General features: G+C 39.3%; 2 protein-coding genes across 4 annotated transcripts in view; one reads left to right on the top strand and one right to left on the bottom strand.

The window, feature by feature from the left end:
- Window positions 1-22780: 22780 nt before the first annotated feature.
- smg7 (SMG7 nonsense mediated mRNA decay factor) lies at window positions 22781-47641 on the bottom strand. Of its 3 annotated transcripts, none has more exons than XM_044367490.1 (23): window positions 47510-47641; window positions 46572-46603; window positions 43004-43121; window positions 42758-42890; window positions 41041-41212; window positions 39494-39565; window positions 39207-39357; window positions 38902-39037; window positions 38642-38804; window positions 36571-36730; window positions 36406-36476; window positions 35412-35472; window positions 35160-35279; window positions 33653-34076; window positions 33328-33469; window positions 32779-33218; window positions 31920-32306; window positions 30376-30525; window positions 28606-28692; window positions 27615-27765; window positions 27359-27529; window positions 26461-26621; window positions 22781-25687 (listed from the first exon to the last, which is right to left on the bottom strand). In XM_044367490.1, exons 1-23 carry the CDS (start codon window positions 47533-47535, stop codon window positions 25574-25576), a joined length of 3642 nt encoding a protein of 1213 aa, XP_044223425.1. In that variant the 5' UTR covers window positions 47536-47641; the 3' UTR covers window positions 22781-25573. The 3 variants fall into 3 exon arrangements, with proteins under 3 accessions (XP_044223425.1, XP_044223426.1, XP_044223427.1); XM_044367491.1 differs by having other exon boundaries at window positions 31920-32303; XM_044367492.1 differs by lacking the exon at window positions 30376-30525.
- Window positions 47642-50232: 2591 nt separating this feature from the next.
- Window positions 50233-60948, top strand: part of nmnat2 (nicotinamide nucleotide adenylyltransferase 2) — a 19384-nt gene continuing 8668 nt past the window's right edge. The window contains exons 1-4 of the mRNA XM_044368468.1: window positions 50233-50485; window positions 57492-57580; window positions 59493-59560; window positions 59714-59792. Of these exons, the coding sequence (XP_044224403.1) occupies window positions 50401-50485; window positions 57492-57580; window positions 59493-59560; window positions 59714-59792 (321 nt within the window). The 5' untranslated portion in view covers window positions 50233-50400. The remainder of the gene's footprint in view (window positions 50486-57491; window positions 57581-59492; window positions 59561-59713; window positions 59793-60948) is intronic.

Genomic DNA, 60948 nt, shown 5'->3' with positions numbered 1-60948 from the left:
ATTATTCACACTGTAACTCACACTGTGACAAATACTGCTGCTCTCACTCTGATGATCTTTTTTATTCTTTTTTATCTCAGTTGTGACTTTTCTAAGGTTTATTATTACAGTAATGTTGTTTCTCAATTTGTATTTTGATCTATACTAATGTTGTGTTTATTCGTCTGTATTTTTGCACATAGAAAACAGTATTTAGTTTAGATGGCAAATTATATACAGTCATACTGTGTTCTCTCTGATACTGTTTTTACAGTTTAAACCAGTTTGATTATGTTTCTTGTTTGTTTTTAACTTGTTTTTAAATTCATCATTACAACATTTTTATTCTATTTCATTTTCTTGTTCAGTCTTAACGTGTCAAGGTTAGTTTAATATAAATTAAACTCTATAAAAATGGATTAAACTCAAACAAAATGACTAATGAAGGAAATTTATCGAAACATTTTTATGATATAAATTCATCTTACCAGCTTCAACAATCAGTTTGGTTCCACTGCCGAAATAAAGTTTGTTTCCTGTCCGAGTATTCACACAGTAACTCACACTGTGACAAATACTGCTGTATGTCATGTTGTCTCTCTGTTTATATTTTATCCACTTTTATGTTGTGTTTGTTCATTAATCTGTATATTAATAGAAATGTTTATGGTAATATTTGACACTCAGTTGTGTATTTGTGCAGTTGATGTTTTATAAATGTTTCAGAGTTTCTCACTGGTTTCTCTTTGCTGCTGTTTGTTTTTTTACAGTTTAAACCAGTTTGATCCTGTTCCTTGTTTGTTTTTAACTTTTAAATTCATCATTACTCATCAACATTTTTATTCTATTTTATGTTTTTCCTGCTCAGTCTGCAGTCTGCGTGTGTCAAGATCCGTTTGCATCAATCAAACTCTATAAAAATTGATTAAACTCAAATAAAAATGACAAATAAAAGAAGCTCTATTAAGACATTTTAAAGCGTGAAACCATGAAAAATAATAATCTTACCAGTTTCAACAGTCAGTTTGGTTCCACTGCCGAAATACATTTTTGTTCCCTGATTATTCACACAGTAACTCACACTGTGACAAATACTGCTGCTCTCACTCTGATGATCTTTTTTGTTCTTTTTTATCTCAGTTGTGACTTTTCTAAGGTTTATTGTTGCAGTGATGTTGTTTCTCAATCTATATTTTGATCCATATTAATGTTGTGTTTATTCGTCTGTATTTTTGCACATAGAAAACAGTATTTAGTTTAGATGTCATACTGTGTTCTCTCTGATACTGTTTTTACAGTTTAAACCAGTTTCATCCTGTTCCTTGTTTGTTTTTAACTTTTAAATTCATCATTACTCATCAACATTTTTATTCTATTTTTCGTTTTTCCTGCTCAGTCTGCAGTCTGCATGTGTCAAGATCAGTTTGCATCAATCAAACTCTATAAAAATGGATTAAACTCAGATAAAAATGACAAATAAAAGAAGGTCTATTAAGACATGAAACCATGAAAAATAATATTCTTACCAGATTCAACAGTCACTTTGGTTCCACTGCCAAAATACATTCTTCCTCCCTGATTCTTCACACTGTAACTCACACTGTGACAAATACTGCTGCTCTCACTCCGATGCAAGAAATCCTGATTATCCACTAAACTTCTCTCTTTTTAATATCCACTGTGACTTTTATCCTTTTATTTTACTCTCGTTTTTTGTCTCAATCTCAATTTTGATTCAGGTTTTCCTTGTTTGTTCACTGATCTGTATTCATTTTTTCAGGTGTTTTGTGATGGTTGTTTGAAACAGCTTCACATTCATAAATACCATTAATCATTATTACATCTTTACATAGAAACTAGCTTTCATCATCTAGCAAAAACTAATAATTTAAATTAGATTTTCCATCTCAATTTTTAATAGAAGATGCAGTTTCCACAGCAGAAAACATTTTCGCTCAAGTTTCACGCAGTTTGCTAAAAATCAAATACCAAAAAAAGTTATTTTTTAATCTTTGTTTTATGAGTTTAGACAGAAACTCACCAGCAGCTCTTCACACTGACTTCAGAGAATCCTTAGTGTCCGTTTCAGGTTTCAGTCCCTTCAAAATCCATCAGAACGAGTCCACAGAGACAGCCGTCCAGTCCAAAAAACTCTGAGAAATACATCTGCTTTCCTTAACTTTGGAAGAAACAACCAGCAAATCCTTTGGTCCTCATATCCCACAATACAATTCAGGCTGGTCACTTGTGTGTAGTGTCACAACTCAAGCTCCTCCTACTTTGGAGGGGCGTGGCCTGAAAGCTAGCGAGAAACAGAAACGAGGGGTGCGTTCAGACGGTGTTCATAAACTGCAAAATATTCCACCAACTTGTTGTTACGGTCATTTACACACATAATGACACAGAAATAGATGTTATACAGAGATTAACCTGCGTTAACACCAACAGACGTCCATCATGTGTTGATGTGATTTATGGAGACTTCCTGCTGTAGCACGGTTAACACGCTGTCCACATCTCTGAACTGTTCACCGATTCAAATAAGTCTGGTGTTTAAGCTTTGTAGGTGAGATTAAGAATGGGGTCATCTTAAATCAATGTATTATTTTGATCAATGTGACAAACATTAACTGCTCCTAACAACCTCTACCACAGCTTCTGCGTCCACTTAAAATTATGTCAACGGGACGATATGTCAGTCACTGCTGATTGGTTCATGCAAAATAACCCCCCTCCAACATGAAGAAAAACTAAATGGTATTGCAGTCTGACTATCAGGCTATAAAACAGTATCATCTGCATAAAGGCGGATTTGAGAATAACACATGAAGGAGAGAATATCAAGAGAGCCTCAAATCGAACCCTGTGGAACACCGTTATGGTGTCAGACTGCTTTAGATGCCTGTCAGATCATTACAACATCGCCTGAAGCTCATGTTCTGATGATGGAATTGCATTCAACAGTTTTTTGTAACTTTTAGCGACAGATGATCACGCCATGTGACTGGTCAGGAGTGTGGAGGTGTGAAAGTAGGCATGGTTTAAACTTCTCTCTCAAGCTCTCTTTTTCCATTCTTTACACTTCTGTCACTTTTCATGTGAAGAACTGAGTGAAACATCATGAATGTCTTTGGGGAGAGATGCCAATTTATACGATTAATTTCCTCTCCCTGCTCCTCCTTTATGACAGCATGCTTCCAGTGTAAACAGGTAGAAACACTTTTGACTCTAGATGTGGTTGGACGACAAAGTTTTTCATTTCAAACCGTTCTTTAGTAACCTCCAAAATAAGTACTCTGTTAATGTTAAGGGACCTTGTTGTCATGGCTACAACAATAATAACCATGTGGTTAAGGTTAGGTTATGATAACAGTCAAGGTTTAATAAAAACAATGTTGATTGCAGGAATTGAACAGTGATCTCTCGAGTTAAAGTCTGATGTTTTGTTGACGGTCTCCTCTCTTAGTGGACTTTGTTGCTGTATATTTACGTCACCTGATTTCCTCCTTTGCTCACATCTTCATTACTACAGCGGCTAGAGGGCGCTGTCACTGCAACGTAAACAGATGTTGTTTCGGGGCATCTAAAGAAACAACCGATTGTGTTGTTTTTCTTGGTAGGACAGTCTCTCCCTCGAAGACTTTCATGGTGTTGCAGTCGGTTGTTCACATGAAGAAGTTACGGAAGTTTTTGTGTGAAGAATTTCTTTGACAGAGAAGTTCAAGCCCCGCCTACTTTCACACCTCCATGCACCCGACCAATCACAGTGTAAAGTAGGCATAGTTGACAGATTGTCTGTTTTAAAAAGTTACAAAAATTGTAGGATGCAGCCTCCATAATTCCATCTGACTTCAGACGCTGTCAGTCAGTTTGTCACAGAGTGTTTCTCCTGTGTCACAGTCGAGCAGTAGTACTGTAATCTCTCCTGGATCTCTGCTGCTGGTGCTGATCTGGTTCATGACTCCTCTTCAGCTTCTGCTCCTATGAGATAAAAACTCCTCCAGGAGTAGAATTATAGTTTCTGTAACCGGCAGGAAGGAAAGAGCAGAACTGATGTGACCTGGTTCTGAAACAAACTCCACCTGTGGCCTAAAAATCAGCCTGAGAGGAAACATCAGCTCTCTGTGTGTGCTTTTATTTTCCAACTCTTCATTCATTTGACAGACTCAGTTTGTTCAGATCTATGCAGATGATACTGATGTGTATTTAATAGAAATATTTCAGCCAGTCGTTGGGTTAGTTTCATTCTTCAGCTGGTTTAAAAACTCAATAAAAGGCTCAGTCTGGTGTTATTCTATATTTTCATTATTGTCAACAAACCAACAACATGAAAGTCCATCTCTGAATTCTTCCTTTCCTTCTCTGTCTGTGGCTCTCAGCTCTGAGCTCATTGGTTCCTACTGAAGACTTAAAACAGCTCACAAATATGTAGTTTTGTATCTTAAAAAGTAACAAGAGGAAATTAGAGCTGTGATGATAAAGTCATTCAACAAAAAACTAATCATCAGTTATTCTCTGGTTCCAGCTTCTCAAATGAGATGATGATGATGATGATGATGCTTTTCTCAGTTTTATATCATTGTAAACTGGATATCTTTGGGGGTTTTGGACTGTTGGTCGGACAAAGCAAGACATCTGAAGATGTTATCTTGTAATCTTGCAGCCCTGTAGGAAATAGTGCGTTGACGGATGAATCCTCTAGTGAGTATTTCTGGTAGAAGGACAGTGTGTGTGGGACTGAGTCAAAATAAACTACAGTGTGTATGTTCATGGTGAAGGAACATGTCACCCAGTGCAGCGGTGTGGTTGACTGGCATGTTTTTAATGGTTTTTAACAACAATGGAGGCCAGAGACGGAGGACCAGAACCAAGAGACATGATCACTTATTTCAGCCTCTTTACACCTGCTCCCACCTTTAGACTTGGTTTAAAGATCTTACTGATTATATTTAAGGCTCTTCATTCATCTCCCTGATATATTTCTATAACAAGTAGTTTGACATCCTCGAGTAGAGGATCAAGAGGTCTTTTCTCTGTTCCAGGGGCCTGAAAGAAAACTAGAGGAGACAGATTCTTCACAGTCAGGGCCCAGAGGAGGAAATCCGCTTGGCTGAGTCGGTGACTTCTTTTAAATCTGTTTTGAAAACACACTTTTATCAGAAAAGTCTTACCTGACTTTATCTTCTCTGAACTGTTTTTGATTTCTGTTTTTATTTCTTCTAAATGTTCTCGATTCATTTTACACTGAATTGGTTTTATCTGATTTTTCTGTTTTAATTTGCATATGTGAAGCACTGTGTAATGTGGGGTTTGAAAAGTGCTCTATAAATAAAGATTATTATTATTATAAAACAATACTTGTTAGTAGATCGATGCGTTGTTAGTTTTCATCCACACGTAATGAAATATATAGATCACCAGATTTGTACTTTTATCAATGTAGCCAATTAAAAAATGGTTTAAAACTATTTTTGCCTGTTAGAAACGTGAATCAGACGCAGTTTGTTCAGTTGGTTGAGGGTCGGTGGTAGCCCCGGATTGTGTAGCAGGTTTTGTCATCACATCAAAGCTCAGAATCAGTTTTCTGGAAAATGAGTCTCTGACAATCTTTAAAAGATCACTGAGGATTTATTTTTCAGAAAAACAGACACTTAGCTTCAAAGTAGTTTTAATCCATGAGAGGCACAAACTGGAGCTAGCATATTAGCATTTCTTTACCCTTCAATTAAAGTCCATCTTCGTCTTGTGTTTTGGGAAACGCTGATCAACATTTTCACCATTTTCTGACATTTTATGGACCAAACAACTTATCGATTAATCGAGAAAATATTCAACAGATTAATCGATAATGAAAATAATCATTAGTTGCTGTCCTGCAGCGAAGGAGGAGATATGTTGTGTCCAGCAGGAAAACTTTAGAAATCAATAATATTCAAAGATTCACAGACTCTGATTTTTAGATAAAGGAGGAGATGATGGTTTAAGGATTTTAATGAGGTAATTTAACTTTTTTGTGGCAAAAGATACAACTTATTGTCAAAAGCAGAATATTTTTATACATCTCAACACATGTCTGGAGGGGATCTTTGAAGAACAGCATCCATGGACTGACTGGCCAGATGGTTTCATCAGAATTGTGAATAAAAAAGATTTTGACAGTGTGGGAAAGCAGAAGTGACAGAGCGGACTGCAGCAGGAAGAAACAGCAGGATATCTCAGCAACCCCATCTACAGAGAAGACTAAACTCAGAGCTGGATCTATTGATGAGACACCAAAACACAAAATAACTGGTCGCTTTTTCTTTTGTTTTACAAATTTACAACACTGGAAACATAAAAAAATACCTTTACAGAATTCATTGAGACATTTACAACCTCTCTAGTAAGTTATTTAGTTTATTATTATTAGGTCAAAATTTTTCAAATCCTTTTTTTTTCATATTTTCTTGATTGTAACACAGCAATCAGCCTCATTCTGTCCGATTGGTTTTAGGACACAGACAAACATATCTAGAAATTTCATGACACACAAACACAAAATGTTTGTAGATCTTGTAACTGTTGATGTGAAAACACTTACAGAGTGATCATCTGATGCAACAGAGGCCTTCAGTTTAGATTCAGACTGACTTGCTCTCTCCTCCACCAGGTGGCAGCAGGTGAACCTCTGAGATGAAGCCTGAACTCAGAGCAGTTTTCATCTTTAGAAGCCGGAAGAAGTATTCAGATCCCTTACTACAGAAAAAGTACATAAGTATTATGAGCTTGATGTAGTTAAAGTATTGCAGTAAAAGTACATAAGTATTATGAGCTTGATGTAATTAAAGTGTTGCAGTAAAAGTACATAAGTATTATGAGCTTGATGTAGTTAAAGTATTACAGTAAAAGTACATAAGTATTATGAGCTTGATGTAGTTAAAGTATTGCAGTAAAAGTACATAAGTATTATGAGCTTGATGTAGTTAAAGTATTGCAGTAAAAGTACATAAGTATTATGAGCTTGATGTAGTTAAAGTATTGCAGTAAAAGTAGTGGTTTGGTCCCTCTGACTGATATATTATTATATATGACATCATTAGATTATTAATAGTGAAGCATCAGTGTTAGAGCAGCATGTTACTGTTGTAGCTGCTGGAGGTGGAGCTAGTTTACACTACTTTATATACAGTTAGCTAGTTTAGTCCAGTGGTTCCCAACCAAATGTGACCCCGACTACACACTGCTTTTTGTAAGACGTCAAAAGCCAAAAAGGTTGGAAACCACTGGTTTCATCTTTAACAATGTGTTGTATTTTAAAAGCTTGTTATATCATCCATTGTGTCAAATCTTCATCTGAAAAGTAACTAAAGCTGTTAAATAAATGTAGTGGAGTAGAAAGTACAATATTTCCCTCTGAAATGTAGAAAGTAGCATCACATGGAAATACTCAAGTAAAGTACAAGTACCTCAACATTGTACTTAAGTACAGTACTTACCAAACATCAAATAATTAAACTATTTTAGAGACTATTTTCCATATTTTAAAGATCTTGGCTGCAGATGCTGACAGCACATTTCTGGCATGTTTTGTTTTTCCTGCTTTATGACATAAATGTTGAAATATGACAGAAGTTCATCTGTTTCGTCACTGAAGAGAGATTTTCTCTCTTAATTATGACACTAAAACAGAATAATTGTCTCTGTTAAACATGTTTAGTCAGATAAAATCATGATGAAGTGTGATAATTTACAAATAGACGTGTGATTTTTGTACTTTATGACTTCACATGTGCTTTTTTTGTGAGAGCAGATTCATAAATATCAATAGATTCATCATAGAATGTGATTAAGTCTCATCAGGTAATAAATGTTTTATATTTTCATTGTATTTAGTCTTATTTTTGTACATCATTTAAACTGCATTTTTATTTCTCATTGACCTCATTAGTTTTTGTGAGTTATGTGAAGTAGCTGCTGTGAAACTGTTCCTGTTAATTAATAAACACTTTCTATCCGTCTTGATATACAGATATATAGAATATGAAACAGTCATGTACAGATCCATATCTCAGTGGAACAGTCTGACGTCCTTTCTTATCTCAACAATCTACCAAACAAACAAAAACAGGTTTCAGAGATGGAGGTTACTGCTGACAACAAACCTTTTTAATGAGTATTTGTATGATTTTGCAGTAATTTTACTGTTAAATGCAGTGATGTTTATTGTTTGCTGTATGTGAACATCAGCTGATGAAATATGACGCAGTTTGTTCTGCAGCTTTATTGCAGCAGATGTGTGTAAATCTAAATGTAAAATGTTCTCATAACAAACCAGAGCTGAGCTTTTCTGTTCAGTTTTCTGGAACAACTGGACTTTATATTTATGATTTAATGAACCTTTTATAAATAATCTATCCTTTCATGTATTTTCTCATGTTAATGTTGAACTCAGCCTGCCTGTCTGTCTGTGTGTGTGAAACTATGGAGCTGAACATCAAAGCGTTAATTATAATTCCTGCGTCATAAACGAACACCGAGAAGTAGAAACAAGCTGTGAACAAACAGAGAGTCGGTTTCTGCTGTCGATGTGAAACCGAGCCGTCTGATCTTTATCTGCAGCTTTCGGGTTTGACTGTTGTGATGGTTTCAGGTTTCTGTTGAAATGTGGTTTTCAACTGATGAAACTGCTGCACAGGAAGTCAACAGACTGACAGACATCAGCAGACAGAGACTGTCAGCTAGAAAACTACATGTTATGTACAAAGTTTAAATACGGACTCGTATAAAAGCAAATCACATCCAGCAAAGAAAGAAAAAAAAACGGATCCATTGTCTCATAATTATGACTGAGCACCTTATAATCTCAACAGCTGAAATGAGATTTAGTAATTATGAGATATGGAAGTCATAATTACAGGAGCCCTTTGTGCTTCTGTAGATTAATAAATGTATTAAACCTAATTGTTTCTGCATATTTGAGTATTATTTAAGTCTTTCAAGTCCAGTAATAAACCTCCTCATACAGAGTCAATTATACAAACGACTGATATAATCACAATCAGCTTTATTTGTACAGCTATTTTTAAAGCAAAGTTACAGAAGGCATCACATGCCAGAATAATGAAATAACAAATAATATGAATATCACTAAAAAAAAAAAGAGGTTTGATCAGTAAATATGTGATGAATTAAAAAGAGACAAAGCGCAGAAAACTACTGACTAATGAAATAAAACTTCACAGACATGAGTTTTTAGTATAAAGTTAAAGAAAGTCGCTTCATAAGAAAATATAAAGAGATTAAACTGAGCAGATCATCTCAGATAGACTTTTTAAAAATGACTTCAGTAACATTAAAATGAGATTTATGATAATGTTGTGTATTTACTTCAATTAAACAGGTTTTATTTACAGGTTTGTGAAGAACGAGGTGAAGGCAGCTTTGGTTTCCACGGTGACTTCATGTTTTAGTATTTGTTGCAGTTTTTGAATCTGGAACATATTTTTCTTAATGTTTTCAGTTTTGTATGTTTCCTCATATTTGTTGCATTTCTGAATTTAAAACTAATTTTTCCAGCATCAAGAGAAGTGAACTGAACAAAATGCTAAAAGTTTGATACATTTTTTCAATGTTTGTGGCTCTTGTATGTATTTTGTCCTTAGAGGCCACCGTAGGTCAATTCTGTCAGAATGTAAAAAAAATAAAATATTGGATGACAGATGAATAACTGTGTTTAGAACCATAAACATGATACTGAGCACAATCAATCAATCAATCAATCAGTCTTATTGGATCCTGATTTCACTGCTTCAGCTGATCTGTTCCTCCCAAACATGGCGGTACGACGAGTCGTCTGGCGGAGACGAAGCTGAGCTGAACTCGCTGTTAGAACATCATGGCTCTGATGGTGAGGAGGGTGCTGAAGGCCACAGTCTTGGTGAAGATCACTCGGACTCCGTTCATCACCAGCAGGAAGAAGTTCAGCCTGGCTTTTTCTGTCCAAGAGAGAAAAGAAAACACGACGAGTTCAGACCGAATCATTAAACTGTTGGAACAGTTTAGCCTGATGTAGTTAAAGTATTGCAGTAAAAGTACATAAGTATTATGAGCTTGATGTAGTTAAAGTATTGCAGTAAAAGTACATAAGTATTATGAGCTTGATGTAGTTCAAGTATTGCAGTAAAAGTACATAAGTATTATGAGCTTGATGTAGTTCAAGTATTGCAGTAAAAGTACATAAGTATTATGAGCTTGATGTAGTTAAAGTATTGCAGTAAAAGTACATAAGTATTATGAGCTTGATGTAGTTAAAGTATTGCAGTAAAAGTAGTGGTTTGGTCCCTCTGACTGATATATTATTATATATGACATCATTAGATTATTAATAGTGAAGCATCAGTGTTAGAGCAGCATGTTACTGTTGTAGCTGCTGGAGGTGGAGCTAGTTTACACTACTTTATATACAGTTAGCTAGTTTAGTCCAGTGGTTCCCAACCTAGGGGTCGGGCCCCTCCAAAGGGTCAGCAGATAAATCTGAGGGGTGGTGAGATGATTAATGGGAGAGGAAAGAAGAAAAAACAAAGTTCTGATACACAAATCTGTTTTCAGTTTTTGGACTTTTTCTCTAATCTTTGATTTTTGCTGAAATATTGGATCATTTGAACATTTATTGAAATGAAAGCATGTGAGAAGTTTAGAGGGAAAAATCACTATTTGGTGGAGCTGTTAACAACTCATAGACATGTGAAGTTTGGAACAGTTTGGAACAGTTTTGTGCTGCAGGGTGTTCAGATGTGTTTGGTGACTCACCTGGATGAACGTCCTTGCAGAGATCCACTGGTTGGTGAAAACAGAAAACATCAGTTAGTCAGACACACAAACATCATAATTATTATTAATAAATATTAATAATAATAAACATTCATGAGTTCTGTAAACATCTGATCAAAGAATAAATAACGAGCATGCAGACGTTCAGCAGCTGACACAATCACAGTTTCAATATTCTGACACTCATCCTGATGAAGATGATTATTGTGATGAAGATGATTTCGTACGGTTGTAATTGTTGGTGGACTGGTGGGTGAGGGACGTCTCATTGTTGCTGGATGAGGTGTTGTTGGCGGGTGAGCTTTTGTCGGCGGGTGAGCTTTTGTTGCTGGTCTTGCCGTTCATCTCACAGGAGAGAAGCGTCTTGTTGGTGAATCCAGCGAAGAAGTAGCCTTTCAGTTGTGTGGACATGACGGCCTTGCTGGTGTCCAGCTTTTCTGCCGGCCCGTTCTTCACATTCAGGGTCATTTCAGCTGTCTTCGGATAGAAGCCAGTAGCCAGGCAGACGTCCGGCGGCAGCGGCGACCCCCACCCCTCCTTCGGCTTCAGAGGGTTCAGGGCAAACAGATTCGGCAAGACTGGCGAAACATCTGCACAGGAACAAAGACAAATGTCAATTTTACAGTCAATTTTTCAGCTTTACAAACATGTAGATGCTTTGAAACTATAAACATCAGACAGAAACGAAGATAAAGTTCAGAAATATGATCATAGAATATCTGAGAACTGTCCAAAATGTGGAATTACACATGCATCCCCCCCCCCCCCCCCCCCCGCAGTGACACCGTGGAGAGAGAAGATAAAGGATGTCTGTTATATGGAAAATATAACAACAAAGTTACAACTAAAGACAGACGTGTTCTTGACGAAATGCTGAACTATTATTTCTTTTCTTTCCCCATTCCTCTTCTTATTTAAACGTGAGCAAGTTTTACTTCAAGTTTTACTTCAAGTTTTACTTCAAGTTTTACTTTCTTTTTTTTTTGCTGTATATATACGTATGTATGTGTTTGTAACTTTTTTTTGTTTTGCTTTGTTTTTTAAAATTTGTTTATTTATCTATTTAATTTTATTTGCTTTTTATTATTATTATTATTATTATTATTAATTTTATTTACTTATGCTCTGATAATGGCTGTATGGATGATGGATACATGATGGAAGGTCAAACATCATGAACGGACCCTTAACATTGCTTCATTTACACCTGTATTTATGTAAATATTTGAAAGCTGATTGTATCGTATGACTGCACTTGAGAAAAGGAAATAAAATAAGTTAAAAAAAATAAATAAAAACTCATGCATTGATCCATTCTGTCTGTTGTCAAAGTAAAGAAGAAAACAAACACAGATTATCAGAGATGTTTATTCTCTAGTTTCATTTAGACTTTATTACTACACATCATACGTCTCATAAATACTGTGATAAAAAGTACAATCATTTTAATCCAGTTTTTATATTTCAGGATCTAATGAAGGAAACAGTGAAGTATCCGAGCGAGGAGTTGGATTTTTCTTTTTGTTCACTGACTGTATTTAAGAAACTGGTCATTAAAAGTACTCTTGATTAAATGTTTTCTCATGTGGGGAGAAATCTCAGACTTTAAACTGAAGGATAATAACGAGGCCAGAACCTACAAATATAATCTACAGTAATCAAAGCTTTAGTTTGAAATGTATTTTCATCGTTACGTTAAGTTAACAACATATTAAGATAATGAAGTTGCTGTATTTCTGCAGAACTTCGATGCTGTATGAAACTTATTGTAATAAAAGTTAGTTTAATATTTATCGTGCTGATTATTGTTGTTATGAATATTTATCAGATAAAGAGCTTCATCAACTTTGATAAATGTAATTTATAAAATATTTGAACTGCATTCAGTAAATTCATTTCACTACTCTGACATTTAAGAAGTTGGAACGTTTTCTTCTTTCTTTGTCTTTGATGTGAATATTCTTTAACTATTCAGGCGTTTGATTTGTTATTTATTGATAAATAAAAACTTATCAAACTTATTTCTGTTGTTTGTTTTGAATAGTTCTCTCATGTTGTTTGATTTTCACTTTCAGCTGCAATTAAGTTCCATAACAGTAAAGTTTATTATTATTATTTTTACTATTATTCGTAGTAATAGTCGTAGTACCAGTATGTAGGTATTAATATATATATATATATATACATATACTGGTTCATCTCTTTCTCAGCACACAGAAACCAGATTTTTAAACTGATTCAAGACTTTTATTTGACTGAATTTCAAACCACTTAAGTTCTTGAATTTGAAAAACATCATTTCACATATTTCAGGACTTTTCCAGGACTTTTCCAGGACTTTTCCAGGACTTTTCCAGGACTTCATTTATATAACTTTAAATTGCATTTCTTGTGACTTTATCATTATTTAATAAGATTAAGTTTAGTTTCTCAGCAGACAAAAAAGCATCAAGAAATAGAAACATTTCATAAAACTAAACTTAATACCTGAAGCTTTTTTTTTTATTTAAAAACACTTAAATTGTAAATTTGAAGACATTACATCTACATCTACATCTGGTCTTCAATGAATTACTTTACATTTCAATGTTTTTAGGTTTTCTGTCTTTTAAGTTATTTTTCATTTTGATAAAAGCACATTTAGTTCTGTTTCTTGTAACATCATCATTTAATAAGATTATTAGAAGAAAACTGACGTTAACATCATGAATTTAAAAACTGAATTTTAGGTTTTCACTTGAGTGCCTTTTAACTCTCCACCTGTAATCTTGTTCTTGTACAAGTTCACATAATCATCATTCAACAATAATATCATTTCTAATTACTATTAATGTCAGTCTGGTTTGAATTTTCTTGGCAGAGAATCATCAACGACGCTTCAAACTGAATCAACTGAAGTCTCTTAAATCAGAAAACTGATTTTAGACTTTTTCAAGACTTTCAGACACGCTGGAAGAAAATATTATATATATATATATATATATATATATATATATAATATTTTGCTTCTGTTTTAGTTTCAATAAATAAATAAAATGAGTTTAAGACATTTAGTAGCTTCAGGTTTTCACGGAGTATCAAGGCCAAACTGACTTCAAGAATAAAATCATAATATTTTGAGAAAAAGTTGGAACTTTATGAGAATTATTATGAGAAAAATGGAATAACTTATCAGAGGAGCAGTTTGAGGAATGTGGAACATCTCGAGCAGGTTTATTGTAGGTTTCACAAATAACAAAATACTTCATGTTTTTCGCTCATTAGCATCATATTATTATTATTATTATTATTAGTATCAGGACTTTGAAAGGATTTTATCGATTCCAAAGAAAGAAGCAGGTGAACTTGGAAGAAATGGACTCGACTGCGAGGTTGCCGGCGGTTACGTTTGATATTACGACTTTTTATTTGTAGAATTACGACTTCGTTCTTGTGATATTACGACTTTTATTTCTTGTCGAGTTAAGACTTTAATCTCATAATCTTAAAAAATGATTTCTCTCAGTGTGTCTCTAACACTCCGTCATAAATACATTTAACATAATCATTATTCAACAATATTATAATTTATAATTACTATTAATGTCAGTCTGGTTTTAATTTCTCAGCAGAAGAACATCAAGAAACCACAACGGTTCTAGATTTAAGACATAAAACATTTTAGTTAAAACCGCTTAAGTCTCTTCAGCTAATTTTAGCCGCTTCTGTTCACTCTGCATTTAAACTTTAATGTCTTTTCGCCTAATTCTTCTTCACATAAATGACTTTTCAGCTGTTTTTCATGCAGAAGTTAACATTTTAATGATCTAATATCAGTATTTCTCAGCACCTTTTCAGTCCTTAAACTGTAGAAAACATTCATTCAGGACTTTCAGGAGGAGATTTTAACAGATTTTAACAGATTTTAACAGGTTTTCAGGTTTTCAGGTTTTCTTTTTCATATCAAACCTTTTGAGCTGCATTTCTGGTACGACTAATCTAGTTATCATTATTATTTCTCATTATTTGCAATATTACAGCACGCTAACAAACTCAGTTTAAGACCTAAAAGTTGCAGTTGACTGTATTCTGGTTTGGTTTTCTGGACTATTTCAGGCTTTAAGACAACATTATTTGAAACTTTGTGCTGCTGAGCTCCTCTGTGGATTTGAGTCTGCAGCTCCGTTTCACAGCAGCTGAACTGATCCATCAAATTTAACCCTTAAACATTAAAAACAGATTTCCAAAACTAAACAGACCCTGTAAAGTCACTAATTCTCAGGATGTTAGGAAGGAGAAAGCATGTTTTCTTACCTTTAGGAATGACGGTGAGTGTGATATTCCTCCCAAAGAGTAAAGCATCACAGTGTTACATCCCCATACAAAAACCTCTGAGCTGTCAATCACTCCAAAAGCAGCTCAAAGTTTTATAAATCGGCTTCACATCAACACACAGCGAGCTGTGAACACAGCAGAATAAACACAGAGAGTTTGAGTTGTGTGTTGTACTGCTAAACATCAGAATAAAGAACATTTCAGCGACACATGCAGCAGCGCAGCAGAGACGCAGAGTTCACTAAACTGAAGATATTTGAGTGTTTTCAGGTAGAAAAGCTGCAGCTGACAACTCACCTGAAACACTGAGTCTGTCGTCGGTCTGTGTGTTGATTCTGGATCTTTTTCTGACTCTAAACAGACTGAGGAGAGCAGGCTGGAGGTTTTTGTTCAGCTCTGTGTGGATGTTCAGTCACTGTGTAGTCCACCCCAACACAGTGAAATACACTCGTACAAAAACCTCTGACAGCTGCAGGAGGCTGTCTCATCACACTGCTGCCGCCTCAACAAAAACAAGACACAAAAATGTTCTCATTATAACAAAATCCTTTTCATTACATTTACTCAACTACTGTACTGTACAGTTTTGAGATACTTTATCATATTTTTATCCAATTTTATCTCCATTAAACATCCTTAGTCAGATGAAAATATGTTTGTATCATATATATATATATATATATATATATATATATATATATATATATATATATATATATATATATATCAATTATGGTTTGTATCATAATAAAGAAAGATGGACCTCTGTCACCAAGAAAAACATCCACTCTAATTAAAACAACTTTTCTTACTTTCATCTCATTATATCAGGAAACTTAATCAGTATCTCATGAAAAAGAGAAATGTTTGTCGTTACAACAACATGTACATCCTTGTTATAGCTAGAAAATGAATCATTTTTGCACAATATAAAAGTATCTTATTAAAACAAAAAGTATTTGTTATGACGATATTTCAGTGTTCGTACAACTTATTACTTTTTTCAACATACCAACTTATAAAAACAAGAAACTTTTCTTATCAAAACATTTGCTGCATCAAGAAATGTCCTTGTTACAAAATCAACAAATCTTATTAAAACACAAAACATTTGTTGTCATAACAAAATTAAAGAGTCTACAGCCATGCTAGCAGCTCTGTGATACTGTACTTATACACAGCGGTGCTATCATCAACATGCTAACATGTACACAATGGCAATGCTAATATGCTAATGCTAAACAGGTATGTTTACTATCTTAGTTTAGTGTGTTAATGTTTGCTAATAAGCAAACATCTATGAGATGCATTAACGGAGGGGTTCACAATGTGTGTTAAACCAGCAGTCAGGTGTCTGTAATCATTCCTCCTGTTCATACTGGATATTAAAAGATCCTTCAAATGTGCTTTCAATGGAAGTGATGGAGGCCAAAATACACAGTGTGTCCACACAGTCATTTAAAAGTGTCTGTGAAGCTTATATTCAGCTTCATCAGTCTGAGTTAGTCATATCAAGTGGATATCTGACACATTTACAGTCTTTGTGTTTCCCTGTTGAGCTGCAGGTGGAAGTATAGTAACAAAAAGAGGAACTTTGGCACTAAAAAGACTGTAACGTTGAAAGATATCTACTTGATTTGACTCATTTGGACGCTGAAGCTTCATATTAGCTTCAGATAAAATTTGAAATACATTTTTGCACAGAAGGAGGACTGTGGATTTTGTCCTCCATCACTTCCATTGTAAGGTCATTATGAAGGGATCTTCTAATGGTCAGTATGAACAGGAGGAATGATTACAGCAAGAAAAACAGGTTTTACTTTTCATTTGGGCTCCTGACTGTTGTTTTAAGGCACATTTGAAAAATTGTCAACTTGTCCTTTAAGAGAAGAGCAGTGACATATAGAATAGTATCATCTGCATAAAAATGTACATTACAATTTGGGGTGACAGAGATGATATTATTTTTGCATATGGTGAATAAAATAGAGCCAAGTATAGAACCTTGTGGGACATTAAGAGCACTTGACTTGGGCTGTTGGAAACTACTGCCTCACCTCCACCTGAGAGTCATCAAACCGTACATCAACCTCATGGTGGCACTAGAGAGGAAATCAGACAATCAGTAAAGTCTTCCTCTGGGAAACATGACTGTACAAATTGTCGAGCCCATCTATCAAGAAGATGTTGAGATATTAAATTGAAAAAGTGAAAACTTTGATCTGCTGGTGCTGCTAGAGAAAAAGTCTTGGTATATCACTTTATCTAGGCTACGGCTATTTCAAATCCATCAACATCCTGTGCCACCGCCGCCCAACCGAGTGCTTAGAAGCGTTGATGTCGATCTTCTAGTTTCAACACCTTATCAGTGAATGTATATTGGACAATAAGCAGATAAACATCTATGGACAGGTATGTCAGTGTACATATCGACTGAGGTTTTCAGCAACAGGAATGACCCCCTCCCCAGTCCCCACCTGCCTGAACACCAAACAAACTTACAATAAAATAAAATAAATAAATAAAATCAAAATCATTAGATTTTTTTTTAAATCTATATGTAAGAATTAGAAATTCCTCTTCATTAGTGACACCGGTGGTCGTTAAGTGAGTTGCAGTCAGCATCCTGTTGCTTGCGCAGGTGCTCGCATTAGCAGTGCTAACATTAGCGAGCTAAAACCACAATATCACAGTATATTTCATGCTTTGCAGTGATGTTAGCTTACCCGTTCAATAGGAAGAAAGCCAGCTCGTGGTTGGACATTAGCAGACGGATTTCTAAGCTAACGTTAGCTAGTGTTGTACCCTGCTGGCGCTGTAGCACTTGGGAGTACACATAAACATCACATCCTTTGGATTTACCTGGAAAAACCATCCCGGATCCTTTACACAGGCCCCTTTCACACATGCAGTCTATCCCTGAAACGTTCAGGAACATTTCCTGCATGGGATCATGTGTGAATGGGAGCAGGGATCAATATTCTGGGAAATCTGTACTGCCAATTTCCCACCTCAAGGCCTTGTGACATTTCAGGGAAAATGCCAGTACGGCTGCGTCATAAATGGAAGCAGTAACATTGCAGGGACAAGCACGTAAAAGGTTACGTCCGTCTGACAAAAGACACCCATGTAGAGCAAACGAACCAATCACAAGACTCTGCTGATGATGTAATTGAATCTGCAACGTGTTTACGGTTGCCTTGCCAATGCTTTCGTGGGTGATTTGTCTCACAAGCTTGTTGAACATTAAATACTTTATAAGAACATTGGTACCGGACTAAACAGCTTCTCTCCATGGATATATAAAAAGAACTGGATACAGCATTGGAGGCGGGGCCCTGTTCATTCCTATAAAAGGTGCTCAGTGGCGCATAAAGCAAAAAAAACAAAATCGACTTCCAGGTATGAAAGTACCCGGATCTTCCACATTGTGCAGCGCATAGAGTATGCGCACTAGTGACTTTCGCTGGCCGAGTCGGCTACTTCCGGTTTAGCCCAACAGCTAACTTGAATGGGGATAAAACAATTCAATCATGTGGCTCTTCTAGACTTTTGAAATGTGATCGGACCGAACGGATTTAATTCTGATAGTGAGACAAGTCATTTCATGGGGGTTGTGACGCTCAAAAAAATGTATCCGCTGATTTACAGACGTCTCTTTCACAATGTAAGTCTATGGGAAAAAGTCTTTTTGGGCCAGTGTGCATCACGTGACGTTGTAATTACAAGGTTTGGCCGCTATGTCAAATTTGCTTTAAAGTCCAGCGCTCTTCCTGTATCCAGTTCTCTTTATACATCCATGCTTCTCTCCCGCCATGTTCCTGAAAATAATAAGAAACGTAGCGTACACATACATCAAGCCTTTCCCCGTCTTCTTCTTCTTCTGTTGAGTTTTGTGGCAGTTGGCATTCATAAGTGTTTCATTACTGCCATCTGCTGGACTGTCCCTTGCCCAATCTACTCTGGCATTACCATGCATGTGCGAAAAGGCGCAAGACGGAAATGTTCCTGAATGTAGCATTTACCAGAAACTATGTGTGAAAGAGGTTTTAGAAATCAGTCCACAGGTTGTTATAGCAACCAAGAAATGGTTTTTGTTTTGTGTGTATTGCACGGTTGAATTTTGTTGTTGTTGTTGTTGTTGTTGTTGTTGTTGTACCCTGACATGGAGTACAGTATGTGCTTCTGTATGCCGTGAGCTGCCGTAGGGCGGGAGTTGCTGCTGGACATGCTACTATGTATCTGTGACCCAGGACTCTCAGTTACAAGAGAAGACTTTGTACTGACAATAACTGCTTTACATGGTTTGGTATTTGTACATTTGGGAACGCTGGTCTATGAATTTGTGAATGATTTGTGGGACCGAATTGGGTCGGCTTTTCTTTACAAAACCTTTGAAGTGGAAAAATATTCTCATGTCTCAGCAGCAGTAAATTTGGGAATCCTCAAAACCTGCTGAACTTTGTCCTTGATCCATGGTCCTCCCTACGTGGTTAGAATCCCCCAGATTAACTGTCTTCTACTTTATTTGACATAGAAACGTTTCACAGGTCTATATAAAGATAAAAGGCCAAAACAAAAGCATCTGGTGCATTTAACACATGTATTTATTTTTCTTTTCAAAGGATACTTTGATGACGATGTATCTGTACGTTTAATATAAAACTGGAGCCAGGAGATGTTAGCTTAGCTTAGCATAAAGACTTGAGAATCCACTCACCAGCACCTCTTAAGCTCACTACTTAACACGTTAAATCTCATTTATTTAATCAAACAAAGAATGAAGTGTAAAAATGTCACACTGTGGTTTTTCGGGGCTTCTTGACAAACTTTTTCTTTGAAACTTTTGGAGTTTTGTCATGTTGCAGTTGGTGGATTGTGTTTTGTTTTGACAGAGCCATGCTAGCTGTTTCCCCCTCTTTCCAGTCTTTATGCTAAGCTAGGCTAACTGACAGCTGGCTCCAGTTTTATAGTCAACATACAGACATGAGAGAGGCATCAATCTAACGCTCTGCAAGAAAGAAAATAAGTGTATTTCCCAAAATATTGCACTATTCCTTTAACCCTGAAAAAGGTCTAAAATTTCTATGAAAAGGGCAAAACTCCGCACAGACGATTAGGAAGTTAATTTGGAAAACTGGAGAACTTAATCTGTGATATGAACGTTTTCTTTAGGTCCAAAACCAGGAAATTTGTCCATTTAGAACTGGAAAAGTGTCTAAATCTCTGGTTTTGTTCTGAAGGAAAAACGTCTTAAATAAACCTGTGAAGCTGTTGTTCTTTGAGTTCATTCCTGTGAGGCTGGGAGCCCCAAACCTGACTCAGCTCGTCTCTACGAGGAGTATTTAGCCGTGGAAAAGGTCTCAGGAGGTTTTTGTCAAGGCATCAGACTCACTGCAATCACTGTGGTCCCGTATATAGACACAGTGAAAAACAGTCGTACAAAAACTGTTGAACTGTTTCTCTATGGGAGACGCACAGCAGCAACTGAACGTGGCTTGAGGTTTGTTCCTAATCAACCCCTGCGGCTTCTTTGAAGGAGGCGGTTGCTTATCTGATGGGATTCAACAAGTCTTTTTAAAAAAAAACAAAAAAACAAAAAAAAATAGAGGCTGTGACGTATTGAGAGAAGATCAGAGGAAAGCAGAAATAAATAGACTCCAAAGGTGACGTCAGAGGTTTTACTGCCATGTTGCCCTGAAAACGTAATTTGCTACATTAATTTGCAGCTGTTTTTAATATAAGAGTTGAGCTTAGAGATGAAAAAAAAGGCATTTTTGTCCCTAAACTGGCAATAATTGAAGATAAATCCCTGATTCTGTCACAGGTTTGCAAACTTTAATACAATAAAGGGTAACATGTACAACATATCACTTACTGTTATTACTTGTTTTGTGGTGTAAATGTTAAACTGCTGCTGAGCAAGAGCTCTGTCCGTGTGAGAAATTCAAGTTTTTGTTGTTTTGCAAACACCCGACATGTTTTTCTTTTTCCACGTTTTAAGTCACCCAGATTTTCTTCCATTCTGATGAGTTTGTATTGTCAATATTCTACTTGTAACACATTTTCTGAGTAAAAGATCAAAGTTATCTCTCGGAGCTCCAGACCCCTCAGATCCAACCCTGTCTGCTAGAAAATGACGTTCATATACGACTAAACTACAACAGCAAAAACATTTTGTTAGAAACGCTGCTGAATCATATTTTCTTGCAACATAATGAGAAAATGTTCATTAACATATTTGGCAAGTTGCAAAAATGTTGATACTGAACGTGTGAGTGAAACGTTCAGAGACGACGTAGCTGGTTGTTTTTTTTCCCACCAAAACATCTGATCTCGCAGTAAAATATCAGCCGGTAGAAACGACAGTGATATGAAAGTGTTTGTGGTTTGTGTTCAGACTCTGGAAGCACTTTGTTAAGGTCAGAGACTTGAAGCTCAACATGTTGATGAACATTTAAGCCACAGCAGCATCTTTCATTAGCCTGAACACAAACAGGACTCAGGATGTGAACCCGGGTCTCTGCTGTCAGAGTCCTGCATCTTATACACCTTTCTGTTCAATCTCAGGTCCGGACCACATCCAGAGATGTTGGCTACAGCTCCATGGGCCTTAAACTAAACTCTTTGGAGATGGTCTTGTAACCTTTATGTCGACCATGCTTGGCTATTACTGATGTCTTCAGACCTTCTCTAGATGTTCTTCTGTTTTCCATGTTCAGTGTGATGCATCCAGTGGCACAAAACAGCAGAGTGAGTCATTTTCTCCTTTAAACTGGCTGCATGAGTGATTATAAGATTGAAAACACCTTTGATACTAATTAAACACAATAATCTGCTTTAAAGTATCACTACAAATCAATTATTTCTCACAACTTGTAAAGGGTACCAATCATTTTGTCCAGATTATTTTATGTCTTTGTAGAATAAACATGAATTCAGTGATGATAAAACATTGTTTATTTTGAACACTGTTCAGGGCAAACGGTGCATTATTTTAATAAAACATCAAACGTCTGTAGCTTCATCATGTAGCAGGTCAACGGTCCAAAGTGTGACAACTTTTTTTTTTTTTTAATTTGATTTGATTTATTGAACAGGACAGTGTGCAGCATTAAGCATACATGATGCACTGCACCAGAGTTAGCTTGAAGCTAATTTGCATCTGTAGTCCATCATAATCAACATAAACAACAACACAACAACAAACAGTACAAAGCAAAAAACAAAAACAAAACAAAAAACGTATTATTTCCTCCCATCAACTAGTTGAACCTAACATAAGTGACCACAGGAAAAGTTTTTTTGTTTCATTTTATTGTAAGTTTTGCCTTTAAGTTCATTTTGGGGGGTTTCAGTTTATTTTTATTAACTTTTAATGTATTTTGTTTTGTTTGATTCTTGGAAGATTTTCTTCGATCATTATGACACAAATGTAATCTCATAGTTTCCTATAAATAAACTGACCTGATGCATCATGTGACAGTCGTGGATCTGGTCTTTGATGTAGTTTTGGTTTGGTTTGTCCAGGTGTTCATCTCTGACACACTGGATAGTTTTCACTGGGACTATTTTCTCTGTAGAAACTAGTCCCAGTATGTTCTGTGGAGTAACTGGGACTGTTCTGATCTGAATTATTATACCAGCAAAACAAAAGAAAGAACAACTGGACACAGTGTCAAGGGAGAACATAGTTAACGTTTATTGAAAGGCTGATTCCACCACTTCTGAAAGTCTACAGAGAGACAGAAACACAAAAAAAAAAGCCTCAGAAGTCAAAGCTCAGATCTGAACCATCAGAAGCTCTCAGATCCACCAAAAAGAGATCTGACCAAAACGAGGACTCGCCGCCCTGAAAACCTCCCAAACTTCTCACAGAGTGGAATGTCATCGACAGATCCGAGTCCATTTAGTTCTTACTCAAAAAAAAAAAAAAAAAAAAAAAAAAAAAAGGCAACCAGAACCAGTCCAGCTCAGATCCACGAGTTTCTCTCCTCGACACTTCTGGCCAAATTCGTCCTCTCTCACATTCAATAATATTTTATCTTTATTTTTCAAATACATTTTTGTAAATGCAACATGAAAAGCACAATCACACGGAAAATAGACACGTCTCTTTGAAGTCTGCTTTAATAAAACGCCCCCGACGGGAAAATAAAAACAGGCTTTTTTTTTTTTTTTTTTAATCCGTTGGAACTAAACGATGAGTGTGATACACGTTCTAGATAGAAAACAGCTTCCTGCTGGTCTACACGGGACAGGGGTTTAATTACAGTGCTGCAGTCCAAAGCCTGAACATGAAGGGGGGGGGGGGGGGGGGTAGGGGGGGGCGCATCTGAGCATCCTGATTGGTCAGCTGTCACCCGCTGCTTTCTGATTGGCTCTTAAACAACCAGGACTGACAGTATATAAAGGTCCTACAAGAGTGAAACCACAGAAACCTCCACTGACCCAACTCAGCAGAACTCAGCAGCCCGTTTTTTCCACCACAGGAACTTTTTAGGGAACTTTAAATTGAGTTCCTGAACCTAAAAAAAAAAAAAAAAAAAAGTGTTTTCTCTACAGAGCAGTGCTGTCTGATGGTTCAGGAACTATCGCTGCCTGTCAAACTAAATTCAGGGCAAAAACTAAACCACAAAGTGTGAAAATTGTAGTTTTTTGGGGTTTTTTTTAACCTAATTGCTTTATTTTTCAGGTTCATCAAATGTTCCTGCACAAATGTGGACTTTTAGTTCCTGAGTTGAGTCCATGTGGCTCCACAGTTCCTGGTTCCTTTCAGGTTGAAAAAAAAGGGGGGGGGGGGGGGGCTTTAATTACGACCTACGATTCATAAAAACACTGCTGTACAGGGGCGAGCTGCAGTAGTGGTTACTGAAGAAAAGTTAGTGGAAAACATTCAGGCTGAGTCAGCTACCTGTCTGTCTGTCTGTCTGTCTGTCTGTCTGTCTGTCTGTCTGTCTGTCTGTCTGTCTGTCTGTCTGTCTGTCGTTCACCTGTACAGCAGTCAGTAGTAACTTGGACAGCGAGCAGCAGGCACAGCAGAGCCGACGGAGCTGCTTAAAAACTAGTAAAAAGGCAGAACATGAACAAAAAGAACAGTTAATGCAGGTTAAGTAAGCGAGCAGGGTTACAGTTTAGCAGTCGTTGGTTTTTTTTTGTTTTTTTTTTTTGTTTTTTTTCTTCATTAATCAAAGAAATAACAGGAAGAAGAGGCCAAGAGAGGAAGAGAACCCCCGAAAAATATTCAAGCAGGAAGCTAAAAGACATACCTGTGTTCACCTCAGCGGGCGTGAAGCTAAAACTGCTACGAACAAATCACAAAATACAGGTTTGGTTTTTTTTTTTTGTTTGTTTTTTTTTGTTAATATCTGCAATCTCTTGAAGCTAACAGTAACACTATCCCTAAGTTTGACGGGGTTGTTTTGTTCTTTGTCCCCCCCTCTCTCCTCTCTCTCCCTCCCTCGTCCTTCTGTCTTAGCTGTGATGTGTTTACTGGCATCACGACGGCGTCCCTTCGGGGGGGTCCTCGCGCCTCTTCTTCTTCCTTCCTCCTTCAAAAAAAAACAGGACGGACGGCCACAGCTAGCGAGCGAGCGAGCGGCGAGTTTCACGCCTGGCTGCTTCGCAAAGCAGCGTCCAGTCCCGGTTCTCACCACACGACTAAAGAGACGAGGCCCGTTTAAAGTCCAACTATGGCAATATATATTTATTTATATATTTATATAGCTGTTTGTTCCTCCTTTCCTTCCTTCATTCAACCAATCAGCTACAGAGAGCCTCCCTCCTCCTCCTCCTCCTCCTCCTCCTCCTCCACAATAATGAAAATGAATGGAGAGATCAAAAAGTCCAGTCTGTTTTTTTGTCCCCCGCTGCTTCACCTGACCTCCTCCCCCCCTGAACCCGACCACCACACCGTCCTCGCTCTCTCTCACGACGCTTCCCTGCTTCAGTCTGCAGCGGCGGAGACGCTAAAAAACGGGCGCTCTTCCCGCACCGAGCAGACGTCCAGCAGGTTAATTTTATTTTATTTTATTTTTTTTGTTCCAAACAAAGATGAGAGAGGAGTTGTGTAGATGTGGTGTCTGTCCAAACCGGGGGGGGGGGGGCAGCAGTAGTGGTGGTGAGAGGGGGGGGGTTTGTGTTCCTCAATGTTCAGATTTCCGCGGGTTGAAGGAAACCCGGCGGTGGCGTGGCGCGTGGCACCGCGGATGAAGAGATTCCCGCGCCCTCCGATCCAGGAGGGGCGTCACCGCTCCTCGACAGCCGAGGGGGGTGGGGGGGTTGGTGTTTCAGCCTCTTTGGGGGGTCGCGTCGCCTCCCCAGCCTCCACCGTTTCTCTCTCTCTCTCGCCGGTTTAATTTCCCTTTTTAGTTGGAGCTCGTCTTCGTCAAACTGTTTGTTTTTTTCCTCCCGTTTCTCCTGGTGGTGGTTTCGTTGACGTCCGGACACAAAGCGCCGCCTCGCCGGCCGTTCAGTGAGGCGGGTTCATGGCGCCGTGACCTCGCTGCTGCTTCTGCTTCTGCTGCAGGAGGAGCTGCTCCAGCGCCGACGGGCCCGGCTGCATCATGGAGCTCGACCAGATGGACTGCGGAGAGGAGCTAAGTGTTAGCATCATGCTAATCGACATGAGAGTCTGACAGATACGTCACAGCTGATCAATAACTAAATTATCAAAAATGTTTTCATGCTATTGATTGTGTAACAAAATTAATATTGGCAGAAAATTAATTGTTAACAATTTTAATAATCAATTAATTCCTTAAACAAAACATTTAACACAACAAAAACATTATAAGACATCAGTCGCCAATTAATCCATAATGAAAATAACAGTCAGCTGCAGCTCGAACTTTGCATTAACTTGCATCTATAATGTTGTCCAAACATTATTAAAACGTTATTATTGAGCCTGTATCTGCTCCTTCAATTTGGAATGAAAGTATCAAACATAAGCCACAAACTGATGATCAATTTTTGCTTTAAAAAATGTCAAAATCGATCAACTGATCATTAAAATTGTTGGCAGTCAGATAACAGCCAGCTGATCACCAGCTGTACGATCCATCAGGCTCAGTTAGTCAAAGTTCTCTTGGACGATGATTGGATCAATAAAAAGCTGCAACGATTAGTCGATCAACAGGAAGTTAATCAGCAACCTTTTTGATTATCGATTCATCATTTTGAGTAATTTCTCTCTGATTCTTCTTAAATGTGAATATTTTCTGGTTTCTTCTGTCCTTTATGACGGTAAACAAGACGTTCGATGACGTCACTGATCCACATTTTTCACCATTTTCAGACATTTTATGGACTAAACGACTAATCGATTAATCAAGAAATAAAGACAGTAAAAAGGACCTTGAGGCTGTCGAGCAGCACGGTGGAGGACGACTCCTCCATTGGAGACTCCTGATTGGTCCAGGAGCTGCCGGTCGGTCCGGCCTGGTGCCAGCTGGTGTCTGAAGCTGCAGAGGAAGCTGCAGCCGGCAGGTAGTCCAGACCGAAGCCGCTCACGGCTCCTAGTAAACAAACAAACAAACAAACAAACAACTACAGGTCAACATCTGGAAGCAAAGCGAGACAAGAACGTACTGACAGTGTGTTTTATATCTGTCTCTGCTGTTGCTGCTTGTTTTCTTATCTATTTGGGATAAAAAAAGTTAAAGTAAAAAGTTTTGAAAGTACAGTTCCCATCATGCTTTGGGTGATGCAAGCAGAAGGATAATGTGGGCTATTATTGTCTTTTACTTTGTATTTATTTACATTTTTGCACATGTGCACGATGAAAAGTCACGCTGAGGCATCTATTAGCAGTAACTGTTTGCACTGTAACCATGGAAACAGACACAAAGATCAATAAATCAACAAATATTATATATTATATTTGTATTATATTACTGTTTCTTTTTAACCTGTCAGGTAAAGTGAAATATTTCTCAAAGCTGCAGCTCAAGTTTCCAGTTAAACCAGTAGGTCAGGTGTCTGTAATCATTCCTCCTGTTCATACTGGACATTAAAAGATCCTTCAAATGTGCTTTCAATGCATTTAAAAGTCTGTGTGAAGCTTCTATTCAGCTTCAGCAGTCTGAGTTCGTCATATCAAGTGGATATCTGACACATTTACAGTCTTTGTGTTTCCCTGTTGAGCTGCAGGTGGAAGTATAGTAACAAAAAGAGGAACTTTGGCACTAAAAAGACTGTAACGTTGAAAGATATCTACTTGATTTGACTCATTTGCATGTTTTTGTTTCCTCACCGGGCTTCTCGGCCTTCCAGCGGTCCACCACCCTGCGGTCGCGGCTGTCCGGAGTACCGATGGGCCCGAAGTTAGAGAAGGGCATGGCTCCATGGTTGTGTGTGGGGGGGGAGGACGGCAGGCTGCTGGGGTTGGAGGAGTGAGGGGATTGGCTGGCTGGGGTGGAGTGGTCTGCCAATCAGAGCACAGCGTAGTACATCAGACACACGTTTGACCGTTTGAAGCGAGTGTGAGCTGCGGCGAAGGTGAGACGTACCTGAGCTGGCGGGGAGGGAGGGGGACCAGGGAGTCCCCTCGAACAGGGAGTAGAGGGAGGGCTCCTGGTGCATCATGGGAGCGTCGGGCTTGGAGCTGGGCGGCAGGTTCTTGCCGTACGCCTGACTGAAGATGCTGTTCTGGTTGTATTCCTGAACACACAAACACAGACGTGAGACGAGGCACTCACATCACGTTTCCCAGGCAACGACACAGACGCACTGACGCTCCCAAACCCAGATGATTATTGATTTCCAAATGAAGGAATATTTGGCATTATTTTTGGTATTAAAGAAAAGATTCTGTCGGCCCGGTGGAGAAACACTGAGACCAAACGATGAATCTGGAAGATACTCAGCAGGTTAATCAATAAACACAACAGTTTGATGGTAATATTGGACTTGATTCGCTGGATATTCTCATCTAGTTATTGTATCTTTAAACATGTTTTTGATTGTTTCCTGTATATTTCCTCCATCATGTCATTCATTAATAGTTTAATATAAATTAAATTAAAACACATCAGTGTCTCTTTCATCCCTGTTCACATCCTGTTCAATATATATATAATATTTAACTATAAATAACTTGAACAGAGATGTCAGTGAAGTGATGCTGAGATCTGATGTCAATCACTGATCAGCTGTGTGATATTGATCAGATTCACTGATTTAAACCTTTAACTCTTCAGATTTTCTGTTTGAATAACCATCTGTTGCTCCCTCTGGTGGATGAACTACGTTACAGCAGACTTCACCTTCATTAAACTGTTTTCATGATATCAGACTGTTTTACAGGTTCTTTTCATTTTATCACATGCAGGTAAAAAGTATTTAACAGTGCAGATTTTTAATGAAGCAGATGTTTATTCATTTTAAAAGCAGTGATGCTCAGTTTCAGTTTTTAGTGAATTTAAAGGGGCAGAGATCTCAGACGACAAGGCTGTTTTTTTGATGATGATGATGTTTGTGTGTTTTTTAACGGAGTCTGACCTGCATGGGGAAGCCAGATATGGGCAGGAGAGAAGATGATTGGCTGACGACCTCAGGGCCGCCCTCCATCCTGGCCTGGTTCGGCAGCTGCGGAGACGAAGGACAGAACCAGGGATGAAGACAAAAACAAGACGGCTGCAGCGGCGGCTGTCTGACATCACACACACACGTCTCACCAGACAGATGACGTTCATTATGTAGCAGAGCTGCAGGGACGTTTTAATCATCCGACACACACACACACACAGATATATATACGACCTCTGACCTCAAATCTGATCTATCATCACAAACACAGATCTGCAAAATCATATAAACATGTTTAGATTTAATGAGCTGCAGGTGGAAACTAGCAGCTTAAGTGTCTGAGTTCATATAAACTCTTTGATCAAATCTTTATTAGCTTGAGTTTTATAAAAGATGAACTATACCAGTGGTCCAATTGTCTCTTTTCCTACAGAAACCACTGACAGGATAAATTAATAACATTTCTAAGAGTCTGGTTTAGATGATGATCTTTGATTTGTAGCCGTTTGATCTTTTTTATCTGTTATATTCTTGTGTTTCAAGTCTTTTAAAACATGCAGCGTGAGATTAAAGCAGTTTAACTAACAGAAAGCTACCGACAGCCGAAGCTTCATGATGCTTTTCTCGTTCTAGAGATGTGAAGTGTGCGGAGCTGCTGCTTCCTCGACTGTTTTTCATTCTGTTTTCTCATTTCAAAACATTTCTTTAATTGATCTCAGGACTCTACTGGTTAATGAAACGATGCTACAGGTTTATATTATTTACACTTTGTTTCTGAGAAATCACGTTTTGTCTGTAAATGTGCTTTTTGGCGGACGGCTAAGAATTACAACAACACGCATGAGCCTTGGCTGCTGCTGCTGCGAAGAAATTAAAAGGGATCTTTCAAACATTTCTTTAATTGATCTCAGGACTCTACTGGTTAATGAAACGATGCTACAGGTTTATATTATTTACACTTTGTTTCTTAGAAATCACGTTTTGTCTGTAAATGTGCTTTTGGCGGACGGCTAAGAATTACAACAACACGCATGAGCCTTGGCTGCTGCTGCTGCGAAGAAATTAAAAAGGGATCTGATTTAATCTGCAGATCGTTAGCAGCGCACGTGACTGAATTTTAAGCTCTGTGATTGGTTGTTTTTGTCGCTGAAATGCATCTTGGGAGTCGAAATTAACTTCTACTCTGAAATCTTTCTGTTTAAAGTCTCGTAGCTTCATTTAAATTACAGAACCAGACGTTTTCTAAACAGCAGAGTTTCATGTTGATCCAAACACAAATATCTCCTCACAACTCTATTATTATTATTATTACTACATGAGAGAAGCTGAATATTACGTTTTCAGACACACGTTTCTCTTTTTTAGTTGTTTTGTAATATGTTGACAGTTGATGTTTGGTTAATAAAGTCGTCTGCTGACACATGATGATCTTTGATATTCTGCACTATAACTTATGGCTGAACGATATGTTGAAATGACTTGATTCATTTGTATTTGTTGTTATTTGTGCTCAACTGTCTTTGCACATGAAAAACATGATGTTTAAAATATGCATCTGTTTATATCATCCAGCTGCACTTCAACTACCATCACTACATGTGAAAGACTGCAGCTCTGTGATGTGAAGAGATGGACGGTGATGAGCAGTGAGGCTTTAGACCAGGATGGGACTGGATGCACGGGGGGGGGGGTGGGGTGGGAGGGTGGGGGAGGGTTGAGGATGTGGAAGACAGGGCTACATACAAATATGTTTGGTCCAGGAGCAGTGCTAAGAGGGCCAGCCAAGGCCTGGAAGAAATCAGGAGGCTTAGTAAAGACCAGCTCCTCCTCCTCCTCAAAATCAGCTAGAGTTTTTAACAGGTCAGGAGGTAGAAGAGGCGAGCTCTTGTTGTCCTAGTGAGAGATGAAGCAAGAAGAAGAAGAAGAAGAAGAAGAAGAGGAAGAGGAAGGAGGAGGGAGAGGGGTAAAAAAAAAAAAAAAAGAAGAAGAAGAAGAGAAAAAGAAAGAAGGCAAGCCGGTAAGACAGAGGAAGAAAGAAGGAAAGTTATGCTGAAAGCTACAAAGAAGCTGAAAGCTGAGTACAGATCAACACAGTAAAGATAAAAACACACACACACTGCAAACCTAGTCATCGTCTATCGAGTCCTGAACACGAGAGAGAGAAACCAGCCGGCAGGGTCACAGTCCACCTGCTTCAACACATCACTCCTACAATCAGCCTTAAAGGTCAACCATTAGTCCATTAATCAATTCATCTTTTTGAGTCATTTTGTAAGAAAAAAAAAAATTTTAATTCTCTGATTCCAGCTTCTTAAATGTGAATAATTTCTGGTTTCTTTGACATATGAAGACATTTTACAGAAAAAAACACAACAACAACAACTAAAAATATAAAGAAAATAATCGACTAATTAATCAATAATGAAAATATTGCCTAGTTGCAGCCATATTTAGAAACATTACAGATATGTCTCCACTGTTTAATGTCAGGATCCACATCTATCACAGTAAAATAACTCTGAGCAACATCTTTTAAGATTGCAGCCACAACACAGATGTTTAGCATCTCTGCTAATCAATAACCTGAGAGAAACCCTCGTCTACGACCAAACTAAACCTCCAGAAACCTCCAGAAACCTGCAGGTTATTATAAAGTCCTCAGTGACACTCGATTACTGCAACAATACTTCAAGAAATTAAAGTTTCCCTCCAGAGAACCAACAAGAGAAAAGTTAAGATTTACAATTTAGAATCATGTTTCATTGATTAATTGATTAGTCCATCAACAGGACATTAATCAGCAACTACTTTGATTAATGAACCGTTTCAGTCATTTTTTAAGCAAAAGTGCTGTGAAAACTTTCTGTTTTCAGCTCCTGAAACATGAAGTTGTTTTTCTATATATGACAGTAAATTAAGTATCTTTGGGTTTTGGACTGTTATATTTGTCATTTTTCACTATTTTCTGACATTTTATAGACAAAACAATTAATCAATTAATTGAAAAGATGCAGATTAATGAGAACAACCATCAGCTGCAGCTCTAATGTTTTGGATAAAGTATGTATAAACCCTGCGGCTCAGTAGAAGTCCAGCTGAGTTTTATGTGGTTTTAAAGAAGCTCTGGTCCTCAGACTGACTGTGCTGAACATCTGTAACAGCTGGCACAAACTTTCTACAGAGAAAAGAAAACACTGAGGGGAAAACGGCGAGAAACAGCAGCACAGAGACAGAAAAGCAGCAGGACCGCAGCGCCTCCTCCTCTCTGACTGTCTGAGTTGGCTCACCTCAAACGGGGGTCCACGGGGCCCGGCGGCGGCGGCGTCCTGCTCCGAACACATACCGCCCGGCCTCTTCATCCTGTCGGCCATCACGGCCAGACCGTCCCCCATCCTGTACGTGGGCTCCCAGTAGAAGTCCTGCATCTTGACGTCAGGGTACTTGATCTTCTTGTCCATGTTGGAGAGCTGCGGCTGAGCGGGCGGCTGCAGCTGGTGCTCGTACAGTTTGAGAGGGTCCTGAGCCGCCATGTAGAAGGCCTGCTGCTGCTGCTGCTGCTGCTGCTGCTGCTGCTGAGGCTGCTTCATCGACATCTGCATGGGGGGCATCTTCTGCAGGGCTGCCTGGGCCTGGTTCCACATCTGAGTCGGCTGGTCCTGGACCTGCATGTACTGCTGAGACCACGAAGAACACACAGAGGCAAACATCAGTCACTGGACCCCCTTCTGTCGGGATCTGATCTCAGTGTTTCTCCTGAACCAAGCGCACCTTCTCCACTTCCTGTCATCCACCACCAGTATGTTTCACACAACCACGGCGCTGGTTTGGCTAATAAACCTGAAGTTGTCTGTATGTAGCTGAACTGTTCAGCTTAGTTTGGAACATTTATTAAAATTAAAGCTGCAAGCAAAATAAACTTTAATCAGATTATTTACTTATTATTTAGTTGTTATTATTGTTATTATTATTTAGAGTTCATAGATTTTGGGAATTATCTGTATTTCTGTTTTGCTCGGCAGGTTTGTTTTCCATTAATCTATCATTAATATCATCATATCAAACACATTTAATATGTGATTAATGTGGACGCAGCTTCATGTGGACGTGTTCGGAGGGTGCTGCGGCTGTACGGACTGCAGAGCTCACCTGCTGCAGCCCCGGGTGGTGAGGTGGACTCTTGCCCATCCCGACCTGCTGGACCGGCTTGGTGGGCGACTGCTGCTGCTGCTGGCTCATCACCTGCACCTGCAGCTGCACCGACTGCTGCAAGGCCTGCTGGGAGGGCGTCTGGGCCTGGGGCTGCTGACCCTGAGAGGGCCCCTGATTCATGGGCCCCGGCCCCTGCCCCGGCCCCTGGCCCGAGGACCCCGGCCCCTGACCCGGACCCGGACCCGAGGGCCTCTGCTGACTGTAGGGAATGTGGGACTGCTTCCCGGCCTGGACCTGGGTGCCGGCCTGGGTGTGGACGGCCGGCTGGAGGAAAGGTCCGGGGACGGACACTCCGGTGGAGAAGGTGAAGCCCGGGTTCACCTGGAGCCCCGGGAACGCCACCTGGGGAGGGATCACGTAGGCTGAGGGAGGGAAACCTGCAGAGGAAGAAACTTGTATCAGTGTTTAATGTCTGAACACAACAAGGCGAACAAGAAGTTCAATAAACCAGTAATAAAGTATAGAAGTGTGTGTGTGTGTGTGTACCAGGTCTGCTGGGCAGGGGTGGGAACGCTCCAGGATGATGGATGGGGATAAACTGGGAGGAGCAGGTGGTTTGAGTTTGAGTGACGGGAGTCTTCTTCGCCTCAGACACCGGAGTCTTCCTCAGCTCCACCTGCGCTTTCACCTGAAGAAGAACGAACCTCGTCACACGACTCGTTCAAATATATTCACATTTATATTCTTAATTGAGAATATTTACTGGTGTCTTTAGTCTCTGTGACAGTAAACTAATCAATTAATCCAGAAAATAATTGACAGATTAAGCTAAAATGATTAGTCTTAAATATATCATACGAGGGGCTCTGACCTGTTTTCCAGCATCAGAAGTTTTCTCGTGGCCGCTTTTCTTCAGCTCACTCTTCCTCTTCCCGTCTCTCTTCAGCTCTCCTTTCCCAGCGGCCCCGTTGCCTTTGGTGAAGTCCCGGCGCTCCTTACCACCGTCCTTCTGGTGATGGTTGCGTGTCGGCTCGCGGCTCTGCTCTCGGGGTTTGATGTTCTCCTTGAAGGTGACGACGGGCCGGTCGCTACCGTCCGGCCACGAGCTCTGCGTCTTCCCCGCCGACAGCACCGACTTCAGCCCCGTGTTTCCGCCGTCGATGGGCGTCTGCTCGCCGTTGGACGACTCCTGGAGCACCGGCGCCTCCTTCTCCTGCGGCTCCTCGATGGCCTGCTCTGGAATATCGGTGATGAAGATGAGGAGGCCGTCCTCGCTCACGTGGCACTGGATCAGCCTGTAGACAGAAGACAAAGTGATAAAGCTGCCAGACCAGTGAAAATATAAGGGGCCAGTAAAACTGATCTACTGGTCAAGTGGGGAAAAAATGCTACGCTGGACTCTGCCTCTGCAAGCTGCAACGATTAGTAAATCAGTTGATCGACAGAAAAGTAATTGCTAACTACTTTGATAACCAATTAATCATTTTGAGTCATTTTGTAAGAAAAAATACAAAAGTTCTGCGATTCCAGCTTCTGAAATGTGTTTATTTTCTGGTTTCTTTAGTTTCTATGACAGTAAACTGAAGATTTGTGAACAAAACAAGACATCTGAAGACGTCGTCTCGGGCTTTGAGAAACATTAATCAACATCTTTCAGTATTTTCTGACATTTTATGGACCAAACGACTAATTGATTATTCAGGGTTTTTAATACGGTGATTATGAAGTTTATTGCTTATTTCTCCCTTTCCTGCAGTGAAACACTGCAGAAAAGAAAAATCAATAAAAAAAACCTTTGGGAATCACTTCTTTACAGTAAAAACATCTTGCTGCCTCCAGCTGCTTTAAACCTCCGAGTTTAAAAATCCATAAATACAGCTGCTAATGTTCTCTGTTCACTCACAGTCAGTAGAAAGTAGCCCCGAAGAAAACTGACCCCCCCCAGTGGATCTGCAGGGCTGCGACTAACAATTATTTTCATTGTAGATTAATTTGTCAGTTACTTTATCATGAATAAATTAGTCATTCAGTCTGTTAAGGTCAGAAGTTGTTGCTTTGTTTCCCCAAAGCTGCAACCTGAAATGTCTCGTTTTGTCTCGACCAAAAGTTCACAACCCAAAGAAACTCAAACCAGAAATATTCACATTTAAGAACAATTAATCGATTCACAGAAAATTCATCAGCATCTATTTTGTTAATCGTCTAATCTTTGCAGCTCTAATTATCAGAGTAACAGAGATAATCTGTCAGCCTCTCTCCTCCTCCTGGTTTTAGGTTGGAGGCAGGAACAGAAAAATAAAACCAAACCCGTCTACCTGAAGAAGCTTTAAGCTACAGTAACAGTTTCCAAATCCATCAGCCGGCAGACTGACACTCACCCCGGCTGGTTGTCGGCCACCCACTTCCCCAGACTGATGAGCCTCTGGTGGCGGGTGTGGACCGGCAGGCCGTCCCTGTCCACCAGGATGCCCTGATGACCTTTAGTGAAGTCCAGAGACCTGAGACAGCAACAGGCGTCATTATAGAAACATCCTGACTGATCATCGTCCAACTACTGAATGAACGAATGAACGAATGAACGAATGAACGAATGAATGAATGAATGAATGAATGCAGGAAGGAGTCGGTACCTCAGAGCAGGCCGGAGAGCCAGAAAACCCTGGAGCTCAAACTCCTCTGGCAGGGGCGTCACTGAAGAGAAAACAAACACACCTTCACCATCAACACTCTCCCATCATCAATACAGTCTGGGGATGCACGATATTATCAGCACGTCATCGGTATCGGCTGATAAAAGCTCTAAAATGAAATATCGGCATCGGCCATTTCTGCCGATTATGAGAGGCCGATTTGTTGCCTTCTCCTCCGCCGCTTGACTGCGCCTCCCTCCACGGACTGTTTCACCCTGACGGTCCCGGTGCCTACTCCGCAGGCTGCACTCCACTCAGCCGCCCGTCAGACCCGCTGCTTTCCCCACTTTAACCTGAATAACAAACCGGGGCTCGATGCTCCGGTTGGATCCACATGCAGAACCGGGCCTAACGTTAGCTGGGAGGCTAGCTGGCTGTGCTTCCCTCCGGCCATGCTGCGGCTAACGCTCTGCTAGCCTCTCAGCTAACGTTAGCCCTGACACTCTACCATGTGGATCCAACCGGAGCACCGACCGGAGTGTGGACCAGAGATCCTGTCTGTCTAATAAACTCAATGAAAACTCTGCTGCTGCTCCCACTTGGCAGGTTCATTAAAGTTTTAATGCTGAGCTCCTGAACTCCAGTCTTCCTCAGTTCTTCCTTCATATATTGTCTTTCTTGATCATACTTAGTACAATCTATGCTTGCATGTATAATAGTCTCCTCAGCCAGCTGGTAAAAATATGTGCATATATCGGCAATCGGCCACAATGAGCTGGAGATATCAGCATATCGGATATCAGCAAAAAATCCAATATCGTGCATCATAATACAGTCAACTAAACCTGAGAGCCGCTTCATACACAAACACATTAACTTCAGTAAAAACTCATTTTGAGTGAAAAATGACAATAATTGTCGAGTGAACTGAGGAAGAGCTCGTATTGATCAGTTGATGTTGTTATCAGTGCAGCCATACGTTCATCAGTCCTACCTGAGGAACAGGACACGTCGTCCTCTTTGGGCTGGAAACTGTTGAGGATGGAGACCAGCCAGGGCCAGATGCTGAACGACAGGAAGAGGAAGAGGAGTTAAAGTTTAGGTTCAGAGCTGATCCAACAGTCTTCAACTACAACGGTGGAAATGACGGTGGACTTACTACTGCCTCTTGTCCACGGCGGCCTCGTGGAAGACGCTGGGTCTCAGTTTGAGCCAGTCCAGAGACACTTTGATGGCCGGCAGAGGACACTCGCCCATGATCTCCTCGCCGCGGTTCTTGTTGAACAGAGCTCGGCTGCACATCACACCCAGGAAGGACACTGAGGGGAGAGGAAGTCACGTCAGACACCATGTTGGCCCTCAACACGGCGGGAAACACATCTGTCCTGTCATACATGTCAGTTTATTTTACCTCCTCTCTTTAAATGTATTTTAATATTTAACTGTTGTTTAAATTGTCTGATTGTCCCTCTGAGTATGAAGTTGCTGTATAAATAATATTTATAGGTAATATAATCAATAGACTTGTTGGAGATGAACTGCTGCAACAGGAAGTCACAGAAACATTAACATCCTGTTGGATCTGATTTAATAAAATGTAGCATCCATTAATCAATTCATCAAAATTGTTGCCAAAGAGATAACAGAGCCTACTGATCACCAACATCAGGCTCAGTGAGGTTAGTTGCAGCCCTAATAAAGTGTTATCAGATCAATCTATTCAAGCTTCCACTCAGAAACAAAGTATTTCTGTTTTAATGATGTTGTTTTATGATCGAGTCACTTGTTATATTCCATCTAGACAATCAGTGATAATCATGAATCCCAACGATCGATTAATTATTTGGTCTATAAAACGTCAGAAAATAGTGAACAAACATAAAACATCCGAACAGCCGGAGGTGAAATGACTGGTTTTGTCCACTAACAGTCCAGAATCCAAAGATATTCAGTTTATTATCACATTAAACAGATAAAAGATAAAAGAATCTGACACTTGAAACGTCTGATCTTGAATTTCTGCTTGAAAAACGACGAATCGATTGTTAAAATAATCGGATCGACGATTCGATTCATTGACTGATTATTGCAGCTCCAACTTATATTCTAAATCCTTCTACATAGAAACGTAACGACTGATCAGCTGCTGTCGGACGCGTTCACCTCACACTCATCCGCATCCTCAGATAAACAAACTCAAATCATCGATCAATAGTCAGAATACACAAGAGGAGTCTGTAGATATTTAGACCATCGGAGCTTCTAAATGTTCCACTTATTGTTTCATTCTTATAAGAATTAAACAACATTAGTGATGTCGGGATGCAACTAACAATCATTTTCTCAGTGAATCAATTTGTCTATAAAATGTCAGAAAACAGTGAAAACTATCTGTTAAAGTTTCTTAAAGGCCAAAAAGACGTCATCAAATGTCTTGTTTTATCTGATCAACGGTCAAAAACGACACAGAAAAGCTTTTAATATTCACATCTGAGGAGCTGCAACCAGTAAATGACTGTCAGTTGATCAACTAATCAGTTAACGGTTGCCGTAGTAACATAATGTTCATATATTTGATTTATCAGTATAATCTGTAAGCTGCTGAAAGGACTCGGCTGCTCTGACAAACATCTTGTGTCAAAATAATTCAACAAAATCTCCCAACAATCAAAATAAAAAACTTACAATAAAACTACAGAACAATATGTTCACTTCAGGATTTCTCTTCTGTGCTCACTTGTTTCAGTTTCAGGTCTGAGTTGTTGGAGGGAAATAATAGAAGTCGACTGACCCCGCCCCCCCACGAGTAACTGGCCAATGGGAACGCAGCTCTGTAATGAGAGCTTTGTGGTTTTTTGGTTTGATTCTTGGGAGATTTTTTTAAATTATTATGACAGAAATGTACTAAACTAAAAACGGAGACATCTGCAGACGTCTCCTCAGACTCTGGGAAACTTTGATGGTTATTTTTTCACTAAACGATGAATCAAAATAACCTTCATTCACTTCTTCATGTTGTCTGTCTGCAGACGGCCTGAGAAGTGACTGTATTGATTCATTGATTTATTTATTGAATGGGACAGTTTGAGACATTAAAGATCTGTAGCATCTGTAGTCCCCGACGAAAAGCAAAAAAAAGAGTTTGTGTTGGAAGTATGAAGTGACAGTTGAACCAGTAGAACCAGTAGAACCAGTGTGAGTAGAAGCATGAGTGTGACTCTGGTTCTTACTGAAGAGGCCGAGCAGCTGGAACCAGCTGATCTGCTGCTCGCTGCTGTAACTCTGCTCGCTGCCGTCAGCCGTCAGGTCTCTGAGGTGATGAAGCTCAAACAGGTTGATGACGGTGATGTGGACCAGCTGCTGAGAGCTGAAGGCTTTCTGCAGGATCAGCCTCTGCACACACACACACATACACACAGGAGCCGGGTCATCAAACGAGGATTTTAAAATGCTTTTACCTCTCAGAGTGAAGGTTGTTTTTGTGTTTTACCTGAAACTGCTCCTCCAGCTTCTCCCTCAGACCGTCCAGCTTGTCCAGACTCTTACTCAGGTAGACGTGACCGTGAAACTTGATGAAGGCCTTGATGAAGTCCGACACGCTCCACTTGGTTTTCACCTCGTCACGGCTGCGCAAACACAAGAAGGAGAATTTATTTCACACAAATGAAACTTTCCCTTTAATTTAAACTCTAAAGAAACATTCGGGAGACATTTTCTGATTCGCTGATTCTCACTGAGATGATAAACAAGTAAATTAAACCAGTGTGATTATCACAGTGTGTGAGGTTGCGTTACCTCTCCAGAGCTTTGGACAGGGCTTTCTGCAGGTTGGTGGAGGCTGCAGGGAAGGGGAACTTGACTGCAATGCTGCGGCAGTAGTAGAAGATGGTGGTGAGGTGGTCTCCTTTAGAGGACGCCAGGATGGCCAGCTGGTTATACGGCTGACCTGCAAGGAGACACAGACCACCATCAGACCACATCAACCAGACACACTACAAACAAAATCAGCCTCAAAGAACAGCTGTTCAGATTTGATTTGCAACCAGTATATGTTTGACAAAGAGCAGCGCGTCAAGACTCACCGTTTGATGGGACCAGCTGAGCGGCGTGTCGGTAGTACGACTCCGCCTGGCTGGTCTGGTTACGATAACGTGCTGAAAGACAAAAAAAACGATCAGATAAGAACCAGAAACTCGGACGATCTTTGATGGGAAATGTAGTATTAGAAAGGAAGGAAGAAACAGCACGACGACGTGTTCCTGGATCGACATCGCCATCGACCAATCACAGCCCTCTGACATCATCAGTGTGCTCCTGTGCTTCTCTCATAACGTCTTTGTGACCTCAGAGACAGTTGTGTCTCTTCAGAGGTGAGCTGAGTTTCCCTAATTGAATTTATTAATTTATTAATACTCAGAAAACTGAACGAAATCCTGAACTGCACATCTTTAATATTTAATATTTGTAGCTGTCTGAGCTGCTGCGAGTGAAGCTAGAATATTGTTCACTAACGATACATTTGTTGCCCTGAATGATCCAGTTTTTACATCATTAATTATTGCCGTGATATATTTTTCTTCATCGTCGTTGGTTTTAAGAATATGGACCTTAATTTTTGTATTTCTCCGTAAAATAATAAATTCATTATAAAATATAATTTATATTTGTCAGCATGGCCTCTATGGAAAGAGCAAAAATTAGTTTCTCTTATGAATAAGTCTGGTTTAACAGAGCTAGTTCACATCATAAAACTACAATGTTCCTGTTCGTTTCATTGATTAATTATTAAATTAGGGCTCTTTTATCATCTTCATCCTTTATTGTTAGTGAACAATATTCTAGCTTCACTCGCAGCAGCTCAGACGGCTACAAATATTAAATATTAAACACGTGCAGTTCAGCATTTTGTTCAGTTTTCTGAGTATTAATAAATTAATAAATTCAATTAGGAAAACTCAGCTCACCTCTGAAGAGGCACGACTGTGTCTGGGGGTAGGGATGGGTGTGATTAATCGATAATTGATCGTTCAGAATGTTTTCGATCACGTGGAATTAAATCGGTTTAACGTTCGTATCAAAGTACTTTATGTATGTGTGTGTCTTGAAGTTGAAATGAATTTCACTTCGTGCTGCAACCAGCCGAGGGCGCGATTTAAATTCAAGAGGGAAAACGAATACTCAGTCGCCGGCGGGTTGCCATGGAAACTAGACGAAAGTAAACATGAAGAGAGCAAGGCGACCATTTCAAGCTAAAAAACAACGAAGCTCATTGTAAACATTGCAATGCCTACAACACAACGACGACCCCGATGATCGACACCCGACACTGGTTAATGAATCCTCCTCTTCCTCCTCTTCCTCCTCTCAGCCTACCATCAGCTCAGCGTCAGCTCGGAGGAGCTGGTGCTCCGCTGCCTTTACGAGCTGTTTAACAGTTTAACCGTCTTGTATAAGAGGACTGCTGCTGCTCTATAATCTCTTCTTGGAATAAAGATTTGGGGGCCACAGAGAAATTTTGAGAGAAGCACAAGAGTAGCACACTGATGATGTCAGAGGGCTGTGATTGGTTAATTGGTAAATCACGTTGTGCAGATTCCTTCCTCTGCTGGTCTGTTAGTTTTTTACTCACCGATGTCTCCGAGGTGGACGAGGCAGTGCTGGCAGATGTAGGAGCAGGAGCTGGGCTGCGGCGTGACGATGGCGCTGGTGTTGCTCTGTTTATTGCTGATGATGCCGAGCTGAGACGACTTGACGCGACACGGCAGGTCCACGTTGAACACGGTGCACAGCTCCTGCAGTAACTGAGACCACACAGCAGCAGCAGCAACGTTACGTTAGCCTGATCGCTGTGATGTGTGTGTGTGTGTGTGTGTGTGTGTGTGTGTGTCGCCTGTTGAAGTCATAATATAGATGTAACACGGTTGATGTGATTCTCTCTGAGCTTTTGTCAGACTCCTACTGGTTTACAGACGTTAACAGTGATGCAGTTTAAATGTTGGACTCTTCTTCAGGTGTTTCTCTCTCAGAGCTCTCTGGATAAAATGAGACACATGAAAACAGTTGTTTTTAAAAAGTCAGACTAAACACAGACGTCCTGTGAAGGAAACAGTAAACCAGAGCTTCATCGTCAGACTCTGCTCCCTCTTCATCAAAAACACCCACTTACACCTCCAGCATTCAGTTCTTATAAAGTGAAAGTTTTCGGCGGATCTGCTCTGCGTCAGTCTGTTGACACTATTTACACAAATCAAAGATGAATCATGTCACCAAACTCACATGTAAGAATCTGTTTCACAAATATTTAGTTTCTGCTCGTTGCTTCGACTTCCTTCAATCACTGATTCATTCAGATAAATTCATCGTGGTGCACTAATAGCTTCCTGATGTCCTGCAGATAAAAACAACTGCAAGCATTCAACATGTGCAGCTTGACAAGACAGAAAAAAAAACATGTTTTATTTCTCTTTGGTCCTGTTTACACCTGGTATTAACATGTGATGGGATCTCACTTCCCCGCTCTATATGCAAATAAACACGGACATCATTTCCTTTTTCAAAGACTCGTTGGTTATTAACTAGACTGAGTTATGCAGCGATCTCTCTGCAGCGTGCATTTACACACGAGACACAGCAGCATAACTTCATTGTTTAAATGTCCGACAGCGTCGGTCAGGATCTGATGTTCATTAATGTTCTTCTACACGTCCAAAGCAGCGTCCTGATAAATCCTGATCTCATCATGTCCAGCAGCAAAACTAAACACCGTCGTTATCAACTTGACAGGACAGAGGAAACTATCTAACAACGTTTAGCTTCTGAAATATGTTTTTAGACAGACAAGAGAAAAATTAATGGTTTAATTTCTATTCTAACTGTTGGTTTGAAGAGTGAAACCAGTTAGAGGGAAACGAGAAAAACAGCAGAAAACGGGAGGTAATTATTTGTTTATCTTGTTTATCAAACCAGTTGAACAGTTTTGGACGGAGGATCTTGTGTCTAGTCTGTCAGAAAATAGAGGACGTCAGCTGAGTAGGCGTCCTTCAATGTGGTCCAGATCACCTCCGGATGTGGTCTGAGTGATCGGATCTCAATCCGTCCTCAATGTGTCTTGGGTGCGTTCACACCTGTATTTAGAGCTGCTGTCCACTAGTGATCAGATCACCTGAGCCGGATGTTAATACCAGCTGTAAACAGTTCAGTCACCAGCTGCTGACAGGAAACTTACACTTTCAATATATTTCTATGTTTCTTTTGGTACTAAACTAAACTGGACAATCAGAGAGACAGTTTTTTTTTTTTTAAACAGGATCAAACCCGGGTGGCGTTGAGGACCGCCTGAGTCTCACCTGCGTGTAGAAGCCGCTGGCCGCCTCCAGGAAGAGCGACAGGTTGGCCTGCACCTCGCTGCGGTTGGGGTTGGCTCGGTTCTTGGCCTGGCTCTGCAGCGTGGTGATCTGGTTCTTAAACGCATGATTCCACCTGAAGGTAGACACAAAAGGAAAAAATAAAAAAATAAGTGATTTGAGCTCCGGCAGGCCTGGATGATGTGTGTGTCATGTGATGATGATGATGATGATGATGACGCAGCTTACAGGTCCTGCTCCACCTTCTTGTCCAGAGCGTACTCCAGGTCTGTGACCAGCATCTTCTGGTAGAGATCCTGCAGGGCCTGCCGAGACGTCCACACCTCTGCCGCCCCCAGCTTCGAATCTGCACAACAGAGCAGGAACAGTCTAATAAACAACTGCTGGTGGGAAGCAGATCGTTACGATCCCTGAGGATGAAGACTGGAGCTCAGTCTGGTCTGATCAGATTCACCGTCTCGTCTACTGATCGATTCAGTTGCAACAATTAGTCAACTAATTATTTTTGAGTCGATTTGTAAGAGGAAACATCCAGATTCTCTGCTTCCAGCTTCTGATAGGTGATTATTTTCTGTTTGTAAGACAGTAAACTGAATATCTTTGAGTTGTGGACAAAACGAGACATTTGTTTCACCATTTTTTGACATTTTATAGACCAAACAACTAATAGTTAATGATAACTCCACATTTAAAGTTCTTGTTTAGACCAGAGATGTGCAGAGAGCTCAGTATTTGTATCTGTATTTGTTGAGGCAGCAGAATTATTTGTATTCAAATAAAAGTGTAAAGAGGTTTAAAAATCCTGTTTTTGTTTTTATTACGCTTTTAATTTTAGAAAATTAAAATGTTACAATAAGTGTTCATGAAGCGTGTGTCAGTAGTTCAGCTTTATCTCTGAGGAACACCTCCCAACTCCAGGAGTGACGTCCAAATTAGGAAATGTGCGTCATGTAGCAGGTGGATGTGACTCCCCTCGTTGAGACCTGCTGATAGACGTCACAGCGGAGCAGAGGAGAGACACTGAGATAGTGATGTAACCGACCTGCACGCTGCTATTTGACAAATAATTTCTAAAAGATTTGTATGAAACAAATATTCGTATCAAACACCACTATTTGTGCTTTGCTGAATAACGTCTTTGTGTTCGGACACACCTCTAGTTGTGACATCATCGATCCAGATATCAACCTGGCACTAATATCTACAAATTTCAAACAACTTAATTTATTTCAGTCTTTAAAGTTAACAAATAGATGAAAAAGCTTTAAATAACTTCAGTAAATGTGACGACTCTCAAATAACAAACAGCTGTAATTTAGGATTATTTTAATGATCAGCTGTATTTTATTGTGTGTTTTTAAATTAATCATTCACTCTATAAAATGTAAACAAAATAACGACAGATCACATCATGACTGATCAATCGATCTTTTTCATTCATTTTTTAAAGTAAAGATGCCAAATCTTCAGCTTCTAGTTTCAGCTGCTCAAATGTCAGAATTTGTTGCGTTTCTTTGTCGCACGTGAGAGTGAACGCGACTGTCGGCCGCACAGCTTCGACTGCAGGAAATTATAAAGAGCATTTTAACCATTTACTGACCTTTTACAGACAAACAGAAGATGAATCGCTAATGAAATTAGCATTGATGCAACAATCCTGTAAATCCAGTTTTACTATAAATCATTTGTCACGTTATATATTCACATGTTTACTGTGATATAAAAATGAAAGACTCTGTGATAGAGACACGTTTCTGTACTGCTCACTTTCATTTTACACAACCGAGGTATTAAAGGGATAACAATCACTATAAAAAATCATCTCAGTTATGATATATATCGTCATATTGTGCAGTTAGATCTGATTCTGATTGTTCTGCAGTGATTTGCTGTGACTGGAGGAACAAATTTAAGGAGCAAACGTGTTCAGAGACATAAAGAGTGAAATCAAAGACGCTGCCGTGTCATCGTGTTCGGAGCCGTTCAGTCAGTGTCAGATGTGTCAGATAGTCCGACCACAAACATCAAAGTAAAAACCACCGAGTGCTGCAGGCTCAACGTAGTTTTCTCTACTAGCAGACGGTCTGGCAGGAAGCCAACCGCACTGAGAAACTGCTGCTGCTGCTGCTGCTGTGAGGAAAAGACTCACGCTGGACGCTACAAACATATAAAGTCAGCTGTCAATCAACCAGTCTGGTCACTAAACATCCAGGCCTGTCACTATTCTATGATAACATCACATAGACGACTGAGGTTTCACACCAAAACCAACATGTTTTATGGCTTCTTGTGTTGAGATTGTGGTTCAAAATTATTCAGATGAATCGCCGCACAAGACAAGAAAACTTCAGCAGCAATAAAATACCAAATTTAACGTATCAGTTATGATTTAGATGAGTTTGAACTGACGATTATTTTCATTATCGGTTGTTTGGTCCATAAAATGTCAGAAAATGTGAAGGTGACAGATGTTGATCAGTGTTTCCTAAAGTCCAAGATGACGTCCTCAACTCAAAGATATTCAGTTTACTGTCATAGAGACTAAAGAAACAGGAAAATATTCACATTTAACAAGCTGGAATCAGAGAAGTCAGATGAATGTGTTCACAGTTTCAGCTGGCTGACTGTGAACACGGTCCTTAAGTCAAGACACAGTATTTGCCTGCATGTGAATAACAAAGCAGTCTGGTGTGATGCAGAGTAGAGATACAAACTCACATCCTTTACTGCAGTACAAGTACCAACACAGCAATGTGAAAATACTCCATCATGAGTAAAAGTCCTGCATGAAAAATCCTACTACAGTAAAAGTACATAAGTATTATGAGCTTGATGTAGTTAAAGTATTGCAGTAAAAGTACATAAGTATTATGAGCTTGATGTAGTTAAAGTATTGCAGTAAAAGTACATAAGTATTATGAGCTTGATGTAGTTAAAGTATTGCAGTAAAAGTACATAAGTATTATGAGCTTGATGTAGTTAAAGTATTGCAGTAAAAGTACATAAGTATTATGAGCTTGATGTAGTTAAAGTATTGCAGTAAAAGTAGTGGTTTGGTCCCTCTGACTGATATATTATTATATATGACATCATTAGATTATTAATAGTGAAGCATCAGTGTTAGAGCAGCATGTTACTGTTGTAGCTGCTGGAGGTGGAGCTAGTTTACACTACTTTATATACAGTTAGCTAGTTTAGTCCAGTGGTTCCCAACCTAGGGGTCGGGCCCCTCCAAAGGGTCAGCAGATAAATCTGAGGGGTGGTGAGATGATTAATGGGAGAGGAAAGAAGAAAAAACAAAGTTCTGATACACAAATCTGTTTTCAGTTTTTGGACTTTTTCTCTAATCTTTGATTTTTGCTGAAATATTGGATCATTTGAACATTTATTGAAATGAAAGCATGTGAGAAGTTTAGAGGGAAAAATCACTATTTGGTGGAGCTGTTAACAACTCATAGACATGTGAAATGTGACCCCGACTACACACTGCTTTTTGTAAGACGTCAAAAGACAAAAAGGTTGGAAACCACTGGTTTCATCTTTAACAATGTGTTGTATTTTAAAAGCTTGTTATATTATCCATTGTGTCAAATCTGCATCTGAAAAGTAACTAAAGCTGTCAAATAAATGTAGTGGAGTAGAAAGTACAATATTTCCCTCTGAAATGTAGAAAGTAGCATCACATGAAATACTCAAGTTAAGTACAAGTACCTTAAAACTGTACTTAAATACAGAACTTGAGTAAATGTACTTAGTTACTTTCCACACAGGTGAACGTGTGATGGTGCAAACCTACCTGTCATGTCAGCCTTCAGGGCCTCTGCCTGTCTGCTCGGATGTAAACAGAGGAGAGGAGGTTAGACAGAACACACACACACACACACACACACACACACAAACACAACCTGACACTGACACACACATCACCTGACTGCATACATGTAAATACCACGGTAACATGCAGCACTTCCTCATTGTTGTCAATCCACAGATCACTGAGTGCAGCGGAGCTAACAGCTAGTCTGCTTTCACTCCACCCGCCGAGGCTTCATTTAAACATGAAACAGCTGATATCAGATGTCTGTTAGGGGGGGGCAGCGGGCTCAGACTAATCCCTGGATCCAAAAATGCGACGATAAACGTACAAACAACAAACCTTCAGTACATGTAGCTCACATTAAGCTCTGACCGCCCGCTGCTAATTAACGCATGTAAACACACAGCTAAACACACAGTTAAACACACAGCTAGGCACCCTTTAACCGGCAGTTATACCTGACAGAAGCAGGTGTGAATGAAGCTGAAGCATCTTTAATGTGTAACAGCATCAGTTGTCTGATGCTACTCTGACATACGCAGCAACACGCTAACATTAGCTAGCTAAAGCTAACTAGCAACAACACACCGAGTAACGCGTCTCTGTGGCGGGTAAACGCACATTTAGCCTTAAATTTAGCCCCGCAGCGGACAGTTAACATTACATTTATCTATAATCAATCTATAATAACAGCAGCGTGTATCCAACGCTATACATATCTGTCTGGATGTGTGTAACATGGCGACAGGCAGCAACATCGATTGTTTGTTGATATATGATGCTAACATGTAGCTCCCCAGCCTGTTAGCTTCAGCGTTAGCAACCGAACGAAACTCTTCACCTGTCGGTTAAACTGTGAGTTTCTGAGCTCACCTGTCTCACAGGTGAGCGGACAGAGAGCCCCGCGGTGAGCTTACCGGAGGTACTGAGCGCAGAGGTTCATCCTGCCGGATCTCCAGTCTTTCAGACAACGACTGGTCCCGAGGCTAACGCTCCTCCCGCCGCCATGTTGTTCCTGTCTGACCCGCACAGGGCCGCTGAGGAGGGGGGCGGGTTTCGGGGGAGGAGGGGGGGGGGGGGGCGTTTCCGCCAGAAAACTACAGGGTGTTATATGAATACAGTATAGTGTTATACAACACATATAATATTTTATAACAAAACTAAAAATACGAATAATAATAAAAACAAATAATAGGTTGAGTCAAAATAATGACAGAGCTACAGATATCACTTACTTACAGAGACCCTAAAGTCCTCAAAAGTGATTATTTTTTATTTATTATATCGTGTGAACATGTTATTATATTATATAAACATGTTATTATATTGTGTAAACATGTTATTATATTGTGTAAATATGTTATAACATTATATAAACATGTTATTATATTGTGTAAACATGTTATTATATCGTGTGAACATGTTATTACATTATATAAACATGTTATTATATTGTGTAAACATGTTATTATATTGTGTAAACATGTTATTACATTATATAAACATGTTATTATATTGTGTAAAAATGTTATTATATTGTTTCCCATCAGTATATGAGCTTATTTTAATCCTAATTGTCTAAAAATGACTCTGATATGTGAACATATGTTCTGTGTTGCACTTTGTTCTCCACACAAGATGAACAGCAGCAGCCTCATTTATGGTGGATTGAAATAAAAACCTGGCATCGACACATCGTCTCTGTTTATGTTTGTGAAGAATAAATATGTTCTGGTGGAAAAGGCTGAAGCTGGAATTAAAACAGTGTTTGAATTCACACATTAAAATGTCATTTCTGGTCGGTTTATTAGGATATTATGAAACATGATGTCAAAGTTTTGATGTAAACAGTGAGAGTCAAAACATTCATCAGGGGGACAAATATATTGACTGGAGGGCCAGATTTGGCCCACGGACCGCTGTTTGCCTACCATAGTTTTATAGGTTATGTGTAGTTTATTCCTTTTCATGTAATGTATAATTAGTGTGTTCAATAATATCAAAAACACAGAAAAAACAATATAACTGTAAGAGAAAGAGAGTTATGAGTGACATGAATGCAGCATGTTTGAAATATCTGTTTATACTATCTGAAGTTATTATTTAGTTATTACATCAATAAACATTTTTTTTGTCTCTGTGGCGACTCCTACGGTTGTCAGCCAGAGAAAATCACCTGTGTCTGTTCATATTTGACTAATCATTCATTTCACATGTTGCTGACATCACTCTGGTTGCTGGTTAAACTTGATTCATTTATCTCTATATTTTCTGCTCTGTTCGTTTAATGTTGAGCGTTTGTTATTAATTCTGCACCAACAGAAACAGTTGTGATGTTTTCTTGCAGCCAGAGGACACTGTGGAGCATTTTCACAGTAAACTGACTCATGTGAAAAGAACAGAAAAAGATTCTAACAACAGAAATGAAAGTGAAGAGAAAACACAAACAGATCAATAAATCAAATTCATTAAAAATACACAGAATGAGATGTTGTCTAGTGGTGCAAAGTAACTAAGTACATTTACTCAAGTACTGTATTTAAGTACAGTTTGAGGTACTTGTACTGTACTTGAGTATTTCCATGTGATGCTACTTTCTACATGTCAGAGGGAAATATTGTACTTTCTACTCCACTACATTTATTTGACAGCTTTAGTTACTTTTCAGATGAAGATTTGACACAATGGATAATATAACAAGCTTTTAAAATACAACACATTGTTAAAGATGAAACCAGTGGTTTCCAACCTTTTTGTCTTTTGACGTCTTACAAAAAGCAGTGTGTAGTCGGGGTCACATTTCACATGTCTATGAGTTGTTAACAGCTCCACCAAATAGTGATTTTTCCCTCTAAACTTCTCACATGCTTTCATTTCAATAAATGTTCAAATGATCCAATATTTCAGCAAAAATCAAAGATTAGAGAAAAAGTCCAAAAACTGAAAACAGATTTGTGTATCAGAACTTTGTTTTTTCTTCTTTCCTCTCCCATTAATCATCTCACCACCCCTCAGATTTATCTGCTGACCCTTTGGAGGGGCCCGACCCCTAGGTTGGGAACCACTGGACTAAACTAGCTAACTGTATATAAAGTAGTGTAAACTAGCTCCACCTCCAGCAGCTACAACAGTGATGTTCAAATGAAATATTGTACTTTTATAGGTTCTAATCAGATCAATATTTACAATTTACAATTAGGGCTGCAATTATTATTTCCATTATCAATTAATCTGTAGATTATTTTCTCAATTGATCATTTAGTTGTCCATAAAATGTCAATCAGTGTTTCCTAAAGTCCAATCTGACGTCCTCAAATGTCTCAACTCAAAGATATTCAGTTTACTGTCATAGAAACTCAAGAAACCAGAAAATATTCACATTTTAGAAGCTGGAAACAGAGAATTTGCATATTTTTTGGAGTATTTTTATAAAATATCTCAGTACTTCTTCCACCACTGTAGAAACCACTGAGTAATATTTTATTATCTTGAAATGTTTTATAATGCTGTCAGGCCCTGAGTGATTATTGGATGAAATCAGGGCATTAAAGCAGTATTGCTGCGTGGCTGCTCTCAGCAGTAATATTCCACTGTCTGCTGTGTCAGTGTCTCTTTAACACTCTGACGTGGCTTCCTCCAGCATCCTGCCGCAGACACACCAGCCTCGCCTCTCTCTCTCTCTCTCTCTGTCACACACTCTCTCTCTCTCTATCTCACTGTCTCTGCGAACAAACCGACCACCCGGGAAGCACAGAACCACACAGGACCGGCACCGGACCGGACCGGGGACAGAAGACAGACAGAAACCATGACAGAAAACACCAAAACCCACGTCATCCTGCTGTCCTGCGGCAGCTTCAACCCCATCACTAAGGGACACATCCATATGTTTGGTGAGCGTTTGGCTTTTGGTTGGGATGGGGATGGGGATGGGGGTGGGGGGGGTGGAGGCCTGTGTTTGTTTATAAGATAAGAATCAGCAGAAACCTCCCATTAATAACAATAATAATAATAACCAGAATCTGGATCATAAGTAAAAAGCTGTAAAATGACTGAGGTTTGTTGTGTCGCTGTCCAGCAAGGTGGTGCTGAAATGAGCGACGCTTTCAGCAGAAATTCCAGATAACACAAACAAAACCAGAGGACAGTCATTGTGATATTACATTATAACCCGGTTAACCGCCGTCTGAACCCGTTTTAAGAGACAAAACACGCAAATGTTCCGTGTTAAACGTGCGCAGGCCTCGCGCGGCGTGTGGCGCAGCCTAGAATTGAAACCTCCCACACGGATCCTCCGGGGATCCTTTATTTACAGACAGGAACATGATGCAAAACAAACCGACTGACAGAAACCCTGAGTGTCCCGGTCCCCGCAGCTCCCGGCAGGTAGTCCCTGCTCACCTGCGTCTCCTGCGTCACAAACAAGAAGGTAATAATTAGAGAAAGTGACGCTGCGGTTATAAACGCAGCAGATGAATTATTCAGAGAGAGAAATGAAGATTTCTGTTGCTGCTGATGGAATAAAATGACCATGACATGCAGTTTACAGGGTTAATTAATTGATCTACCCATTCATAATGATGCAATTAAGGTATTTCTTAATGTGTTAATGTTAATTAATGGAAACGAATTTTAATTTAAAAATCTATTAAACCAAACAGTCTTTATCTGTGCTGTGCAGCAGAGTAACAGGATAAAACCAGCATATAAATATAAAACATGTCAAATAAATAGAAACAGAACAGTTAGAATATTAATATATGAATAATGTGAACTCATGAGAGTGAAGTTGAGAGAGACAGTTTTTGTATCGGTTAGTTTTAGCCAATGAGACTCAAATAGTATTAATAGATAGATAGATAGATAGATAGATAGATAGATAGATAGATAGATAGATAGATAGATAGATAGATAGATTACATAGGCTTAAAGTCAATATAGTAAAATAAATACAGAATAAAATAAAATAAGTGAATAAAATGTATGAAAGTGAAATACAAATAAAAAAGTGTCCTAACTGGCGGCATGACAGATGTGAAAATTGCTGAGCAATGATGAGATGTTCAAAAGATTGTATTCAACATGAGGATTATAACAAGCTAATATGAGGTTTAATCCATCAAAATTAGTCAAGTAACATGGACATCTCATCCAAAGTTGCAGCCTTTTTAATCCTCGAAATTTCTATAATGTTCTTGCTCAACGTAATGTCTTAGTGACAGTAAAAGTACCAATACAGCAATGTAGAAATACTATGAGTAAAAGTCCTGCATGAAAAATCCTACTACAGCAAAAGTACATAAGTATTATGAGCTTGATGTAGTTAAAGTATTGCAGTAAAAGTACATAAGTATTATGAGCTTGATGTAGTTAAAGTATTGCAGTAAAAGTACATAAGTATTATGAGCTTGATGTAGTTAAAGTATTGCAGTAAAAGTACATAAGTATTATGAGCTTGATGTAGTTAAAGTATTGCAGTAAAAGTACATAAGTATTATGAGCTTGATGTAGTTAAAGTATTGCAGTAAAAGTACATAAGTATTATGAGCTTGATGTAGTTAAAGTATTGCAGTAAAAGTACATAAGTATTATGAGCTTGATGTAGTTAAAGTATTGCAGTAAAAGTACATAAGTATTATGAGCTTGATGTAGTTAAAGTATTGCAGTAAAAGTAGTGGTTTGGTCCCTCTGACTGATATATTATTATATATGACATCATTAGATTATTAATAGTGAAGCATCAGTGTTAGAGCAGCATGTTACTGTTGTAGCTGCTGGAGGTGGAGCTAGTTTACACTACTTTATATACAGTTAGCTAGTTTAGTCCAGTGGTTCCCAACCTAGGGGTCGGGGCCCCTCCAAAGGGTCAGCAGATAAATCTGAGGGGTGGTGAGATGATTAATGGGAGAGGAAAGAAGAAAAAACAAAGTTCTGATACACAAATCTGTTTTCAGTTTTTGGACTTTTTCTCTAATCTTTGATTTTTGCTGAAATATTGGATCATTTGAACATTTATTGAAATGAAAGCATGTGAGAAGTTTAGAGGGAAAAATCACTATTTGGTGGAGCTGTTAACAACTCATAGACATGTGAAATGTGACCCCGACTACACACTGCTTTTTGTAAGACGTCAAAAGACAAAAAGGTTGGAAACCACTGGTTTCATCTTTAACAATGTGTTGTATTTTAAAAGCTTGTTATATTATCCATTGTGTCAAATCTTCATCTGAAAAGTAACTAAAGCTGTCAGATAAATGTAGTGGAGTAGAAAGTACAATATTTCCCTCTGAAATGTAGAAAGTAGCATCACATGGAAATACTCAAGTAAAGTACAAGTACCTTAAAACTGTACTTAAATACAGTACTTGAGTAAATGTACTTAGTTACTTTCCACCACTGTTGTAAGATCATAAACTCATCAGGAAAAACTCCTGTTTGATTCAAACAGCAGATCTGCTGTGAGCCTGTTGGACAGTTTAGAGGCTGTGATGCATCAAACTGTAAGATGTTCCTGTTATTTTGTCCACCCACTGTAGAAAAAGAACACGTTTCCAAACATGTTCTGGGCTGTGTTTCATGTTTGATGTGTTGATGCAGCACAGCAGCCATGTTCCCATCGTGACCTATTTTCACCACCAGCTCATCTACAGTATCTGTTTATCTCTCTTCCTTCACCTTCCTCTCTATCAACCAGTCAAATCAGGAGTTAGAAACAGAAAGCCACAAAAACACCAAACATGTTTGGAGAAAAAGCTTTTTTAAGTAAATCTTTGTTAAAGGACGAATTCGCAGTTTTTCATGTCTGTCTTAAATCAACAGTCAGGAGCCCAAATGAACAGTGAAAGTTCCTCTTTTTGTTACTATACTTCCACCTGCAGCTCAACAGGGAAACACTGTCCGAGGAAACACAAAGAGGGAATTTGATGCTAAAAAGACCCAAGTCAAGTGCTCTTAGTGTCCCACAAGGGTCTATACTTGGCTCTACTTCATTCACCATATGCATAAATAATATCATCTCTGTCACCCTAAATTGTGATGTACATTTTTATGCAGATGATACTATTCTATATGTCACCGCTCTTCTCTTAAAGGACAAGTTGACAATTTTTCAAATGTGTCTTAAAACAACATTCAGGAGCCCAAATGAAAAGTAAAACCTGTTTTTCTTGCTGTAATCATTCCTCCTGTTCATACTGACCATTAGAAGATCCCTTCATAATGACCTTACAATGGAAGTGATGGAGGACAAAATCCACAGTCCTCCTTCTGTGCAAAAACGTATTTAAAAGTTTATCTGAAGCTAATATGAAGCTTCAGCGTCCAAATGAGTCAAATCAAGTAGATATCTTTCAACGTTACAGTCTTTTTAGTGTCAAAGTTCCTCTTTTTGTTACTATACTTCCACCTGCAGCTCAACAGGGAAACACTGTCCGAGGAAACACAAAGAGGGAATTTGATGCTAAAAAGACTGTAAATGTGTCAGATATCCACTTGATATGACTAACTCAGACTGCTGAAGCTGAATAGAAGCTTCACACAGACTTTTAAATGACTGTGTGGACACACTGTGGATTTTGGCCTCCATCACTTCCATTGAAAGCACATTTGAAGGATCTTTTAATATCCAGTATGAACAGGAGGAATGATTACAGCGAGGAAAACCTCTTTCACTGCTCATATGGACACCTGACTGCTGGGTTAAGATTTGAAAATTGTGAACTCGTCCATAAATGGCACTTAAATGATATCAAACATTAAATGAATCATTACTTCTCTCTTGTACGTCAGAGTTTATGTGAACATGCACAACAACTCTTCAGCTTTCTCAGACGTGTTCAGACACAGTTTTTCTTCAGATTCCCAAATATCTCAGCAACAGAGTGAACGCTCTGCCAGGAAGTCAAACAAAAACTCATCAATTACATTCCTGCTGAAAGAGCTGGTTAGCGTCACTGTTGCCATGGTGACAAACTGTTCAATAGTCTTCCTCGTAAAAAAAAAGAAAAAAGAAAAAATTTCCTCAGGAATGAAGACGGCGCCTGCAGAGTTTTTAACAGTCGGAAAACTAAAAGTCCTTGTTTTGCTGCATTTGGGGGGTTTTACCAGACACCCAATCATAACTTTAACCTGTTAATCACCACTGATCCAGGTTGTCAGCCAGCACAAACTCATGACACACAGAACTTCTAGGACTCAGTAGACAGTAAATGTGCCAAACGTTGTGTGAGCGTTCCTCTGGAGGCCCAGCGTTCATGTCACATGATGTTTTGACCCGTTAGACTGCAGCGGCGTCGGGCTGTGATCTCTCTGACAGGCGACATCACTCTAACACTGATCTAACGTATCTCTAACTTGCCTTTCAGTCCTCCTCTCACCCGAGCAAAGACCTTATATCCACTGGGGGTGTGCCCGAATACAAATACGTTATTCGGCAAAGCACAAATAGTGGGGTTTTTTTTTTTACAAATATTTGTTTCTTACAAATATTTTAAAAATTATTTGTTTTCGGGAAGAAAAAAAACATGTTAAATACCAGCGTGCAAGTCGGTTACATCACCATCTCAGTGTCTCTCCTCTGCTCCACTGTGACGTCTATCAGCAGGTCTCAACGAGGGGAGTCACATCCACCTGCTACATGACGCACATTTCCTAATTTGGACATCACTCCCGGAGTTGGGGGTGTTCCCCAGAGATAAAGCTGAACTACTGACACAAATGAAGTGCTCCCAAGGGAACACTTCATGAACACTTATTGTAACACTTTAATTTTCTAAAATTAAAAGCGTAATAAAAACAAAAACAGAAACAAATACAAATACTGGGCCCTCTGCACATCCCTAATATCCACACTGTATCTGCTCAGACTGACCCACGCTGGCTGGCTCACCAGTCCAACCTCCATCACAGTTCATCTGGTTCCACTAGTCTTACCAGTAGCTACTAATTATATTTGACATTTCGTTGATATGATTCACCTTCAAACTGTCTTTGAAACCTACTTTTGTTCAAGCAGAAAGTAGAAACTCAGCAGTTTAACCTCATTAACTCTGCCACCGGTCGTCCCTCTCTCCATTTCCTGTGAGTTTGTCGTATTCAGGACAAAAAATTTTGAGTCTCCAGATATTCTTTTTGGAAATCTGTCTGGACGTTTTCCTGACAAAAAGTGTCAGATGTGTCTGTGTGTTTCACTCTTTAGTTAACAGCTTCATATGCAGTACTGTCCTCCACCTTTACAGACGGACTCACAGCCACTTATTTACACTTTTATTCTAGGCAGACAAAATGCTTAAATTTTTACTGACTTCAAAGACCTTCTGCTCTGTTTCTGTATCACTACGAGTGTTTTTGACACTTTCGCAAGAAACTTTAGGTGGGTTTTTCCTTTCTGGAAAGACCTGTTTATACATTTACTCACAGTGGTTCAGGAGCTACAGACATTTTTATTTTGGTACTAAATTTGAGTTTTTACTCTAAAATAGTGTTGTGGTGGAAGAGGTTAATCAGCCCTTATATCTCTGTTCTATCTGCTCAGACTAGGCCTCACTGGCTTTATAGGCGGTTTCATCTGAACACCAGCGACTGAAGCTCAGCCGCCATCACTGTTTATCTGGTTTAACTTGTCTTACAACCAGCCACTAAATTACAAACTCTTTGCATGCAAGAATAATCTCTTAGCAAAGAAAAGAACATGGTTTCAGTATGAAGTTGTGCCTGAGTGTAAGAGTGCAGTCAGGCTACAGGGTTTAGCTTTATCAACAACACTCCAATATACTTTAAAATAACATATCAGACTTTGTCCAGGACAGAGTGATGAAGTCCTGGACTTATTCCCATCGTTGTTTCCGGTATTTTCACACCTGAATACCATTCAGCAAGAAGGGGACAGAAGTTCACTGTCTGACATGAAGTATCACAACACGAACACCAGACGCAGGCGACTGAATCCCAACAACCAACAATCAGAATGTTTTTAGGAAGTTCTCAACACAAAAGGCAACACAGACAAACATAATATCACATCATAGATTCATTGTGGGAAGAAGATAAAGTGAGAATGCTGGATTATTTACACAATATTATCATATGTGTATTAGTAACATGATATCGTCATTACCGGTATATCACGACACCCCTATTAGACATAAACAAAACAGGAACTCTGTCCAGCAGCAGTTTAATCTTTGACTTAAAGCTGAAAGGATTTGATTCGTCCTTTAAGAACAGGAGTCCAGATGAACATTAAAGCTGTGTTTCTTGCTGTAATCATTCCTCCTGTTCATACTGACCATTAGAAGATCCCTTCATAATGACCTTACAATGGAAGTGATGGAGGACAAAATCCACAGTCCTCCTTCTGTGCAAAAATGTATTTAAAAGTTTATCTGAAGCTAATATGAAGCTTCAGTGTCCAAATGAGTCAAATCAAGTAGATATCTTTCAACATTACAGTCTTTTTTAGTGTCAAAGTTCCTCTTTTTGTTACTATACTTCCACCTGCAGCTCAACAGGGAAACACTGTCCGAGGAAACACAAAGAGGGAATTTGATGCTAAAAAGACTGTAAATGTGTCAGATATCCACTTGATATGACTAACTCAGACTGCTGAAGCTGAATAGAAGCTTCACACAGACTTTTAAATGACTGTGTGGACACACTGTGGATTTTGGCCTCCATCACTTCCATTGAAAACACATTTGAAGGATCTTTTAATATCCAGTATGAACAGGAGGAATGATTACAGACACCTGACTGCTGGTTTAACACACTGGAAAAATTGTGAACTCGTCCTTTGAAGGGGAAACTGAATTTTATTTTTTTGATTTTTGTGTCACCTTCATGTTGCATTCGTTGCACATTTTCATTTCATTTTGTTCATTTTGTTTGTTTGTTTGTTTGCAGAAAAAGCCAGAGAATATCTGCATAAAACAGGGCGTTTCATTGTGATCGGAGGAATCATCTCACCGGTCCACGACTCCTACGGGAAACCTGTGAGTAGTGACGGAAGCTCCTCAAGTCACAACATAGTTTTTCATGTCACACTGTTCAACTTTTCAGCAACAAACACACAAAGACATTGTCTTCACATATTTATCTGTCTACATTTACAGGCTGAACTGAGGGGCTGCATAAAGGACCAGTAGAAGATAAATAAGAAGTTTTTAACTGTAAGATATTCCAGTAGAGCCCCAGAATATGAATATACACCAGGAAATGGTTCTTAAAGCTGCATTCATTGATCTTTTGGCCACTTGAGGGCAACAGAACACAACAATCACACTTCATACTGTTGTCATGTTGAATGCATTAAAACAGCTGCTTCCTTCCAGCAGAGCAACATGATCATCACATTGATTTTCCCTGGAAAAAAAAAAAGAAAAGAACTGCTGTTGCAATGAACACTGAAGGCTTGGATCTACTGATCTACTGATAGAATAATAAAATGGCTGCTCATAGTGCTGCGTTTAAACCTGCAGTGTGGGACTTTTATATATAAATAAATGTCTGTTACATCCGAGCCAAACAAGTTCAAACAATACTGATTAAGCACATTTCACAGTATACAGAGTGTTGGCTCTTTTGGCCGTCTATAACTCCTCTAGACTTTCCAAATATTATCAGACCGAATGGATCAAATTCTGATAATGGAACGAGTCATTTCGTTGGGGTTGTGTGATGCACAAAACAATTTATCCACTTTTTTACAGCCGCAACAGCAGGTTACAGCCAGTATGTACTGCATGAGAGTGTGTTGCATGTCTGTGTCAGGCAATCACAGCCGAGCCTTTACTCTCACTGCCAGAAGGGGGAGACAAAAGTCCCGCACTCAAGTTTTAATCAGAGAAAACATTGAAACCTGCAGCTGTAACACTCCTTCATGACCTGCAGGTGTGCAGCTAATCCTGTTTTTGCCTGTAGATGGCAACAGATGTTGACTCCTGCAGCCCCTTCAAAAATGAAGAAATAGCTTCCAATAAATCTAAAGGATGTGTTATTTATTGAGGACTTTATAAAATGTCGTTCTGTTCCTTTACACAGAAGGAAAACCTGTGTTTCATATGTTTAACACCATCACTAACCATAGATAATCATCTCTACCAGCTGCAGCTCTCTGCTGCTGATGCTGCTGCCGCTGCTGCTGCTGCTGTTGTTTTCCTCTCTGCTTCCAGCTGGAATTAATGAAGGTCTTGTCCTACTTTCGCTCTGCCTCTATAGGAAACACACAACATGAATAATAGATGCAGCAGACATACAGTTGCAGCCACATCAGGAGTCTTTGCTGTTCATTTCTGATGGGATGTTTTTCACCTGCATGCAGCTCCACGATGCAGCGGATGGTTTATTCATGGAGATTACTCACTTCCATTATTATGTTGTTCAAATGACCTCAGACCTGCAGACAGATGACTCACCGACCTGTCAGTCATCACGGAATAATACAGATTTCCCTTCCTGTTTACATACTGCTTTCCAGAGGTGGAAGAAGTACTCAGGTCCTTTACTGCAGTTAAAGTACCAATATGGCAATGTGAAAATACTCCATTACAAGTAAAAGCACTGCATCAAAAATCCTCCTACAGTAAAAGTACATCAGTATTATGAGCTTGATGTAGTTAAAGTATTGCAGTAAAAGTAGTGGTTTGGTCCCTCTGACTGATATATTATTATATATGACATCATTAGATTAGAGCAGCATGTTAACAAACAAACGTTGTGCACATATTTGCAAATAAAAAAATAAACACTGAACATTCATAAAAGATGTTAGTTTGGTCTCTGGAGACTCTGAGATCTCTGACTTACTGGTTCTGATCACACAGTCAGATGTCGTCATTGTTAATCTTTGCACTGATGGGTTAACTCTGTGTGTGTGTGTGTGTGTGTGTGTGTGTGTGTGTGCAGGGTCTGGTGCCCAGCAAACATCGTCTCACCATGTGTCAGCTGGCCGTCCAGTCCTCTGATTGGATCAGGTGAGATCACATCAGAATTTCAGAAACAGCAGGTTAATAAACTCAAATCTCCAGAATTGACCACATACATGCCACATTAGAAGATTTTTTATGTTATTATAAGAAAATGATAAAACAACTGATATGGTGTTTTGTGTGTTGGGTTGGGTGCAGGGTGGACCCCTGGGAGTGTTACCAGGACACCTGGCAGACCACCTGCAGCGTGCTGGAGCATCACCGTGACCTCATGAAGGTGAGATTTTGTTCTGAGGAGGTGTAGGGGGATGAGAGCCAGGTCACTGTGACCTGTACCAATGCCAAACATGTCAGCCCACCAAGCAAACAGGAGACATCTGGAAATATTGGGAAAGGGGAAGAGTACGACACACACACACACACACACACATAGTGCAGAGACGCCCATTCACAGTAAAATAGTAAAATTGAGAAATATCTCATTCTTCTTTAGAATTTGAGGGTGCCAAGGAGTCTGGTAAACAGGATGAAAATTAACTTGACACGCAATACAAATACAACACACACACATAGCCTGTCTTCGGTATAAAAGGCATGTCACGTTCTGTAAAGTGGGAAGATATCTCTGACTACGTTATCAGTAGGGCCGCTGTGAATAAAGAGATTCTCCATCTGGCACCTGTGTCTCGACCAGCTGATTCCTCTTTTATACGCCTCTTTCAGCCACAACATAATAGGAGGAGAGTTTTTCTGACTGTATGGAGTTTTAGTGTCTGAACTGAAGGTGAAATAATTTGTTGTAGGAGCCATTTTCAGTTATATTTGTGGTATCGCATACCAAACAGCACTTGAAGATGACAGCGTTTATCCCGGTGTGGACAGACGGTGTCGCCTCTTCAATGACATTAGTGGGAAAAACAAGGCAGAACCTACAACTCATCATTGTCAGGGGAAGCTCCAGGTTACAGGTTGTTGGGTTCCCAGAATAGAACATCAGCAGGCTCAGCAGGGGATGAACTCCTCCATCAGGGAGTCATCCTCACCTCCTTCATCACCATCTGTTGCGCAAACAGGAGCAGACTGCAGCGATTGGCTGCAACCTGCCGTCCCTCCAAGACCCTGAGGCCAGCAGGAAAGATCTAATTGATTGATTGATTAATAGTTTCAGTCATTTTGAATATTTTCATAGTGAATATTTTCTTTAGTCTCTATGACAGTTAACGGAATATCTTTGTGTTGCGGACAAAACAAGATATTTGAAGACGTCATCTTGAGTTTTGAGAAACTCTGATCCACATTTTCCACCATTTTCTGACATTTTATGGCTCAAACAACTGATCAATTAATTGGTAATGAAAATAATTGTTAGTTGGGGCCCTACCGACCTCATCAACACTGACATCGACTGCACATTATATTAATGTGAAAATATT

The sequence above is a fragment of the Thunnus albacares genome, chromosome 12, assembly GCF_914725855.1.
Source record: "Thunnus albacares chromosome 12, fThuAlb1.1, whole genome shotgun sequence".
Classification (NCBI taxonomy): Eukaryota; Metazoa; Chordata; class Actinopteri; order Scombriformes; family Scombridae; genus Thunnus; species Thunnus albacares.
This window is presented reverse-complemented; position numbering and strand designations above follow the sequence as displayed.

Excerpts from the sequence above, each read along its gene's own strand:
- smg7 (XM_044367490.1), bottom strand. The coding sequence starts at position 47,535 with ATGAACCTCTGCGCTCAGTACCTCCG. Across the intron at positions 35,473-36,405 it reads CGACGTGTCCTGTTCCTCAG|TGACGCCCCTGCCAGAGGAG; the intron begins GTAGGACTGATG and ends TTTTCTCTTCAG. Across the intron at positions 35,280-35,411 it reads GCTCTCCGGCCTGCTCTGAG|GTCTCTGGACTTCACTAAAG; the intron begins GTACCGACTCCT and ends TTGCTGTCTCAG.